Below are 72089 nucleotides of genomic sequence, written 5' to 3'. Positions count from 1 at the left end.
TGGATCTGACTGGTATCTGCTTGTCATGCTCAAAGCATACGAGACATCAGGACGAGTACATAGCATAGCGTACATGATAGATCCTATAGCTGAAGCATAAGGGATCTGATCCATGCGGTCTCTCTCCTCTCTAGAAGAGGGACTTTGAGTCTTCGAAAGACTCATACCATGTGACATCGGCAGAAATCCCTTCTTGGAGTTCTGCATGGCAAACCGTAGAAATACTTTGTCAATATATGTACTCTGACTTAGGCCAAGTAATATCTTAGATCTATCTCTATAGATCTGTATGCCTAGAATACGGGTTGCTTCACCTAAGTCCTTCATTGAGAAACAATTCCCTAGCCAAGTCTTTACAGACTACAGCAAAGGGAAGTCATTCTCAATCAGTAGTATGTCATCCACATACAATACAAGGAAGACAACTGTGTTCCCTACAACCTTCTTGTAGACACAGGGTTCATCTTCATTCTTGATGAAACCAAACTGTTTGATCGCATTATCGAATCGAAGATTCCAGCTCCGAGTAGCTTGCTTTAGTCCATAAATGGACTTATGCAGCTTGCATACTCAGCTAGTATGCTGTGGATCTACAAAACCCTCAGGTTATGTCATGTACATATCCTCGAGCAGGTTTCCATTCAGAAATGCGGTTTTGACATCCATCTGCCAAATCTCATAATCGTGGTATGCTGCAATAGCAAGCATGATCCGAATGGACTTAAACATCGCTACTAGAGAAAAGGTTGTTGGTGCAACCTTAGGTAAAGGTTGACTTGGTTGACCTGACTCGAGTTGGTAAAGGGTAACCTGACTCGAGTTGTATTTTGATGTTTGACAATGTTTGACGAGAGTAGAAAAGTTGTATTCTGATGTGTTGACAAGAATACAAACTTGGGAGATTGTTGGTACAACCATAGGTCAAGGTTGATCTGGTTGACCTGAAAAGTCCAAGCAGGGAGCTTGGCACTGGAAAAGTCCAAGTATGGAGACTTGGCACTGGAAAAGTCCAAGCAGGGAGCTTGGCACGCGAAAAGTCCAAGTATGGAGACTTGGCACGGGACAAGTCCAAGTATGGAGACTTGGCAGTGGAAAAGTCCTGGTGAGTGAAGCCAGGCAGTGGGAAAGTCCTAACTGGGATGTTAGGCAGTGTGGAAAAGTCACGTGAGTGAAGCCGAGCGGTGGGAAAGTCCTAACTGGGATGTTAGGCGGTTGGAAAGTCTCAGTGAGTGAAGCGGGCGGTGAGAAAGTCCTAACTGGGATGTTAGGCGGTTGGAAAGTCTCGGTGAGTGAAGCCAGCGGTGAGAAAGTCCTAAGCGGGATGTTAGGCGGTGGAAATCTGGTGAGTGAAGCGGTGAAAGTCCCGTGAGTGAAGCCAAGGGAAAATCCGGATGGATCAAGGATGATCGGACATCGGGTGTAGAGAAAGTCCAAGTGGGTCAAAGTTGACCGGACACTTGGTGGAGAGTCTTAGCGGGTCAAGTGACCGGATGCTAAGCATGATGTACCAACAGGTCAAGGTTGATCGGATGTTGGTTTAGGAGACTTGGGACTTGGTTTGGGCAAAACCAAGCTCGGATCGGTCTGCGATCGATCCGATACGTTGTGTCTGATCGATCGGTGACCGATCGGATAACAAACGAAGGGTTCAGATGACATCCGATCGGTGCGGAGACCGATCGGAAGAGTTGAGCGAGACACGCCACCTCTCGAGAGAGGTGGGATCGTCCGAGGACCCGATCGGGGCCTGATCGGTCCCCATGACCGATCAGCAGAGCTGATCGGTCCACGGGACGATCGAGGTACGCCAGAGTTGGGCAACTCTCATGCTCTGTCTGATCGATGCGGGGACCGATCAGCATAAACTGATCGGTCCCCGGCCGTCGGACCGACCAGATCAGGGTGATGCCTGATCGGTCCACACACTAGCCGTTGCGACACAACGGCTAGATTCTGTGTCTTCTGTGTCTTCTTCGCAGGTGCAGGTATAAGACCTCTACAGGAGACGAAGAAGATAACAACTCTCTTCCTCACGACACTGCGATTTGAGCTTTGCTGAGCTCCTCTTTGCTGAAGCTTCGCGTGAGCTTCGTGCTGGTTTTCTAGCTGCTGGCATCCGTGAAGCTGCTGCTTCATCAACGGACTCCAGACGAGAAGGCAAGCTTGTTTGTTTTACATTCATATTGTTCTTGCTCTTCTTTGTATCTCCTGTATTGCTTTTGCAAAAGATTGTGGCGAGGTTTCTCCACCCATAAGGAGTTCTTGTTAGCCGGTTTTCCGGGGACTCATCCACCGACGGATTGATAGGCTTCGTCCACCTTACGGACACGCCGAGGAGTAGGAGTTCATCTCCGAACCTCGTTATATGGTTTGTCTTTCTTCTCTTGTTTTCTTTCTACGTTGTATTTCCGCTGCACTAACCTAATCGTAGGAAGAAACGCGAAAGTTTGGGGTCGGCTATTCACACCCCCCTCTCTAGCCGTACGAAGGATCCTAACAAGTGGTATCAGAGCGAGGCCGCTCTTCGACGGATCAACACCCGTGGGAGCAAAGCTAGAGAATGGATCTCTATGGAGAAGACATCACCATTCCACCCTTCTACGAATGCGGTGACTTCGCGTATTGGAAGGTAAGGATGAAGTACTTTCTTATGACTAACATAATGAATTGGTTTTGTGTACAAGAAGGTTTTATTCCTCCGGTGGATAAGGAAGGAAAACCACTTGAGAAGAAGGAGTGGACAAGAGAATAAATTCACAAATCCGAAATCAACGAAGAGGTAACGAGAATAATTGAATTTTCATTGCCTACTAACATCTTGTGTAAGATAGGTTACAACAATGCCAAGGAATTATGGGATAACTTGGCCAAGTACCATGAGGAGAGCTCCACTTCAAGCCATGAAGAGGAGCCTAGTGAGCCAAGTAGCTCACATCATGGAGGGAGCGAATTGGGAGTTGAGGGCTACTCAACATCCAAGGAAGAAGAGGAGGAGAGTTCCTCTTGTTCAAGATCGGAGCAAGAAGAAGATTCTACCTCCGGAAGGGATGAAGAAGAAAGCTCATCTCCACCCTCAACCCTAGGTAACTCAAGCAATTTAAGTTCAATTAAATTACACATTATGTGCTTTGAGTGTAGGGAACATGGACATTACAAGAGTAAGTGTCCGAAGAGGGTAAGAAAGACTCCACCGGCACCAAAGGTCAAGGAAGCCGGAGTCCCAACACGCAAGGGCAAGGAGCACGTGGTGTGCTTCCAATGCAAGCGAAGGGGACATTATCGGAGCCAATGTCCGAGAGGGAGGCAATCTCACAAGGACAAGAGATCGAGCACATGTATAGGGGGAGCTAGGGCAAACCCTAAGGTAATCTCTAAGGCACATTCTTGCAATTCTAGTAGGATGCATGCTAGTAGCCTTATTGCTATTGTCAAGAATGATAAGCATGTTAATTATAGAAATCGATACACATGCTTAGGTGCCAAACATGTGAGCCTAGATAAGGATAACACTAGGAAAGCCAACCCTAGAATTAACTCATCTAAGGCTAAGGAAAATCTAGGTAGAAATCCCAAATCATCTAGACATATGCCTAGGAATACCTCAAAGAAAAATGACAAATTAACACTTGAGGTATTAGAGAGGGAAAATCAAGTCTTGAGGTCAAGACTTGATAATTTAGAAAAGGCTCTTAAAAACATGGAGAAGTCATCTCTAGGGTTTAAGAGTCAAAAACCCAAGTCCAAGGACAAGAAAGGTTTGGGTCACAAACCTAAGTCCCAAGTGGTCAAGCCCACTTATCATAGTGTTCCATTCGATTATGGAACAAAACCTAGGGCTAGGAAGACCATTACCAAGGTCACAAGGGAAGTCACCCCTATAGTTGACCTTGATGAGACCCAAATGACCAAGGCTTTAAAGCCTAAGAGGGTCATTAGGAGGGTTGCTAGGGAAGTTATCCCTAGTGAATATTTAGTGAACCCAATGAGCTCTAATAGGTATTGGGTTCCTAGGAGCATCTTCTCTACCCCATAAATGGGTTAGAGAGTGTCAACTCCAATAAGAAGGGTAGTTAACCCAACTTTGAGGAATTGACACTCAAGGAGCATTTTCAAAGTTTTGTGAACCTTTGAAAATGAAATGGAATTATCATTTACTCCTTGGAAGAGTAAAATGTGCCATTATGGAAAAGAATGATTTTAATTAGCACAATTTGGGAAAATCTAGAGAACTCTCGAGGAAAAATGAAACATGCCAAGTTTTGAGGATAAATTTGATCTTTAAGTGGCATGAATTAATCTAGAGTTCAAGAAGTGTCAAAATTAGGATTTTGGCATTTTAGGGCAATCAAGGGTTAAATTCTAGGTTAGCAAAGTGGTTAAGGATACTTAGATAGGTAATCTAGGTATATTTATTTGTGCTAACTTGCCATGATTGGTTGCCATATGCCATGCCATGACATCATATTTATTTTATTATCATTTGAAATGTCATGATAATGCTTAGGCTAGTTTATATGTCATGCTTTATTTAAGTTTTCAAACTTTATGCCATGACATCATGACATTGACACATGTTATTATGTATGACATCATTATATGCCATGTCATCATCTTGTGCATTAATGATCAATGAAATTGATTTAAGGATGAAAAACATATTTTGATATTGAGATCAAATTTGTGTTTAGAAAATGCATGAGAACTTAGCCTAAGTTGACCTTAATCCATATCTCACATCAAATTGACTTGTATGTGGTTTGATACACCTTAGATGTGTGTGAGATATTAGGATCATGAGTTAGGATCAAGGTGCATAGTCCTTGTACCTAGATGACCCTAATTCAAGAAATTGAGGATCATAGGGAAAGCTTGTGTACAAGTCATGTACATCTAGCCCTAAGATTATGGTCCCAAATTCAAATGGTTTTAAAAGCATTTTAAAATTGATTTGAAAAACCTAGATGAAGTTTTCCTAGTGATAGCATTCATCATTGAACATTGTGATACAAAGTTGAGTTAAACTTGAACTATTTCAAAGTTTTTGAACTTTGTATCAAGATTGAAAAATGGAAGTTATTTTCATAGAAAACTATTTTTCCATGATAGTATATGTTATGAGGAATGTATCCTCAAAATTTCATAATTTTTTGAATTTTCTGGAATTTTCTAGGAGTTTCTGAATTTGGAAGGAAATTTGAAATCGCCTATCAGTCGGATCGGTGCGGGGACCGATCCGAGAAGTCTGATCGGTGCGTACCGATCCAGTGAAGCATGGATCGGTCTGCAGACCGATCCAGTGAGATCCATAGAGCCTGATCGGTCTGGGGACCGATCAGTGCGTGCCACTTTCAGATTTTCAGCTGTTGGTCTGAAATTTCAGCTGGAAGTTGGGTTTTGTGGATTTCTAAAGTTTTGAAACTCTCCAAGACATTGTTGGTGCAATGGTCAAGGGGGAGTTTTACCTAATTGTCAAGGGGGAGTTGACTTTTAGGGGGAGTTTTTACTCCAAAATACTTTTGAGGATTAGTGATATGGGATTATCACTAAGTTGATTGTTGAGTTTAGTATCAAGGGGGAAATTAAGAGTTTCAATGAAAGGTATGGGACTTTCATTAGGAAGAAACTCTTGACCTTGATACCCTCCTTTTTCTTTTTGATGTGTGTCAAAAAGGGGAGAGCGTTCATTGGAGAATTATTGGAGAACCCAAGTTAGGTTATCGGGTTAACCTAAGCTAGGGGAAGAATGTCAAGGAATGTTCAAGGAAGAACATTGGAATTCTTTTTGATGGGTGTCAAAAAGGGGGAGAATTATTGGAGAACCCAAGTTAGGTTATCGGGTTAACCTAAGGGGAGAATGTCCAGAGAATGTTCAAGGAAAGAACATTGGACATTGGAAGATGGTTGGAAAACCTAAGTTAGGTTATCGGGTTAACCTAACTTGATTTTGGATTTTGTCAAACATCAAAAAGGGGGAGATTGTTGGTGCAACCTTAGGTCAAGGTTGACTTGGTTGACCTGACTCGAGTTGACCTGACTCGAGTTGTATTTTGATGTTTGACACTCGTGGAAAAGTTGTATTCTGATGTGTTGACAAGAATACAAACTTGGGAGATTGTTGGTGCAACCATAGGTCAAGGTTGATCTGGTTGACCTGAAAAGTCCAAGCAGGGAGCTTGGCACTGGAAAAGTCCAAGTATGGAGACTTGGCACTGGAAAAGTCCAAGCAGGGAGCTTGGCACGCGAAAAGTCCAAGTATGGAGACTTGGCAGTGGAAAAGTCCTGGTGAGTGAAGCCAGGCAGTGGGAAAGTCCTAACTGGGATGTTAGGCAGTGTGGAAAAGTCCTGGTGAGTGAAGCCAGGCAGTGGGAAAGTCCTAACTGGGATGTTAGGCAGTTGGAAAGTCCTGGTGAGTGAAGCCAGGCAGTGAGAAAGTCCTAACTGGGATGCTAGGCAGTTGGAAAGTCCTGGTGAGTGAAGCCAGGCAGTGAGAAAGTCCTAACTGGGATGTTAGGCAGTGTGGAAATCCTGGTGAGTGAAGCCAGGTGAATGTCCTGGTGAGTGAAGCCAGGCAAGGGAAAATCCAGATGGATCAGGTATGATCGGACATCTGGTGTAGAGAAAAGTCCAAGTGGGTCAAAGGGATTGACCGGACACTTAGTGGAGAGTCTTAGCAGGTCAAGGGACTGACCGGATGCTAAGCATGATGTACCAACAGGTCAAGGTTGACCGGATGTTGGTTTAGGAGACTTGGGACTTGGTTTGGGCAAAAACCAAGCTCTGGATCGGTCTGTAGATCGATCCGATACGTTGTGTATCGATCGATCGGTGACCGATTAGATAACAAGCGAAGGTTCATAAGACATCTGATCGGTGCAGGCCGATCGGAAGAGTTGAGAGACCGGCCACCTCTCGTGAGAGGTGGGATCGATCGAGGACCGATCGGTGGTGATCGGTCCCCATGACCGATCAGCAGGCCTGATCGGTCCACGGGACCGATCGAGTCTGCATGAGAGTTGGGCAACTCTGCATGCTCTGATCGATGCGGGACCGATCAGCATAAACTGATCGGTCCCCACGGCCGTCGGACCACCCCGATCAGGGTGATGCCTGATCGGTCCACACACTAGCCGTTGCGACACAACGGCTAGATTCTGTGTCTTCTGTGTCTTCTTCGCAGGTGCAGGTATAAGACCTCTACAGGAGACGAAGAAGATAACAACTCTCTTCCTCATGACACTGCGATTTGAGCTCCTCTTTGCTGAAGCTTCGTGTGAGCTTCGTGCTGGTTTTCTAGCTGCTGGCATCCGTGAAGCTGCTGCTTCATCAACGGAATCCAGACGAGAAGGCAAGCTTGTTTGTTTTACATTCATATTGTTCTTGCTCTTCTTTGTATCTCCTGTATTGCTTTTGCAAAAGATTGTGGCTAGGTTTCTCCACCCATAAGGAGTTCTTGTTAGCCGGTTTTCCGGGGACTCATCCACAGACGGATTGATAGGCTTCGTCCACCTTACGGACACGCCGAGGAGTAGGAGTTCATCTCCGAACCTCGTTATATGGTTTGTCTTTCTTCTCTTGTTTTCTTTCTACGTTGTATTTCCGCTGCACTAACCTAATCGTAGGAAGAAACACGAAAGTTTGGGGTCGGCTATTCACACCCCCCTCTCTAGCCGTACGAAGGATGCTAACAAAGGTTTCATCATAGTCAATACCATGAATTTTTTTGTAACCTTTAGCTACCAGACGACCCTTATATATAAGTCCATCCATGTCAGTCTTTCTCTTAAAGACCCACTTACACCCAATGGGTTTTACCTCTTTAGGTGGATCAACCAAAGTCCATACTTGGTTGGTGTACATGGATTCCATTTCGAATCTCATGGCCTCTAGCCATTTTTCAGAATCTGGTCTCATAACTGCTTCTTGATAAGAGGTAGGCTCATTCTCAATGAGCATAGCGTCATCATGGTCAGATAAGAGAAATGAGTATCTCTCAGGCTGACGACGTACCCTATCAAACCTGCGTAGAGGTATGTCTACTTGAACTGGTTGTTGTTCCTCAACTCCTTGTGGAACAATCTCATCATCCACAACACTTTGTGGTTCCAGTTTAACTTCCATCAAGGCTTCAGTGCTATGGTCCATATCCTGAACTTCTTCAAGAGTGAACGTACTCCCACTTGTTTTTCTAGAAATAAAGTTCCTTTTTAGAAAAATACCAATCTTAGCCACAACTACTTTGTGTTGACTGGGAATGTAGAAGTAATATCTCTTCATTTCCTTGGGATATCCTATAAAATAGCACTTATCGTATTTGGGTCCCAATTTGTCTGAGACTTGACGTCGAACGTAAGCCTCATAACCCCAAATCCTCATAAAAGACACCTGGACATCTCTCCCAGTCCATATCCTATATGGTGTCTTTATCACAGCCTTGGATGGAACACGGTTGAGGATGAAGGCTTCTGTGTCCAGAGCATAGCCACAAAGAGATATAAGAAGATCTGTGTGAATCATCATAGATCGTACCATATCTAATAGGGTGTGATTCCTCCTTTCGGATACACCATTCCACTGTGGTGTTCTAGGAGGAGTGAGTTGAGATAGAATCACACACTCAAGTAGATAGTCACGAAACTCATGGCTAAGGTATTCTCCACCTCGATCTGATAGAAGTATCTTAATACTCTTGCCAAGCTGAGTTTGTACTTCATTCTTGAATGCTTTAGACTTTTCAAAGGATCATGACTTATGTGTCATCAAATACACATAACCATATCTACTGAAGTCATCAGTAAATGTAATGAAGTACCTATAATCATCCCTGACAGCGACATTAAAAAGACCCCATATATCACTATGTATAAGTCCTAACAAGTTAGTCGCTCTCTCGTTGTTTCCACTAAAGGGAGTCTTGGTCATCTTGCCTAGTAGGCATGACTCACATGTCTTATATGATTCAAAATCAAATGAGTCCAGCAAATCATCTTGATGGAGCTGGGATAAGCGTTTGTCATTTATATGACCTAATCGATAGTGCCAGAGATATGTTTGGTTCATTTCATTTGATTCGAACCTTTTGGGATTTATGTTATAGATAGGGTTCTCTAAGTCTAGAATATATAGTCCGTTTATCAAAGGTGCACTACAATAGAACATATCATTTAAATAAACTGAACAACATTTGTTCTTTATTATAAATGAAAAACCTTTCTTGTCCAAACAAGAAACTGAAATTATGTTCTTAGTAAGAGTAGGCACATAACAACAATCATCTAGTTCTGGTACAAGCCCAGAGGGAAGAGATAGATAGTAAGTCCCTACAGCAACAGCAACAACCCATGCTCCATTGCCTACTCGTAGGTCCACCTCACCCTTCATCAATGCCCTGCTATTTCTCAACGCCTGCATATTAGTACAAATGTGAGAAGCACATCCGGTATCTAATACCCATGATGAAGAAATAGAGAGATTAACTTCTATAACATATATACCTGAAGTAAAAGTGTAGGACCGTTAGATTCGATAGAGGGGGGGGGGGTGAATATCGATTCGAAAAAACACCGAGTATAAGCGCAGCGGAAAAGTAAATGAACACAGTTGTTTTTTACTTCGTTCGGAGCCTGTGACGACTCCTACTCGAAGGCCCGTGGTCCTTGACCACTTTCGTTGGGCAATCACTAGCAATTCGAATAAAGTTACAAGATGAATACAGGAAATGCTAATGAAACAAAGTAATACCGACAAAGAAATAAACCAAAAACTGAAGGAGCACTTTGTCGGTGTCGCAGGAACGTAGAGCAGCAAGACCAGCAGTAGAAGAGTTCTCAGATTGATTTTTTGAAGCTCCTGTCTGGGGCTTCTTTTATATGCTGTTCCAGGCGCCTGGATCCCTTCCGGGCGCCTGGAATGTGACGTAGCTGCACAAACCATGATGCCCCACGTGGCGACGACTCGGCTTGATAGAATTCGCCTTCCGGGCGCCCGAATCCCTTCCGGGCGCCCGGATCCCCTCCGGGCGCCCGGACCACCTTGTTTCAGAAAACTCCCTTTTCCTGCAAAACAAAGTTAGTCCGAGGAAAATATGTATCCTGTAAAACAGATTGTTAGCACAGTTAAGGTTTAACAGATAGATAAAAAAGAGTATGACTTAGATTCCGTCATTTTGAGACCGGAATCTAGTCACGATCTCGACTTAGACATCCGAAATGGATCTAAGCCGGATCGACGCCTAATGTCCCCTTCCCGGGAACGCGTCCTCACAGTCACTCCCCTCCAGTGACTTACCTCACTTACTTGCCAGACGTCCGGTCAGCCCGTCGACCCGTCTGGACTTCTCGCCAAGCGTCCGGTCAGCCCGTCGACCCGCTTGGACTTCTCGCCAGCTATCCAGTCAGCCCGTCGACCTAGCTGGACTTCTCGCCAAGCGTCCGGTCAGCCCGTCGACCCGCTTGGACTTCTTGCCAGACATCCGGTCAGCCCGTCGACCTGTCTGGACTTCTCCTGCACACTCGATCAAAGTGTCAGACAACAACAAGACTAACTTAACCTATTTGTCATTCATCAAAACTTGGGTTAAATCGTTAGTGCTAACCGCACCAACAATCTCCCCCGTTTTGATGGAATGACAACCTGGTTAAGTTAGTGAAAACATATGCAAGAAACAACATGCATATATGTGGTTTTTAAAGTTAGTTAGTATTTTCAAGTTGGTTTAGCTAACTTAACCACCTAACCCTCCTCCCCCTTTGGCATTCATCAAAAATAAGCAACGGTAAACAATCATAGTCAAATTACACAGATTTTGCAATATACTTTGATTTAATTTTTAACACCAAAAAGATAGCCAAATTGACTTGGGGGAGACAATATACTTTTATTTTGAGAAGTATAAAGTTAATCCAGTTTCATAAGTGTGTAAAGATTTTCAAATAAGGTTTTTAAATTTACTTTGCATGTTTAAATAATATTTACTTTTTAACAAGGTAAATTTTCAACTTCAATTTTTCAAAAAAAAATTTAGCAAGTAAGACTAATTTTTCAAAAAAAAAATTTCCAAAGTAAAGTTTTAAGGCTAATTTGATAAAAGCTAAGTTTGGAAAGTTGAATTTTCAAGCATATGTTACAAAACTGAATAAGTTTAAATTTGCAATATTCAACTTTTAAAATCAGGTTTAAAAATTAGGTGGGATTTAAACTTAGTTAAATTTAACTTTTTTTTTGAAAACTGGTGTTTTAAAAATAAGTTAGTTTTAACATAGATGTAAAAAAACTTTTTCAAACACACATTAATTTCTTCCCCTGAACTTGACACTTATCTTTAACCAGCTGTCTAACCAATTAGGTACTAACTAACTATCAGAAGATAGTAGCTTTCACTTGGTTAGTCAGATTAAGTTAATTATAACCAGTCAGTGTTTGACTTGACTGATGAACTTTAATCTGATTAATATTTGAATTGTATTTAACGTCCAGACTTATGCTGATGCACTGAAATAAGCATCTTAAGTCCAGACAGTTGGCCTATGCATCTCACCCCTTTCTATGTTTGTCAAACACAAGCAAGGTAAACCTAAGGTGTTGGTGAGATGCTCAAAAACTAGTCCTATGGGTACATGCTTTCTAAGGATTCAAAACTAGTATAAGGCCAAAACTTGTTTTTTAGCATCTAAAAATGGAAAGTTTTGAAAACAAACAAGTTTAACCTATAATTTGATAAAACCTATTTTGAAAGTATTTTTGAAAGATCCTAGTCTATTGAGCACATCCCTAATTTTCGTCGTAAGTTGCTAAATTCACTTTCAGGGAGTGGTTTTGTGAAAATGTCAGCTAAATTTGATTTGGACTCAATGTACTTGAGTTCAATATCGCCTTTAGTAACATGATCCCTGATGAAGTGGTGTCTAATTTCAATATGTTTGGTTCTTGAATAATGCACAGGATTCTTGGTTAAGTTAATTGAACTTATATTATCAATTAATACTTTTACATTTGTGATATTTAAGTTGAAATCTTTTAGAGTATGCATCATCCATAATAATTGTGCAACACATTCGCCTATAGCTATGTATTCTGACTCAGTTGTAAACAGAGCAACACAATGTTGCTTTCTACTAAACCAGCTAACAAGTGATGAACCTAATAATTGGCATCCACCGCTTGTGCTTTTGCGGTCTAATTTGCATCCAGCATAATCTGAGTCAGAATATCCTATTAGTTCAAAGTTATTTGTCCTAGGATACCAGATTCCTACATTTGTTGTTCCTTTAAGATATCTAAAAATTCTTTTAACCTGTGTCAAATGGGATTCCTTAGCACAAGTTTGGTATCTAGCACACATACTAACTACAAATAAAATATCAGGTCAATTAAGTACAGTAGGCTACCTATTGCACTTCTATAATGTTTTAAATCAATTGGTTTTCCATTTGGGTCACTATCTAAGATTGTGTTTACTGCCATCGGGGTTTTTATTTCTTTTGTATTTTCCATTCCGAATTTTTTAAGTAATTCTTTGGTGTATTTATGTTGAGAAATATAGTTTCCTTCATTTGTCTGTTTGATTTGTAAACCTAAGAAATAGGTTAGTTTTCCCACTAAGCTCATTTCAAATTCTTTTTCCATTAGATTAATAAATTCTTCTAAAAATTCTGAATTTGTTGAGCCAAATATTATGTCATCCACGTATATTTGTGCAATAAATATGTTTGTATTTAATGTTTTAACAAACAAGGTTGGGTCAATTTGACCTTGTTTGAATCCTTTAGATGTTAGGTAAGATGTTAGCCTCTCATACCACGCCCTGGGTGCTTGTTTAAGTCCATATAGGGCTTTCTTTAATTTAAACACATAATCAGGGTGTTCTAGACTTTCAAACCCAGGAGGCTGACCTACATAAACTTCTTCTTTGATTAGTCCATTAAGAAAGGCAGACTTAACATCCATTTGGTATAGTTTGAATCCCTTATGGGCTGCATAACTTAGTAACATTCTAATGGATTCTAATCTGGCTACTGGGGCATATGTTTCATCATAGTCAAGTCCTTCAACTTGACTAAATCCTTTGGCAACCAGCCTAGCCTTATTTCTAGTAATTTCCCCAGTTTCACTTAGTTTGTTTCTGAATACCCATTTTGTTTCTATTATTTTCTTATTCTTAGGTGGTGGGACTAGGTCCCAGACCTCATTACGCTCAAATTGGGCTAGTTCTTCTTGCATGGCTATAATCCAATCTGGGTCTAGTAGGGATTCTTCCATAGTTCTGGGTTCAATTTTTGAAATTAATGAAATTTGACTTAGGTTTCTAAAAGATGATCTGGTTTGAACTCTTAAGTCTGGGTCACCAATTATTTGATCAGTTGGATGGTTTGGGTTTACCCTTATTGTTTTAGGAGGTTGATTCTCTTGATGTTGTTCCTCGTCTTCATGACTTAGAGTTTGGTTGGTTTCTGGAACAAACTCAGTTGGTTGTGTAGGTTCTATGTCTTGTGTATTTTCTTTAAATTTTACATTAGTAGTTTCTTCAATTTTTAAGGTAACCTTATTATAAATTCTGTAGCCTCTACTATTTAAGGAATATCCTAAAAAAATTCCATTTTCAATTTTAGAGGTGAATTTTCCTAAGTGTTCTCTTGTATTTAAGATAAAAACTGGGCACCCAAATACCTTAAAGTATTTTATGTTTGGTTGTTTATTATAGAACATTTCGAAAAAGGTTTTGTTATGAGTTTTGTTAATTGTTGTTCTGTTCTGTACATAGCAGGCTGTACTAACGGCTTCTACCCAAAAGTATTTAGGTAGGTTATACTCATTTAACATTGTCCTAGAAGCTTCAAGTAAGGTTCTATTTTTTCTTTCTACAATTCCATTTTGTTGGGGGGTTTTAGGACATGAGAACTCATGATGGTAACCATTTTCTAGACAAAAACTGTTAAAGTTGTGATTTTTAAACTCTCCCCCATTGTCACTCCTAATTCTTTTAATTTTAATATCTTTTTTGTTTTCAATCTGTTTGTAAAAATTTGTAAAAATTTCAAAAGTTTCATTTTTATGTTTTAAGAATTTTACCCAAGTAAACCTAGAATAATCGTCTATAATTACTAAACAATATAAGTTTCCTTTTATGGATTTGACTCCATGGGAGTCAAACAGGTCTAAATGTAGAAGTTCTAAGATTGAGTTAGTTTGTGGTTGATTTGTTTGTTTGTGGGTTGATTTAGTTTGTTTGCCTTGTTGACAAGCATTACATATGGTTGAATCTAAGTTAGGTAACTTTGGTAAGCCTTTTACAAGTTCATTTAGTTTACTTATATTTCTAAAGTTGGTGTGAGACATCCTCCTATGCCATAACCAAGTTTCTTCTTTTTGTGTTAAATAACACTTAATGGAAGAAATGGTTAAGTTGATGACATAGATGTTGTCTTTTCTAAAACCTTTTAGGCTTATGGTAGGATTATCTAGATGTTTGATTAAACATTCTGTAGATAGAAATTTGACCTTATACCTAGTATCACACAATTGACTTATACTTAGAAGATTATATTTAAAGTTTTCAACAAGTAAGACATTTGTAATTATAAAGTCTAATTTTAACTCAATATTACCTATACCAATTACCTTGAGTTTGCCGTTGTTTCCAAAGGCAACTGTTCCTAGGCTTTTGTAAGTGAGTTGAGTGAACTTGGTGTGATCTCCAGTCATATGTTTGGAGCAACCACTGTCCAAAATCTACTTGGTTTCCTACAGTAAGTAGGATTTAAAGTTAGTCTTTTGAGCATGCATTATTTAAGTTTAAAATTAGCTTTAAGTTTAAAGTTTTGAAAAATAATTTTTAAGTTTAAAAATCTTGAAAATAATTTTTAAGTTAAAAATTTTGAAATTAATTTTTAAGTTAAAATTAAAATTTTGAAATTAATTTTTAAGTTTAAAATTAAAATTTTGAAATTAATTTTTTTAAGTTTAAAATCAAAATTTTGAAATTAATTTTTAAGTTTAAAATTAAAATTTTGAAATTAATTTTTAAGTTTAAAATTAAAATTTTGAAATTAAATTTTTTTTTTTAAGTTTAAAATTAAAATTTTGAAATTAATTTTTTAAGTTTAAAATTTTGAAAATAATTTTTTAAGTTTAAAATTAAAATTTTGAAATTAATTTTTTTTTTAAGTTTAAAATTAAAATTTTGAAATTAATTTTTAAGTTTAAAATTAAAATTTTGAAATTAATTTTTAAGTTTAAAATTAAAATTTTGAAATTAATTTTTAAGTTTAAAATTAAAATTTTGAAATTAAAATTTTTTTTTTTAATTTTAAAATTAAAATTTTGAAATTAATTTTTTAAGTTTAAAATTAAAATTTTGAAATTAATTTTTAAGTTTAAAATTAAAATTTTGAAAATAATTTTTAAGTTTAAAATTAAAATTTCGAAATTAATTTTTTAAGTTTAAAATTAAAACCTTATTCATCTCACCCGATCTATATTTTCAATCAGGGAATCCTATGATTTCGTGAGATGAAATTGGATTTTTAATTATGGAGTTTTGGTTTAACGTGTGTTAGATTCAGATTTAGTTTTGGTTTTCCACAAATAGGCATTCTTCGGATAAACTTCTAAGCTTGGTGAGTCACGTGAACATCATTAGAAGTAACCAACCTTTCGAGGTTTTCCGAATAGTCCTATCCACGGAACTTAGAACTAAATCTTGGTCTAACTGGTTAGGATTCATTTAAGGGTAGCTTCGGTCAGTTCCACTTGGCCAAATGCACCAGATCGAAGCCATATCTTTCTAGACATGCGATGCCCAAGCTTCCCTAACGTACTATCATCTAAAAATTTCACCAGTACCATGATTCAAGTTAAACTTGGTCTCTTTTTAACTAATCCTAATTATCCAGCCGGGTTAATTTGTTTTGGGTTACCCACCCTGTCGGGTAGGTTAGTTTTGGAGGTGCCAGCTATTCTGGAGCCTCCCCCTGAATTATTGGCCATTAATTTAGATTTTGGTTTTAGGCTTGTGTCGATTCTTTTTATAGTTATAGTTGACTTGGTGATAATTTTGTTGATTTTTAAACTGTTTAGATTTTGAATTTGATTTAGGTTTGTATTTTGGATTTTGGTTTGGTTTATACACTTTTATATAATGTATTTTTTCTTTAGGTATATAATATTGATTAAGTCCTACTTGCGTGGTCAGACACGCTTTCGGAACCCAAGCTAAATTGGTTGACTTGTATTGGGTTATTAATGATTTGAAGGTTTTATTTGAATTTGACTTATATCCTAGTCCGGTTTTATTATAACATGCTTTTTGATTATTTAGGATTAGGTCAAAATTTTTTGATCTTGTTGTGAATTTTTCTAACATCTCCTTTAAATTGTTTATTTCATTTTTTAATGATAAATTCTCCTCCTCAAGTGTTAGATCTTGAGTTGGATTCGAATTTTTTAATTGTTCCTTGAGGTTCTGATTTTCCTCAAGAAGTAATTTGTTCTCATTTTCTACTTTGGTTAATTTACTATTTAAACAAGAAATGATTCTAAAAAAATTTTTGTTTAAATTAAAATATACCACATTCGAGCCTTCGGAAACGAGTACGGACTCGTGGCTTGTTTCGGGTTCGGACCCATCTTATCTTCCGACTCATTTTCAGTTTCGGCTTCGCGGGCCATCAGTGCATGGTGGCTCTGATGTTTCTGCTCTTCTTCCTCCGATTCGTCCGAGGAGTCATCCCACGTTGCTTTAAGTGCTTTCTTTTTGGTTGGCTTTGGTTTGTCGAACTTCAGTTTTGGACATTCGTTCTTGTAACGTCCCTTTTTGTTGCAGCCGTAGCAAGTCACGTTCTTTTGTTCTGAGGGAGAGCTGATCTTTTGAAGGTCCTTTTTGCTGAAGCTCCACTTTCTCCTGGTGAACATTTTTCTTACCAAGTTCACCAGGTGTTCTTCGTCTTCAGAGTCTTGGTCAGATTCTTCTTCAAATTCAGGCTTGCTTTTCTTTTCTTTGGAGGAACCTGCAAATAGAGCTATACCTTTCTCGACTCCAGCATTAGTTTGTTCGTGTAATTCTAATTCACAGAAAAGCTCATCTAATTTTAATTTAGAAAGATTCTTAGAAATTTTGTAGGCATCCACTATTGATGCTCACAAACTATTACGTGGAAAGGCGTTTAATGCGTACCTTATCAAGTCTCTATTCTCCATCTGGTGGCCTATCGCATGAAGCCCGTTAAGGATGTCTTTGATCCTCGCGTGGAGTTGATCGCTGTTTCTCCTTCCTGCATTTTTATATTAAAAATTTTATTTAAAAACAGGTCTCGTTTTGTTACCTTAGCGTCGCTTGTTCCCTCGTGCAGCTCGATCAGTTTGTCCCACAGTTCTTTAGCATTTGTGTGTGGACCGACTCTGTTTAGCTCTTCTCTTGTTAGTCCGCACTGTAGAGTGTTGATCGCTTTGTTTTCTGTTGACGCCTTCTTCTTCAAGTCAGCTGTCCATTCTTCATGATCCAGTATATTTCCGGAGGTGTCTGCCGGAATTTTGTAAGGTCTCGTAATGCTCATCCACTGGTCAAAGTCGGTTTTGAGGTAGACCTCCTTGCGCTTTTTCCAGTATGGAAAGTCGTCCCCGTTGAAGAGTGGATGTCGTACTGTACTGAATCCTTCTTGTTGAGACATTCTGTGCACAGGTAAATAACCAAAAAAAATATCCCAAGACTTGGTCTTGGATTAGTAGTGCGGGAAAAGAAAAATAGAAAAAATAAATCTAGATTCGTGTTGCACTAATATAAATTGATTAAGTTAACGAAACACCAGTTTTAAAATTAAAAAAAAACAAAAGAAAATTCACCCCTTGTCTGATTGGTGGTTGCACCAAATCAGAGCGGTACCTGCTCTGATACCACTTGTAGGACCGTTAGATTCGATAGAGGGGGGGATGAATATCGATTCGAAAAAACACCGAGTATAAGCGCAGCGGAAAAGTAAATGAACACAGTTGTTTTTTACTTCGTTCGGAGCCTGTGACGACTCCTACTCGAAGGCCCGTGGTCCTTGACCACTTTCATTGGGCAATCACTAGCAATTCGAATAAAGTTACAAGATGAATACAGGAAATGCTAATGAAACAAAGTAATATCGACAAAGAAATAAACCAAAAACTGAAGGAGCACTTTGTCGGAGCTTTGTCGGCATCGCAGGAACGTAGAGCAGCAAGACCAGCAGTAGAAGAGTTCTCAGATTGATTTTTTGAAGCTCCTGTCTGGGGCTTCTTTTATATGCTGTTCCAGGCGCCTGGATCCCTTCCGGGCGCCTGGAATGTGACGTAGCTGCACAAACCATGATGCTCCACGTGGCGACGACTCGACTGGATAGAATTCGCCTTCCGGGCGCCCGGATCCCCTCCGGGCGCCCGGACCACCTTGTTTCAGAAAACTCCCTTTTCCTGCAAAACAAAGTTAGTCCGAGGCAAATATGTATCCTGTAAAATAGATTGTTAGCACAGTTAAAGTTCAACAGATGGATAAAAAGAGTATGACTTAGATTCCGTCTTTCCGAGACCGGAATCTAGTCACGATCTCGACTTAGACATCCGAAATGGATCTAAGCCGGATCGACGCCTAATGTTCCCTTCCCGGGAACGCGTCCTCACAGTCACTCCCCTCTAGTGACTTACCTGCCAGACGTCCGGTCAGCCCGTCGACCCGTCTGGACTTCTCGCCAAGCGTCCGGTCAGCCCGTCGACCCGCTTGGACTTCTCGCCAGCTATCCGGTCAGCCCGTCGACCTAGCTGGACTTCTCGCCAAGCGTCCGGTCAGCCCGTCGACCCGCTTGGACTTCTTGCCAGACATCCGGTCAGCCCGTCGACCTGTCTGGACTTCTCCTGCACACTCGATCAAAGTGTCAGACTACAACAAGACTAACTTAACCTATTTGTCATTCATCAAAACCTGGGTTAAATCGTTAATGCTAACCGCACCAACAAAAAGTCTCACTTCTCTTCTTCTTAAGATCTTCTAGGTAGACTTTGTAGTTCTTCTTCTAGTGCCCGGTCTGACCACAGTGGAAGCAGGTAGCATCCTTGGCGACCCCTCCTTTGGGTTTCAATGCCTTGCCTTTGCCCTTGGCTTGGGACTTTCTCTTACCTTTAGGTTTGCCCTTGCCTTTAACCTTTTGCACCATCAAAATGGAGTTGGGCTTAACGTTCTTAAGGTTGATCTCAGCTGTTCTCAACATACTCAGAAGCTCAGGCAGTGGCTTGTCAATTTCATTCATGTTGTAGTTCATGACGAATTGACTGTAGCTCTCTGGCAAGGAATCCAAGACCAAATTAGTAGTCATCTCTTGGCCAAGGGGAAATCCCAACCTCTGTAGGTTTTCTATGTACCCAATCATCTTGAGTACATATGGACCTACGGTAGTCCCGTCTTACATCTTGCACTGAAACAGTGCCTTAGAGATCTCGAATCTCTCGTGCATAGCTTGTCCTTGATATAGTTGACGAAGATGTTCAACCATATCATAAGCACCCATCAACTCGTGTTGCTTCTGAAGCTGGGAGTTCATGGTCGCGAGCATGAGACAGGACACATCTAATGCGTCATCTTGATGCTTCTAATAAGCATCACGGTCAGCTCGCGTGGCAGTGGCAGGAGGTGCCTCGGGAATGGGTGTCTCCAGGACGTACAGTTTCCTTTCCTGAGTGAGAACAATTCTCAGGTTCTTGTACCAGTCCAGGAAGTTAGCTCCGTTGAGCTTGTCCTTATCAAGGACAAAACACAGGGAGAAGGTGTTTGTGTTTGACGACATGGTAATCTACAACAGAAAATGCAGAAAATAAATAATCATATTCCATTAATTATTTAATTAGGCCTTTAACTAAATGATGCTCCCACTGAATTATAGAACTTTTGTAGAATCAAGTCATGGATGTGGTCAAAACACATCTACTAGATTCTAACCAACTAGCTATAATTCTTGCGGGACAAGATCCACATCATACTATGCCTTCAGTTAGCTTTGGCTAAATCGCCCAAGACTTAGTATGATCGGTAGGTAACCAATTACCAATTACATCTCTATGCAACTCTTGTTTATAGGATCAAGATCCGAATGTATATTAAAACTTGAGTTAGCTTTGGCTAAATTGCCTAAGAGTTAATATAAATGTGATTTTGGCCTATCTACCAACCATTGGAAAATGCCTATAGTTAAACTCGATCCAATTGAGTTTAACTAGTTTTACTCAATCTAATTGAGTTTGTACTCACTCATGCATTGATAGGCAGGACCAAGATTATCCCTACGCACCCTACCAAGATAATATACGTTGCTCTGCTTTGGCAGATTCAACGACAACATGTGATCGAGGTAGTGATGGGTATCACGACATGGTAGGCATTTCGAGTTGACGCGATTTAGATCTAATCTAATTGTTGAGGTGTATCATATACTCGATTTAGATCTAATCTTATCGTGGTGCATCATATATGCGATTTAGATCTAATCTAATCGTTAAAGCACTAATTAATTACTCTATTCTAGCATGCATCACATACACACACACAAGCAATTAATTAAATTGTTATTAGTCATGGCCCTACTACGATCTTCTCAAGCCAATGAGAAGATCGGATGGTCAACTTAAGGTCAACAGCTTCTCCAAGCTCCTCCCTTTGACTGTCATGTGTTGCTCGCACCCTCCTCGTAACTCCTCCTTGAGTGGACCTTCCACCGCTCCAATTTTTGTATATTAAAAATTTGAAACTCGAGTTACATTCGAGTCTAAACTATTTACAATAGGAATATAAAATAAAGGAAGGCACGACGCGCAGGTCACAATCATATACAACACGCACAGTCACACAAAAATGGCGCGCAGGCCATATTATGAATTACAACACATATTTCCAATCAAATTGGATTCTTTGGGCCATTACCATCAAAATATCATACATAATTCTAAATTATGTATTTTATATAAATTTATGTGATTTTACTACTATTTTTACAATTTTATGAGTAACAATTTCCCGGCGATCCGTTTATCGATTTTCGGGCGCGATCGCGGGGCAATGCCCCTTGCGGGGTTAGGGGCAGCACCCCTTCTCGTGAAATGAGTCTCACGAGTGTCCCACGATGATCTTACAGTGCCCTAAGCCGCTGTCCCAAAACATTTTGGGCGAGAACTTGCCGTTTCGAAAAAATTTTCTCGGTAGTCGAAGCCTACAAGTGTCCTAGCACTCGTTGCTTCGCTTCTACGAGAAAAATACTCATAAAAACCATAAAAATCATAAAATCATAGAAACTTATATAAATTTAATTTTTCCTAAAAATTAAAATAAAAACATGTATATGTTTGCACGTGGCTCTGATACCACTGTAGGAATTTTCGAGCCGCAAAAACCTCTTTTTGCGTTGCGGAAACATCGAAATCTCATGCCACCGGATCCGTGCGAAGATAGAATTTTACATGTACAAGTTTTTCTATCCAAGATATACACTAAATCTACATGGTTAAGAGATTACCCTTGTACCGAAAACCTTCGCGAATCCCGCTCGTCCAAAAGTTGTCGGATCTCGAGTGTGTTCAAGTGGACACACCTCTATACGTGTCCACACGAACAATAAAGATGGAGAAAACACTTAAGAATGTGTTAGAACTCTAATGGTGTTCGGCCAAAGAGGAGGAGAGGGAGAGAAAGAAGATGAAGTTAAGGTTGCCTTGAAATTAGCACATAAATGCACTAATTCCTCCTTTTAAGTGGCCGGTCACACAAGGAAGACCAAGAGTCATGGCTCTTGATTTTCCCTCATGAGGTGGCACACACATGTGCTAACCTTGATGATGTGGAACATCATCATTGGCCCACTTAATGCCAACTCACAAATGAGGTGGCAATGGTCAAGTCAAACTTGACCTTTCATCTTCCCTCTCAAGTCAAGTCAAACTTGACTTAAATTCTCCCATGGTTGATCAAATCCAACCATTTGATTCAAATCAATTTAATATAATGAATCTCTATTCATTGATTAAATTGATTCAATGAAACATAATCTAAATTAGATCCATTGAACACATGAATCAAATCGAGTCTAACTCAATTAGTTTAATTTGGATTACTCTTAATTCAATTTAGTTAATCACATGAACCTAATCCTCTAGGTATATCAAATGAACATAATCTCCATCTAATTGCCCTTTGTGTGTGACCCTATAGGTTCTTGTAACGTTGGCAATGATCCTAAAGCCATTTAGAAGCATAAGTAATGAGCGGTATCTAGCAACACATCATTACTACCCAAGTTACAAGAATGTTGAGATCCAACATCACCTTGTGACTACTAATTGTGACTTTTCACAATATATGACAAGTGTCCTTCTATCCTTGTCACCTAGATTGATCAATGTGAGGCATAGACCATGTCATCCTCTAATCAATCTAAATCTTGAATTCCAAGTAGACTCACTCTAATCAAATGAGCTCAATATCTCATATTGACTCACTTAGTCATGGTCATACATTTAGTGATCTCACTCTATCAAGAATAATGATGTCACTCCCGTTATATGAGAGGGATAGATCCCATGTACATCACTCACATCCCTCCGCATAATTTGTTACATACCCAGTAATCACCTTTATAGTCCTCCCAGTTACGGGTGACGTTTGACAAAGCCAAAGTATGTAACTCCTTATGTAGGGAACCATGGTGACTTCAGATCCAAGGACTAATAGTCATACTAATAGCCACATCAGAAAGTATATGACACTCATATAACGATCCATGATACTTTCTCATGGCGGGTCATTCAGTATACATTTCCTAATGCATACCCATGTGTCAACTTGATATCTCTATATCCATGACTTGTGAGATCAAGTCATCGAGTTGACCTACATGCTAGTCTCGTCGCATTAACATTGTCCCTGAATGTTAATACTTGACTATGAATGATTAAGAGTAGTGTTCTTTTATCATCTCACTATCGATTCAACCAATTCCTTTATATACATAGGAATATGATACAATAAGTCCATACAACAATCATCATATGATTGGCTCTAGGGCTCTAACTAACACCGATCTTAAGGGAAAGGAGAGGGTTTTTAGTTGTAGAGAGAAACTTATCAATTCTTATTTGAATTTTTGATTGTTGTGGCACAACCTCCTCTCCTTTTATAACCCTTTGCCCTAGATAAAAAAGGAGAAAAAGTAATAGATTTTTGTTTACAAAAAATCTCTATAAAAGAATTAACATAATTCTTTTTAGAAAAAATTTCTTAAGAAAGAATTAGTATAATTCTTTTTAGAAAATTTCTAAGAAAAAATCAACATAATTATTTTTAAAAAAAAATCTCTAGGAAAGAATTAACATAATTTTTTTTATAAAAAATTCTTAGGAAAGAATTAATATAATTATTTTTAGAAAATTTCTAAAAATCAACTTAATTCTTTAAAGAAAAATCTCTAATTCTGTTAAGAAAAAATCTCCCCTCCCTTTTTTTTTTCTTTTCTTTTCCTTTTTCTTTGGACGACCCCTTGTTTGGGCACCAAGCAACGCTTGGCCAGTCACCTTCTAGGGCAGGAAGCAAGGTTTGGCCGACCCCTTGCTTGGGCACCAAGCAAGGATGTGGCCGGCCCCTTTCTTGGGTAGGAAGCAAAACCAAAACGGGAGAATGCGAGACTTTATAGAGGCTACAACAGGGACCGAGAGGAGGAATTGATTTTGGCCTCCTGATGGACTTGAGCTTCCTATGTTAGACCAGAACACCCAACTCAAGTTCATCAATAATAACTCATACCAATAAAGTGTAATTATTGAATTACCGCACCAATCCCATATTGTAATATGGGCTCCTTCTTATCATGAGTGTGTTAGTCTCCCTGTGTTTAAGATATCGTATGCCCATTAATTAATTGAGTTACTGACAACTCACTTAATTAACATCTACATCCAAGAGTAGTACCACTCAAGCTTATTATCATGTCAGAGTAAGTCCACCTGCAGGGTTTACATGATAATCCTTATGAGCTCCTCAATGGGACATCATCAACCTAGATTACTAGGACACAGTTTCTTTTTATAATCAACAACACACCATATAAATAATATTATTTCCCAACTTATCGGACCTATTGATTTAACTGAATAAATCTCATCCTTTGATAAATTAAAGTAATAAATACTAAGTATATGTGTTTGTTATTATATCGGGATTAAGAGTACGTACATCCATAATTATAGAGGTTTTGTTCTTTTATGCAGTCAGTATAAAAAGAAACAACCTCAAATGGTCCTACTCAATACACACATAGTATACTAGTGTAATTTTTTAGTCAAGATAAACTAATACCAAATCACACTACAACCGTTACAATGGTTTGTCCCAATCCCTCTTGGTTGTGGGCTACTATTTATAATTTATAAGGAACTAATAACATTATCTTCTGTGTGACACCACACACCATGTTATCTACAATATAAATTAAATGGACAATTGTATTTAACTAAATGCAGACATTTGACCAATGTGATTCTTATTTCAAAATACATGTTCATACAAAAAAGTTAGGCTTTTAGTATACATCCTAACACAAGCCACACAGCTTCCATTGTCGACATGGCTACACAAGCCTACTTCTTGCTATTCCATGAGATGGCGCCATCATTTAGCAAGAAAGTATAGCCAGATATGAATTTTCTATCATCAAGGTCTCCTACCCAATCTACATTTGTATAGCCATTCAGGCTCATCTTAGATCCTTTAAAAAAATAGATACATAATCTTTTGTCCTTTTGAAGTATTTAAATATCCTCTTTACTGCTTTATAGTATCTCGATCTTGGATTTAACTGGAAATGACTAACTAAGTCAACATCATACATTATATCAAGATAAGTATACAACATAGTATACTTTAAACTACCAATAGCACTGACATATGATTTTTTCTTCATTTCGGCTATTTCCTCAGGAGTCTTGGGATACATACTTTTGCTCAAAATAGTACATCTCGCTATAGGCGTTTGTTCGATATTGCAATCTGAAATATTGAAGTGTTATAGCATCTTAGTGATATAAGTTTCTTGAGAAAAACCCAAAAGTCTTTTTGATCGATCTCTAATGATTTTCACTCCTAAGATGTACTCTACTTCTCCCATATCTATTATGTCAAATTATGATGAAAGTCAACATTTGACTTCTATCACACACTTTATGTCACTTCTAGCTATTAGCATATCATCAACATACAATGATAAAATGACAAACTTTCCTTTTTTCCTTTCTAAGATAAACACAATGATCCTCATTGATCATTTCGAAACCATAAGATAAAATTACTTCATTAAATTTAATGTTCCATTATCTTGACGCTTGCTTTAGCCCATATATAGACTTCCTAAGTCTACATACTCTATTTTCTTGGCCTTCAGCAACATAACCTTCTAGTTATACCATATAGATTTCTTCGTCAAGATTACCATTAAGGAAAGCCATTTTTACATCCATCTGATGTAATTCCATGTCAAATTGTGCTAGTATAGCTAGGATGACACGTATTGACACAAACTTCACAACTAGGGAGAATGTCTCTTCAAAGTCAATATCCTCCATTTGGGTATATCCTTTTGTAACTAATCGAGCTTTGTATCGATTAATTAATCTATCTTCTTTCCTCTTTATTTTGAGAATCCACTTATTCTCAATAGCCCTTCGGTCTAGAGGAAGATCGACTAAATCTCAAACTTGATTCTTTCTCATTGACTCCATTTCCTCATCCATTGTAATTTTCTATTTTTCTCTTATTGAGCTTCTCAAAACTTCCTCAACTGTTCGAGGTTCCTCATCATCAACTGGGAGAATCATCAATGTCTCATTCTCAATATCAAACATTCTCCAATGAATAATTTGATGACTACTTCTTCTTAGGTAAGACTATTGAAAAACTGACTCATTCAGTGGCAAATTACTTCCACTAGGTTGACTAGATTCAGGCATCTCCTGATATGTTGATAAAGGAACATTATCCTCCTCCTCTATCTCATATAGAGAAATTATCTTATCAACTTCACCTTGTGTTGGGAACTCAGTTTAAAGAAAAGTAGCATCTCTTGATTCTATCTCAGAGATGGTTCCATCTTGTCGCTCACCAATAAAAATATAACCCTTAGAAGTCTTAGAATACCTTATAAAGATACACTTCTTACCTCTGGGTCCTAATTTTTCAGTCTTATCATGAACGTAGGCATCTAACCCCAAAGGTCTCAGATTACTCAAATCTAGTTTTCTGTCTGTCCAACGTTCATGTGGGGTTGATGGAACTGACTTTGAATGTACTTTGTTAAGTACATAAGCCACAACTAATAATGCATCTCCCCAATAGGAGATTGACAAATTAGTCTGCGCCATCATAGACCTAACCATTTCAAGAAGAGTCCTATTTCTTCTTTCAGCAACCCCATTTTGCTGTGGAGTTTCATGGATTGTCAGCTATCTAATAATCCCTCTATCATTACAAATTATCTTGAACTGATCATACAAATATTCACCTCCACGGTTAGTGCGCAAAGTTTTAACCTTACGTTACAATTAATCTCAACTTCGTTCACGTAACGAATGAAGCAATCTAATGCTTTATTTTTATGAGAAATCAAATCCACATGACCAAAACAAGTGAAGTCATCAATAAATGTAATGAAATAAGAACTCTCATTTCTAGCATTCACATTCATTGGACCACAAATATCCAAATAAATTAATTGCAATGATGATTTAGCCCTAATAGCCTTACCAAATGGTTTCCTAGTTGCCTTTCTAGCAAGACAGTGCTCATATATAGATAAGTTTATCTTAGCATGAGTGCATAAAAAGCCCTCCTTAGCTAATCTATTCATTCATTATTGTCTTATATGTCCTAGTCTATCATGCCACATTTCATCATTAATATCAGCATTACTAGTAAGAGCAATGTTTGAAAAATAACTATTATTATTTTGTTTTACATCAAGAACCATAAAATCATTGTTACATAACTATGCCCAATTAACATAGAGTTAATTCGAAGTTCTACACAACGGCTATAAAAATTTACACAATAACCTAAATCAAGAAGAAAAATGACAAAAACCAGATTTCGTCAAATCTCAGGAGCATACAGGACATCATATAGAAACAGGGTACACACCACGTAGTTTGAGCTTGCAAGTACCAATTCCTTTGGCTTCAATTCTTGCATTATTAACTATATATATTCATTTGCTGCCAGTTGGTACTCGACGGTACTCCGCAAATGTAACTCACCCTCGAGCTACATGGTTGGTTGCTTCTAAATCTATAATCCACAAAGGATAAGAATCAGCTAACAACACTAGACTAGCAACAAAATGCTCAAGAAAAGAAGACACACTTGCATTGTTTCAATCTGGTCTTCTTTCCTTTCTTCTTGATTGGGTCTTGTCCCACAATAGCAACTCCTTTCTTCTTTCCCTTCCCCTTCTTGAACTATTTTTTTTCTACATGGCATGAGATGTCAATGAAAGTCTTAATACTCTCACTGTGAGTTAGGGTCTGCTTCATGGTCTCTCAAGAATCTGGAAGGGAATGAATAACTACTTGAACCTATTGTTCATCGGTCAACCCATGACCAACAGTTTTAAGCTCCTGAATCATGTTCGACATCTACCTGAGATGTTGAACCATTCAAAGATTCGGGCGCTTAATGTAGCTGTCAAATTTAATCGCTAGCTTTCGAAGCTTGCTCAGACTTCCTCCATTATACTTTTCTCTAAGGGCTTCCCAGACAACAATAGCTGATGGTAATGGCTCATACTCAAATACCAGATCATCTATCATTGAACTAATCAATATTCCCCTAGCAATGGAGCCCTTCCTTTTCCATGCCCTATAGGCATTGAGATCTCGTCTGTTGTGTGTAGTGGAATCTATAGGTCTTCCATAACCTGTTTTATAGCCTCAAGAACATATTGTTGGATCGAAAAGGATTTAGATATCTCTACAATGGTATGATATTGTCCACTTTGGGCCTAGACCCTCATGGCTTTGCTCTTGGACTCTCCCCAAAAGGCCTCATGCTAATGGATATATCTTTCTCTTTATAAACTCATGATCTTTCCCATGAGTTTTCAATATGGGACTATGTTTGCAACCTTGCAACACCAACAATCCCCCCCTCAAACAAAGGAACACAGGCTTCCCATGTCTGATCCTCGACCCACCAGGTCTTCCTGCCCCTTAGTCCACCCGACCTACTAGGACTTCCTTGCATAGCCGCAACTAGGACTTCCTTGCCTAGCCGCAACTAGGACTTTCTTGCCTAGCCGCAACTAGGACTTCTTGCCTGGTGTCTGGTCCTCTTGATCCGAACATAGGAGCCCCCACTTTCTTTGTTTGAGGTCAATATTGTACTCACATGGTTCAATCAGACCATAGCTCTTGTGCACAGTTAGCGGTTAAACCTTCTGGCAGTTCGGGATCTGATACCAATTGATAGATCAATTAAGTGCGATAGAGGGGGGGGTGAATATCGCATTTTTTTTAAAACTTTTTCTCTTACTTTGAATTCAGAATTGTGCAAAGCAAAAAGTAAAGAGAGAGATAAGTTTGTTTACTTCGTTCGGAGCCTCGGTTGACTCCTACTAGAAGGCCCACGATCCTTGATCGCATCGATGGGTAAATCACTATAACCCTTCTTTATGAGATCCACGTAAAGAAGAAGATCGTACAGATACAAAGATATAAGATAGTAACAACCATACTATCTTATATGAAAATACAATACAAATAAAATGTATTGACAGTAGTAAATAAAGGTTGAAGCTCGGTCGGTTCTTCTAGATGGAGTAGCTTGAAGAGACGTAGAAGACGTGCAGCACAATGAGCTTGCAAAGATAAACTTTGAGATGATAAAAAAACTATGTTTTTTTCTCAGACTTCGAGCCCCTTTTTATAAGTACCTTTGAGGTTCGGTCGATCGATCCCTCTATTCGATCGACCGAACCAGCTCCCTTACTTCCTGGCTGGAGTCTGACGCTGGCTCGATATCTGGCATTAATTAATCATAAAGGGTTCGGTCGACTGATCCAATTTTTCGGTCGACCGAACAGACTCTTTCCCTGTTCGTCGAAATCCGTTGAGATCTGCACTTAATGCCTCATAAATGTTGATTGATTCGATCGACGGATCCTTTAGTTCGGTCGACCGATCATTGTAGTTTCCTTCTGCTCTTGATCATTACTGTCAGTGCTAAGTCGTAATGGTTCGGTCGACCGATCTTACTGTTCAGTCGACCGATCTTACTGTTCGGTCGACCGATCAAACTTTGATCAGGCTAGGATTTGTTCTGGTCTAATCTGAACACTACCTTGATTTCTTCTTGTTCAGTCAACCGATTCTCCGGTTCGGTCGACCGATCCAGCCAAACCTGCAAAACAGTGTTTAGACAATAAACCTGCAAAACAGATGTTAACACAATAATATAATGCATGAGTAATGTAGGATAGTAGAACTGTCTTAATCTCAACTTGGAAACCATGCCGATTTCTTCAGTTGGATCAGCGACCTAAGGTTGTTCCCTACGGGAACCCGACCTCACTGTCGCTCCTCTAGTTGTTTACCTCAACCTACCTACCAAACTTGGATCCTCCAGATCTAGTTTGGACTTTTCACTTAGCTTTGATCGGCTCGGCAAGACTTTTTCCTTGATCTTCGGTCCTCCAGACCTCTCGATCACACCGCCAAGCGTCGGGTCCTCTCGACCCACTTGGACTTTCACCTAGGTTCCACGATTTGTTAAGATTTCTCCTGCCTAGCCTCCAACTTGGTCTTTCCCGATTGAGTAAAAAGCCTGCACACTCAGTCAACTTATTAGATCACAACAAAACTTAACTTGAACCTTTGACAACATCAAAACTTAGGTTTGATTCTGGTGCAACTTGCACCAACAATCTCCCCCTTTTTGATGTTTGACAACCAAGGTTCAAAGTTAAGTTAAAATATGCAGAAATTAAATAATCAAGCAATTTAACTTTTAATTCTCCCCCTGAGTTAAACAACTCCCCCTGAATTCACTATCTCTCCCCTTTTGACACACATCAAAAATAGGGGAAAACAATAAAAGCAAGTAAAAGAAAATGTTCAAAGAAAACCTTCAAATTCAAATAGGTATTGGTAACAACTTAGCTCACGTGTGAACCTAGTAGTATTGAACATGTAAGAAAAAGGTTTTAGTTTTGAAAGAAAGATAGAATATGAGAGCAAGAAGAATTTAAAATAAGAAAGTTTAAAATTTTGAAAAGCTTTTACCAAGTTAAAAATTATTGATGTTAAAATGTTAGAAAGATAAAGAAAATAAAGTAAAAAAATAGTTTTGAAAAAAAAGAAAATTTTGAACAATTTGAGAAATGTGAAAATTTTCACTAAGTTAAAACTTTTAAAAATTTTTGAAAAAGATTTGGAAAATGAATTTTGAAAAACATAGTATAATTTTTAAAAGTGTGAAAATTTCGACTAAGTAGAATATTTTGAAATATTTCGGAAAAGTTTTCAAAATTGATATTTAAAACTTATAAAATAGTCTTAAAAAAATAGCTCAAAGCTCCCCCTAAAAATGATGACAACCTAAAAGTCCAAGCATGAGTTAGAAAGACTAAGAAAAAAATATCCTTATGATGAAATGTCCAACCGTTGTCCGAGACTAACTACCACAAGATAGTAGCTATTGACTCAGGTTGGTCAATTTGAGTCACGTGGACATACTAGGTTGTTACTAGCGAGTCAACTCAAATTGATTCATGTATGATGTTTAAAGCCCAGATTTATAGTGATGCACTGACATAAGTATCTGAAATCTTAGGCTAGGTCCTAAGCATCTCACCCATTCTAAGTTATCAAACAAGGGATCCTACTGTGCTTGTGAGATGTTGGCTCCTAGAACTATAGGATCATGCAATTCTACGGTAGGTCCTAGACTACTCCATAAAATGAAAATTTTGAAAGATATTTTGAAAGAAAATTTGAAATGGGAAGTTTTACAAAAATATTTTTGAAAATTACTAAGTAATATTTTGAAAGCATTTTAAGAAACCTATTCTATAAAACACAACCAACAGCAAAGCAAAAATAAGTAACCAGAAATACCAATTACTAGTACGAGGTTAAAATATACATAAGTCTGATAGACCACACTAGTCTAGAAGTAAATACAAAGAGTCAGGTATCAGGAGGAGGAGAATCATGGGCGGCACAAAAATAGCCAAACATCCTAGTCTGCTGTGCCTCCAACGTCTTTACTCGTCTAGTAATATCCTGACGAAAATCTGCTAGTTGATCTTGAAACATCGTCTGAAGAGAGTTGAAATGACCAAAAATATTGTCTCGGAGCTGATTGAATGGATCATGAAACTGAGGAGCAGATGTAGATGAAGTCGCCTGAGCGGCATCAAAAACTAGAGTCTGGGAATACTCAATAGCTAACGGCGGTATATAGGGCTCCTCTACAGCAATGTGAATGTCCTCAGCATCCACTGCTTCCTCGACCGGTGCAACATAGTATGGATGAGTACGCTTGTAAACCAGACCCTGAGGACTAGTCTTAATCCCAGCCAAGGACATTTGATTAACACCAATGAGGTCAAAATTAGATAACTCAATCAACTCACCATGCCCAACACCTACACCTAAGGAAGCTATGAAAGCTGTAAGGATATGACAATGAATAATGTGTACCTTGAACGAGGTACTATAGCTAGAGTAGTAGATTATGGACTTAAAAATCCAATAAGCAAAATCTATATCTAGTTTATGCTTATGAACATGCATCAGAAAAAGATGAACAGGACGGAAAACTGCTTAATCTCTGGATGAAAGAGAAGGATGTTGGGACTTTCGGGCCGCAAAAATCGCTTTTTACTTTGCGGAAACCCCGAAGTCTTGCCACCGGATCCGTGCGAAGATTAAAATAAATTCATGTACATGTTTGTTATCCTAGATCTACCTTAGATCAACATGATAAGGGATATACCTTTGAAGCGAAGCCCTTCGCAAATCCCGCTCATCCAAGGTTCTTCGAATCTCAAGTATGTTCAAGTGTACACACCTCTAGAAGTATCCACACGGGACAAGAGATGGAAGAAAAACACCTAGAGTGTGCTAGTACTCTTAGATGTTTCGACCAAGGAGGATGAGAGGGAGAGAAGAGAGTGAGAGAAGGAAGAAGAAGAGAGTTACACTTAGCACACAAATTGCACTTAATCCCTCTTTTAAGTGGCCGGCCACTTCATGGTGGTTTGTAACCTCCATGGAATACCAAGAGTCAAGGCTATTGGTTTCACTCATGAGGTGGCATACCATGAAGTAGTCTTGATGATGTGGCACATCATTATTGGTCGGCCCTCATGCCAAGTCATCTAATGAAGGCATTTGTTCAAGTCAAGGTCAAGTCAAACTTGACTCTTAATCTTTCTTCTCAAGTCAAGTCAAACTTGACCTCTTATCTCCCATGGTTGATCAAATCCAACCATTTGATTCAAGCCAACTTAATTTAATGAATCTATATTCATTGAATTAAATTGATTCAATGAGTCATAATCTAAATTAGACTCATTAAACATATGAATCAAATTGATTCCAACTCAATTAGCCTAATTTGGATTACTCTTAATCCAATTTGGTTCATCATATGAACCTAATCCTCTTGGTTCATCATATGAACTCATTCTCCATCTAATTGCCCTTTGTCTGTGACCCTATAGGTTCTTGTAACGTTGGCAATGCTCCTAAACCCATTTAGAAGCATAAGTAATGAGCGGTATCTAGCAACACATCATTACTACCTAAGTTATAAGAATGCTGAGATCCAACATCACCTTGTGACTACTAATTGTGACCCTTCACAATATATAATTATGTCCTTCTATCCTTGACATCTTGATTGATCAAATGAGGCATAGACCATGTCATCCTCTAATCAATCTATATCTTGAACTCCAAGTAGACTCACTCTAATCAAATGAGCTTAATATCTCATATTGACTCATTTGGGCATGGGAAGACACTTAGTGATCTCACTCTATCAAGAATAATGATGTCACTCCCATCATATAGGAGGGATAGATCCCATCTATAAATATATAGAAATATGATACATTGAGTCCATACAACAATCATCATATGATTGGCTCTAGGGCTCTAACTAACAATCTCCCACTAGCACTAGTGCCAATCAGTGTAGGCTCTATGGCCCAATGACCTAGTGTGACCATCATGCTTTCTCTGTGCCAAAGCCTTGGTCAAGGGATCAGCGACGTTAGCCTCTGTGAACTCTTCCAGCTCAAAGCACCACCATTTAAACAAAACACGAACCCAGGCTGCGATCTATAGTCATCCTGGTCAATTTGGAAGCTAGCATCACTGTCACCCTTTACAGCTAGCTCATCATTGCCTCCATATATTAAGAATTATTCTTTAGTCCTTCTCAAGTACTTAAGAATATTCTTGACCGCTATCCAGTGACACTCACCTGGATCTGACTTGTATCTGCTCATCATGCTCAAAGCATACGAGACATCAGGACGAGTACATAGCATGGCGTACATGATAGATCCTATGGCTGAAGCATAAGGGATCTTATCCATGCGGTCTCTCTCCTCTCTAGAAGAGGGACTTTGAGTCTTCGAAAGACTCACACCATGTGACATCGGCAGAAATCCTTTCTTGGAATTCTGCATGGCAAACCGTAGTAATACCTTGTCAACATATGTACTCTAACTTAGGCCAAGCAATCTCTTAGATCTATCTCTATAGATCTTAATGCCTAGAATATAGGCTGCTTCACCTAAGTCCTTCATTGAGAAATAATTCCCTAGCTAAGTCTTTATAGACTGCAGCAAAGGGATGTCGTTCCCAATGAGTAGTATGTCATCTACATACTACACAAGGAAGAAAACTGTGTTCCCTACAACCTTCTTATAGACACAAGGTTCATCTTCATTCTTGATGAAACCAAACTGTTTGATTGAATCATCGAATCAAAGATTCCAGTTCCGAGAAGCTTGCTTTAGTCCATAAATGGACTTATACAGCTTGCATACTCTGTCAATATGCTGTGGATCTACAAAAACCTCAGGTTGTGTCATGTACACATCCTCAAGCAAGTTTTCATTCAGAAACGTGGTTTTGACATCCATCTGCCAGATCTCATAATCGTGGTATACTGCAATAGCAAGCATGATCCGAATGGACTTAAACATCGCTACTGGAAAAAAAGTTTCATCATAGTCAATACCATGAATTTGCTTGAAACATTTAGCTACCAGACAACCCTTATATATAAGTCCGTCCATGTCAGTTTTTCTCTTAAAGACCCACTTACACCCAATGGGGTTGACGCCTTCAGGTGGATCAACCAAAGTCCATACTTGGTTGGTGTACATGGATTCCATCTCGGATCTCATGGCCTTTAGCTATTTCTCAGAATCTGGTCTCATCACAGCTTCCTGTTAGGAGGTAGGCTCATTCTCAATGAGCATAACATCATCATGGTCAGACAAGAGAAATGAGTGTCTCTCAGGCTGACGACGTACCCTATCAGACCTGCGAAGAGGTATGTCTACTTGAACTGGTTGTTGTTCCTCAACTCCTTGTGGAACAATCTCATCATCCACAACACTTTATGGTTCCAGTTCAACTTCCATCAAGGCTTCAATGCTATGGTCCATATCCTAAACTTCTTCAAGATTGAACGTACTCCCACTTGTTTTTCTAGAAACAAAGTCTCTTTTTAGAAAAACACCAGTTTTAGCCACAACTACTTTGTGTTGACTAGCAATGTAGAAGTAATATCCCTTCGTTTCCTTGGAATATCATATAAAATAGCACTTATCGAATTTGGGTCCGAGTTTATCCGAGACTTGACATCGAACGTAAGCCTCACAACCCCAAATCCTCATAAAAGACACCTGGGCATCTCTCCCAGTCCATATCCTATATGGTGTCTTTATCATATCCTTGGATGGAACACGGTTGAGTATGAACGCTGTTGTGTCCAGAGCATAGTCCCAAAGAGATCTAGGAAGATCTGTGTGACTCATCATAAATCATATCATATCTAATAGAGTACGATTCCTCCTTTCAGATACATCATTCCACTGTGGTGTTCCAGGAGGAGTGAGTTGGGATAGAATTCCACACTCAGCTAGATAGTCACGAAACTCATGGCTAAGGTATTCACCACCTCGATCTGATCGAAATATCTTAATACTCTTGCCAAGCTGACTTTGCACTTCATTCTTGAATTCTTTGAACTTTTCAAAGGATTCTGACTTATGTGTCATCAGATACACATAACCATATCTACTGAAGTCATCAGTAAATGTAATGGAGTACCTATAACCACCTCTGGCAGCGACATTGAAAGGGCCACATACATCACTATGTATAAGACCTAACAAGTCAGTCGCTCTCTCGCTGTGTCCACTAAAAGGAGTCTTGGTCATCTTGTCCAGTAGGCATGACTCATATGTCTCATATGATTCAAAATCAAATGAGTCGAGCAAACCATCTTCATAGAGCTGGGATAAGCGTTTGTCATTTATATGACCTAAGCGATAGTGCCAGAGATAGGTTTGGTTCATTTCATTTGATTTGAACCTTTTGGTATTTATATTATAGATGGGGTTCACTAAGTCTAGAATATAGAGTCCGTTCATCAGAGGTGCACTACAATAGAACATATCATTTAAATAAACTGAACAACATTTGTTCTTTATTATAAACGAGAAGCCTTTCTTTTCCAAACAAGAAACTAAAATAATATTCTTAGTAAGAGTAGGAACATAACCACATTCATCTAATTCTAGTACAAGCCCAGAGGACAGAGATAGATAGTAAGTCCCTACAGTAACAGCAGCAGCCCGTGCTCCATTGCCTACTCGTAGGTCGACCTCGCCCTTCATCAATGCCCTGCTATTTCTCAACGCCTGCACATTAGTACAAATGTGAGAAACACATCCGGTATCTAATACCCATGATGAAGAAATAGAGAGATTAACTTCTATAACATATATACGTGAAGTAGAAGTCTCACTTCTCTTCTTCTTAAGATCTTCCAAGTAAACTTTGTAGTTCCTCTTCCAGTGCCCGGTCTGACCGCAGTGGAAGTAGGTAGCATCCTTCGCAACCCCTCCTTTAGGTTTTAGTGCCTTTCCTTTGCCCTTGGCTTGGGACTTTCCCTTACCTTTAGGCTTGCCCTTGCCTTTGCCCTTTTGCACCATCAAAATGGAGTTGGGCTTTACCTTCTTAAGGTTTAGCTCAGCAGTTCTCAACATGCTTAGCAGCTCGAGCAGTGGGGTGTCAAATTCGTTCATGTTGTAGTTCATGACGAATTGACTGTAGCTCTCTGGCAAAGATTGCAAGACCAAGTCAGTGGCAAGATCTTGGCCAAGTGGGAATCCCAACCTCTATAGGTTTTCTATGTACCCAATCATCTTGAGCACATAGGGTCCTACGGGAGTCTCATCTTGCATCTTGCACTGAAACAGTGCCTTGGAGATCTCGAATCTCTCGTGTCTCGCTTGTCATTGATATAGTTGACGAAGATGTTCAACCATATCATAAGCACCCATCAACTCGTGTTGCTTCTGAAGCTCAGATTTCATGGTTGCGAGCATGAGGCATGACACATCTAATGCATCATCTTAATGCTTCTTGTAAGCATCTCGGTCAGCTCGCGTGGTAGTGGCAGGAGGTGCCTCGGGAATGGGCTGCTCTAGGACGTACAATTTTCTTTCTTGAGTGAGAACTATTCTCAGATTCCTGTACCAGTCCAGGAAATTAGCTCCATTGAGCATGTCCTTATCAAGGACAAAATGCAGAGAGAAGGTGTTCGTGTTTGTCGACATGTCAATCTACAACAGAAAAATACAGAAAATAAATATCATATTCCACTAATCATTTAATTAGGCCTTTAATTAAACGATGCTCCCACTGAATTATAGAACTTTTGTAGATTCGATTCATGGATGTAGTCAAACCACACTCACTAGATTCTAACCAACTAGCTATAATTCTTGCGGGACAAGATCCACATCATACTATGCCTTGAGTTAACTTTGGCTAAATCGCCCAAGACTTAGTATGATCTGTAGGTAACTAATTACCAATTATATCTCTATGCAACTCTTGTTTATAGGATCAAGATCCACATGTATATTAAAATTTGAGTTAGCTTTGGGTAAATCGCCCAAGAGTTAATATAAATATGATTTTGACCTATCTTCCAACCATTGAAAAATGCCTATAGTTAAACCCGATCCAATTGAGTTAACTAGTTTTACTCAATCTAATTGAGTTTGTACTCACCCAAGCTTTGATAGGCGGGACCAAGATTGTCCTTCCGCACACAACCAAGATAATATGCGTTGCTCTGATTTGGCAGATTCAATAACATGTGATCGAGGTAGTGATGGGTATCAAAACGTGGTAGGAATTTCGAGTTGACGCGATTAAGATCTAATCTAATCGTTAATGTGTATCATATATGCGATTAAGATCTAATCTAATCATTAAGATGTATCATATATGTAATTAAGATCTAATCTAATCGTTAAGGCACTAATTAATTACTCTACTCTAGCATGCATCACATACACACAAGCAATTAATTAAATTTTGATTAGGTCATGGCTCTACTGCGATCTTCTGAAGCTAATGAGAAGATCGGACAGTCAACCTAAGGTCAACAACTTCTCCAAGCTCCTCCCTTTGACCACCATGTGTTGCTCGCACCCTCCTCGTCGTTCCTTCTCGAGTGGACCTTCCACCGCTCCAATTTTTGTACATTACAAATATGAAACTCGAGTTACATTTGAGTCTAAAACTATTTTACAACAGGAATATAAAAGAGAGGTACGACACGCAGGTCGAATATAACAAATACAACACGCACAATCACACAAAATGGCGCGCAAGCCATATTATGAATTACAACACATTTAGTCCAATCAAATTGGATTTTTGGGCCATGACCATCAAAAAAACATACATAATTCTAAATTATGTATTTTATATAAATTTCCACAATTTTACTACTGTTTTTACAATTTTATGAGTTACAATTTCCCAGCGGTCTCGTTTAGCGATTTTCGGGCGCGATCGCGGGACAATGCCCCTTGCGGGGTTAGGGGAAGCGCCCCTTCTCGTGAAATGAGTCTCACGAATATCCTACTACGATCTTACAGCGCCTTAAGCCGCTGTCCCAAAACTATTTGGGTGAAACCTTACCGTTTCGGAAGGTTTTTCTCGGTATACAAAGCCTACAAGTGTCCAAGCACTTGTTGCTTCGCATCTCCAAGAAAAATACTCATAAAATCTTTAAAAATCGTAAATTTACAGAAACTTACAGATCAGATATTTTAAAAAAAATACAAACGAAACAAGTACATGCTTCGCACGTGACTCTGATACCACTGTTGGAACTTTCGGGCCATAAAAACAGCTTTTTATGTTGCAGAAACCCCGAAGTCTTGCCACCGGATCCGTGTGAAGATTAAAATAAATTCATGTACATGTTTGTTATCCTAGATCTACCTTAGATCTACATGATAAGGGATATACCTTTTAAGCGAAACCCTTCGCAAATCCCGCTCGTCCAAGGTTCTTCGGATCTCAAGTGTGTTCAAGTGTACATACCTCTAGAAGTATCCACACGGGACAAGAGATGGAAGAAAAACACCTAGAGTGTGCTAGCACTCTTGGATGTTTCGGCCAAGGAGGTTGAGAGGGAGAGAAGAGAGTGAGAGGAGGAAGAAGAAGAGAGTTACACTTAACACACAAATTGCACTTAATTAATCCCTCTTTTAAGTAGTCGCACTATATGAAAATCAGTAATATACTTCGGATATTATCCGAAGTAATAGGTAGATAATTACCGAAGTAGACGCACGTGAAGTAAAAAAGTCAATTTATTACTTCGCCACACAATTACCGAAGTCTATCGCCGGTCCAAAACCGGTTTAAAATTGAACCGTTTTTGAAGTAAAAATGCTATATTACTTCATCGAAATCAGTAAAAGTACCGAAGTAATAAATGATATATTACTTCATAGGTTATATTGATTAACGAAGTCAAATATGTATACGACTTCACAAGTTTTATATTATGGTGGAGTAAATGTTTAATTTAACTTCTACATTATTTGGCTTGGATGAAGTATTTTGTATTATATTACTTCATCATAGTGTAGACATAATAGAGCATATTTTACTACAACCAAAATTTCAATTTAGCAAAGTAATTTATACAAACGACTTCATAAATTTTATCAGTGGTGAAGTAAATAGTTTTTTTAATTATGTCACTATTTAAATTTGTCAAAGTTTTTGTATTGTATTACTCCACCATTAATTCATAGTGTCGAAGTAATTGATCATAGTTACTACAATACAATCTTAAATGATAAAATTGTATATCATAATATTTTACAACACAATATTTTACCATCAAAATTGATCAAATATACCACAAATATCAATCAAATACAACCCAAAAGTATATTCATAAAAGATATGTTTAACCAACTTCACCCAAAACCTTTTGTATCTACAAATCTCTAAATATAACTCAAAAGTATATTCACAAAAGACAAGTTTGACCAACTTCACCCAAAAGCTTTTGTATCCACAAATCTTTAAATACAATCAAAAATTTATATCACAGCTTACACTTAGGCACCCACGTAGAAGTAGACGAATTCACTCTATTCACTTCTAACTTCATCATACTGAGCTTGATTGCAATACTGTTTGATTTTTTTGATGCTACAAACTGAAACATTAACAAAGGTTTTAGGGTCAATGCAAAATGACTCAATATTTTATAAAAAAAGAAATTCACCTTCCTCTTGAATAGTGGACCTTCCTAATGAAATTGAAAATGTAATATAATTAGTTGCAATCCAAATAATAAGAATTATTAATTAATATCTAAATACATAACTACAATACATACCGTCAATTTTTTAAAACTTGATCTTTTTGAAATATCCCTTGATGCATTGTATATCTTGCCCCCACTACATTGTAAAAAATAGAAAGTTATTTTTTTAACTTCTAATGAACTGAATGCATTCACAATCAGCATAATGTACTTCCTACTTGTTCTCAGTTCCTGTTACTCAAAGAGTCCAATAAATATATCATATTCTTATCTTCATTAATTATAGTCAGGATCCAATGGTACCTACACAAGTGAAAATATAACATTGACTAGTACGTAGTAGGAATTGATAAATAATAAAAATCTTACCTAGTGTTGTATGAGATGCAAGACATATGCCTAAAGGACATATAACCTGGATGTCCTGCATATTATCAAACAAAGACATATGCCTAAAGAGTTAATTAATGACTCGATTGTGTCTAACCCACAAGGTAAAAGTGCACTAGATTGATTCCACTCACAAAAAATGCAGGAGTGACCCAAAAAATGCTACATTGATACACATACAAGGTAAAACTAGAACATAACCAAAGGACTATGGCAACAACATTAATGACCTAAACATACTAGGTAATCATAATCATCATCATAAAACTTGAACAGTTTGTAATAATATCTATTAGCAAAAGTATCTAACATCAAATATTATCCAACTTCCAAATTCCAATGTATAAATCTGTTCTGCAAATTAAAAAAGCAATAATACAATAAAGAGATATTCATCAAATAGAAGCTCATCATCCATGAACTATATATTATCCAAATTGTCTTTAAATGTATAAATCAGTTATAAAGACTTAGAAATAAATAATATACGAATGAGATATTCATTAAATAGGAGCTCATTACTCGCTAAAAAAAACATAGACTTCAAGTTCACATAGATAAAAAACAATCATGTCGAAAGATAAAAAACATAGACTTCCATCTTAATTTTTATATGAAGAAGTCACTAACACAAAGAAAGAACCAAGCATAGAATAATAATATTTGACTCCTACCACTGGATCTGGGGCATCATCCTCCTTGCACATAACCCATGGTACACCAGTTCCCAACCCGACAACCATTTGTGCAGCCCAGTTTAAATATGCATGACCAACAATGCCAAATGCCTTACTTTTAGATCTGCATTCAAGACCCATGAAAATAAAACTTAGGAACACAATTTGACATTAAGTTACCACATTAAGGACACACAATAAAAAACATGCCTGAGAAAGGATGATTGGACTGCCTTGAGAAGAAAAAAGTGATTCAGGCTTCATCATATCAACAATTTTCTTGGTGAAACCTTGCATAGCCATCTGTATAGAGCATGCATAGAGCATGTATAGAGCATTTAAGTATAGACTTGCAAGGCATGCAACAAATCCAACAAGTAATGCCCTTTGAAACTTAAAATAAACAGGGAAGACTACATTGTTCTTGCATCAACAATCCAACACAAGAAGAATATAATATGAAAGATTGGTTTAAGGAATTTACCTTGAAAGGTTCATTGTCTGTTCTGACGCTGATTCCAGGGACATTTTAACCAAACTGTAAATCCTCTAAACAAATGGAGAAAACAAAAATGGCAAACATAACAGTTAGGATGAGTTATCCACATGAAGAATCTATGAGAGAAGTACCCAAAATTCCACTCAGCATAGACATAAGGTCCAATTCGGAGGTGGATATACAATCCCAACTTCTAGATTGTCTTGATAAACCTCACCAAATCATACCCTCCTTCGAAATTATACTGCCAAAAAAGAAAGAAAAACAAATTGCACTGACTCAAGGTGATCCATCTAAGAAATATACTTCTCCATCAAATCAAAGCACAAGAAGCAAAGAAAACAAGAAATTAGCAAGAAAAGTCAGGAAAATACACTGCCATGAGAAGGCTCATGGACATTCCAGAAGACGTAGGTCTATCTAACATCCAAGTCTTCATCCTTAGCTTTTTCTACAAGTCCTTCCCACATCTAACACGAAAAAAAACAACAATCAATGATGTGCATCTAAAATTAGGGTAAAGCCCTCAAAAAGTGTCACCTACAAAACCAAAAGAAGATTAATAAAAGATAAGGGGATAAAAGAAAGAATTTTCATGAGAAAGTACTTCTAGGGTGCTCCTACGGTAGTGAATGGAGCCTGAGATGAGGATCTTTCTCTGGCCATTGATGACGATGGCCATTGATGACGATGGCCTTCACCCTCTAATGACACATTGCGCCGTGGGAAGGAGAAAAAGCAACAGGAGGAAGAAATGAAGTGCGGAGAGAAAATCTGGAGAGCTCTAGACTACCATTCTCAATCCCAGCCCACTCTTTGAGATCTCACACTCCCTCCCTCACTTCACTTTCCTCCTTGAAGAAAGCGAGCCCAAGCCAAGCCAAACCACAGAGGATTAAAAATTATATGAAGAAGTCACCTGATGATATCCTTGATGGCATAGTGACTTCCCTACCTCACTTCACTTCAATTCTTCGGCAACGCGACAGAGAGGAAGAACACTAATGGCGCGGCGGAGAGGAAAAGAAAGAAGGGGGTGGAGAGGGAAAAAATCTACCGTGCAGAGAGGAGAGGAAGTGAAGGCGTCTCAAAGCGAAGGCTTTGCGTCGGGAAAAATGGAGAAGGCCGTCGTCGGGGAAAGCTTGCGTCGGGAAAAATGGAGAAGGCTGCCGTCGGGGAAAGCTTGCGTCGGGAAAAAACGCGAAGGAGAACAAGGCATTTGTGAATTGTTTCGGCGGAACTTAGGTTTTAGCAAATAGTTGGTGGCAAAAATAATAAATCGGTCCAAGTTGGATTAAAATTTTTAATCCAATTAAACTTATTACTTCACTTTTAAATATATAAATTTTATTTTATAATTTATTACTTCATCAAATATAAATTATGAAGTAAAATATCAAATAAAATTAGAAGTAAGATTTATATTTTTAAACCTGCGAAGTCTAAAATCATATTTACTACATTAAATTTATTACCGAAGTTAATTTTCATATATTACTTCGTAATTATTAATTGATGAAGTAAACAGTGGCGAAGTTTATTGTCCATTTTCACATAGTGTCGGCCACTTCATGGTGGTTTGTAACCTCCATGGGATACCAAGAGTCAAGGTTCATGGTTTCCCTCATGAGGTGGCATACCATGAAGTAGTCTTGATGATGTGCCACATCATTATTGGCCGGCCCTCATGCCAAGTCATCTAATGAAGGCATTTGGTCAAGTCAAGGTCAAGTCAAACTTGACTCTTAATCTTTCTTCTCAAGTCAAGTCAAACTTGACCTCTTATCTCCCATGGATGATCAAATCCAACAATTTGATTCAAGCCAACTTAATTTAATGAATCTATATTTATTGAATTAAATTGATTCAATGAGTCATAATCTGAATTAGACTCATTGAACACATGAATCAAATTGAGTTTAACTCAATTAGCCTAATTTGGATTACTCTTAATCCAATTTGGTTCATCATATGAACCTAATCCTCTTGGTTCATCATATGAACCCATTCTCCATCTAATTGCCCATTGTGTGTGACCCTATAGGTTCTTGTAATATTGGCGATGCTCCTAAACCCATTTAGAAGCATAAGTAATGAGCGGTATCTGACAACACATCATTACTACCCAAGTTACAAGAATGTTGAGATCCAACTTCACCTTGTGACTACTTGTTGTGACCCTTCACAATATATGATTATGTCCTTCTATCCATGACATCTAGATTGATCAAATTAGACAACGACCGTGTCATCCTCTAATTAATCTATATCTTGAACTCCAAGTAGACTCACTCTAATCAAATGAGCTCAATATCTCATATTGACTCATTTGGACATGGCCATGCACTTAGTGATCTCACTCTATCAAGAATGATGATGTCACTCCCGTCATATAGGAGAGATAGATCCCATCTACATCACTCACATCCCTCCGCATAATTTGTTACATACCTAGTAATCGTCTTTATGGTCGACCCAGTTACAGGCGACGTTTGACGAAGCCAAAGTATGTAACTCCTTATGTAGCGAACCATGATGACTTCAGGTCCAAGGACTGATAGTCATAATAATAGTCACATGAGAAAGTATATGACACTCATATAACGATCCATAATACTTTCTCATGGCGGGTCATTCAGTATACATTCTCCAATGCATACCCATGTGTCAACTTGATATCTCTATATCCATGACTTGTGAGATCAAGTCATCGAGTTGACCTACAGCTAGTCTCAGCGCATTAACATTATCCCTGAATGTTAATACTTGACTAGCAATGATTAAGAATAGTGTTCTCTATATCATCTCACTATCGATTCAACCAATCGATTAATATAGATAAGAACCTTCTACTCAAGGATACTATTATTCTTAGTTATTTGGCACCAATAGAAGTAAGTATAATAACCATAAAGAAAATGTCTTTATAAATATATAGGAATATGATACATTGAGTCCATACAACAATCATCATATGATTGACTCTAGGGCTCTAACTAACAGATGAATGTATGAGATGACCATTTTGTATAATGCATTGTCATTTGGGCTTAGTGGGACGAAAGGCATCTTCATTGGTCGAGGACCTTGGAAGAAATCAGCATATATAAGATCTAGTGTGAGATGGAAAAATGGATTAGGAAAAATGTCAGGATACGATGGATAAGGAAAGATCCGGGTAGTTGAGGGACACATGCGTAAGAAGCGAGAAAATATATTAAAATCAAACAACATATCCCTCGAAGTAACTCTAGTTTTAAAATGATATGCATCAATCTCACATAAATTATGCTAAAATGCAGTGCAAAGTGTGGGATTATATGCATGCCTACAGAGAACCAAACTGTCTAATGAGTAATGGTGTATAATATCAACTATTTCAGGACAGTAGGTTTGATAAAATGGTAGATCAAGGCATCTAGTACCCACAACTAAAAACGTCTTGTTGGAAAAAGATTGATGCAAGTCCTCTGTGGAGAACCTAGGGTCTTGGCTGGGATTGGAGGAGCTAAGCTCCTTTTGGGCAAGTTTACGCAGTTTTTCACTAAAAAATAATTAAAAAAAAAGTAAATATGTGAAAGGAAAGAACTAATCTCGAAAAATCGTATCGAGGCATGGCTTGCAACACCAACACATATTATATCTTGAGTTGCTAGATTTTGTAATTATCCTAATATAAGTTATGATGTTCTTATTTGTCTTGATCTTACATAAATAAACATATTATTTACTATTCAGTGCAATTCACATGCATGCAATTTATGATTGACTCAATATTATTTGAATTGGTTTACAAAATTAAGTGATAACTACGTTTTCACTCATCATTTGTATGATCTAATCAAATCAACATTGATCAATACTATTACATACATCCCAACAAATGAACTAATCATCGTTCTATCATGACTTCTTTAATTAAATAAACTAATCATTTAATAAAATGAACTAATCATTTTTCATGTATCATGAAGTAATCAGCATATAAATGAACATATCATTCATATAAACATGCCGCATATGTTAACATATAACAAATGAACATGAACTAAATGAACTAATTGTTAGAATGTATACTAAGAACCTAGCTTTTTGTATAAACATTTATTTTCAAATAAGAATCACATTGGTCAAATGTCTGCATTTAGTTAAATGCAGTTGTCCATTTTAATTTATATTGTAGATAACATGGTGTATGGTGTCACGCAGAAGATCATGTTATCAGTTCCTTATAAATTATAAATAGTAGCTCACAACCAAGATGGATTGGGACAAACCATTGGAATGGTTGTAGTTGTTAGAGTGTATACTAAAAGTCTAGCTTTTGTATAAATATTTATTTTGAAATAAGAATCACATTGGTCAAATATCTACATTATATGCTATTTTACCAAGCAAATGATTTGCTCCCTGTGGGTTACAAGAATTCAGACTTCCAATCAGATAGGGGCAATAGTAAGTCGACCTCAGGGTATGTGTTTACTTTGGGAGGTGGAGCCATAGCATGCAGGAGTGTTAAGCATAAATGTATTCCGAACTCCACCATGGAAGCTGAGTATGTGGTAGCCTCTGAGGCAGCCAAAGAAGCTGTATGGCCCAAAAACTTATTGATGGACTTAGATGTGATTCCTGGTTTGCCCAAAATTATCACAATTTATTGTCATAATATTGGTGCTGTAGCAAACTCTAAGGAACCATGAGCTCATAAGGCAAGTAAACACATTGAGCGCAAGTACCACCTGATACGAGACATCGTAAAGCGAGGAGAAATTGTTGTCGCCAAGATTACATCAGAAGATAACCTGCCAGATCCTTTCACTAAGGTAATTCCGGTGAGAGCTTTGATAGGCATGTTGAGGGGATGGGGATCAGATGTATGGCAGCATATATGACAGCATAGTCTTTTAGTATAAGTAAGAGATTATTAGAATGTATACTAAAAGCCTAGCTTTTTGTATAAACATTTATTTTCAAATAAGAATCACATTAGTCAAATGTCTGCATTTAGTTAAATACAGTTGTTCATTTTAATTTATATTGTAGATAACATGGTGTGTGCTGTCACACAGAAGATCATGTTATCAGTTCCTTATAAATTATAAATCGTAGCTCACATCCAAGATGGATTGGGACAAACCATTGGAATGGTTGTAGTTGTTAAAGTGTATACTAAAAGTCTAGCTTTTGTATAAACATTTATTTTGAAATAAGAATCATATTGGTCAAATATCTACATTTATGCTAAGTGTAGTTGTCCATTTAATTTATATTGTAGATAACATGGTGTGAGGAGACACACAGAAGATCATGTTATCAGTTCCTTATAAATTATAAATAGTAGCTCATAACCAAGATGGAACGGGACAAACCATTGGAGTGGTTGTAGTGTAATTTGGTATTAGTTTATCTTGACTATAAAATTACACTAGTACACTATGAGTGTATTGAGCAGGACCATTTGAGGTAGTTTCTTTTTATACTGACTATATAAAAGAATAAAACCTCTGTTACAATGGAAGTGTGTACTCTTAATCATGATATAATAACAAGCACGTATACTCAATATTTATTTCTTTAATTTATCAAAAGGTGTGATTTAGTTCGTTAAATCAGTAGGCTCGATAAGTTGAGAAATGATATTATTTATATGGAGTGTTGTTGATTATAGAATGAAACTGTGTCCTAGTAATCTAGGTTGATGATGTCCCCTTGAGGAGCTCATAAGGATTGTCATGTAAACCCTGCAGGTGTACTTAGTCCAACATGACGATAAGGTTGAGTGGTACCACTCTTGGAGCTAGATATTAATTAAGTGAGTTGTCAGTAACTCATTTAATTAGTGGACATTCAATATCTTAAACACTGGGAGACTAACACACTCATGATAAGATGGAGTCCATATTGTAATATGGGATTGGTGTGGTAGTGCAATAACAACTCTTTAGTGGAGTGAGATATTATTGATAAACTTAAGTTGGGTGTTCGGGGCAAGCACGGGAAGCTCAAGCTCATCGGGAGATCAAAATCAATTTCTCTTCTAGGTCCCTATTGTAGCCTCTAATATAAAGTCTTATATCCATCCAAAAGCCTAGTTTCTTAAGGCCCAAGCTAGGGTCGGCCAAGCCTTGCTTGGAGACCAAGCAAGGGGCCGACCAAGCTAAGCTTGGAGCCCAAGCTAGGGCCGGCCAAGCCTTGCTTGGTGCCCAAGCAAGGGGTCAACCACACACAAGAAGAAAAGAAAGTTTTATTTTTTGTAAAATCTTTCCTTTTATATAGATCCATAAAAAGGATTTAAAAGGATAATTTTAATATAAAACTTTCCTTTTTTAGATTGGTCGCAAAAGGAAATAAAAGGAGTTTTTATTTTGTTAAAAATTTTCCTTTTATGATTGTTTTAAAAGAGAGTTTTAAATTTTAAAATCTTTCCTTTTATAACTTTCTACAAAGGAATAAAAGAGAGATTTGAAATCTTTCCTTATTTGTAGTTATCTATAATGTGAAAGAAAGATTTTAATTTTTATTATAAACTTTCCTGTTTGTAACCATGTTTTATTTTAAATCTTTTCTTTTATAGATATCCATAAAAGGATTTAAAAGAGAGAAATTTTAATTTATAAAACATTCCTTTTATAACTATCCACAAAAGGGATTTTAAAAGAGAGATTTTAATTTTGTTTAAAATCTTTCCTTGCTTGGATCACAAGCTTGTGGCCGACAATGTCATGGAAGAAAAGGAAGTTTTATTTTTTGTTATAAAACTTTCCTTTTTTTGACAAGACCAAGGAATATAAAAGAGATGGAGGGGGTGCCTCACCTAATAACACTTCTTCTATTCCTCTCTATTCTTCCTTGGTGGCTGGCCCTTGTTCTTTCTCTTCTCTCCTTTTGTTTCCTCTCTTGGAGGTCAGAGACATCAATTGTGGGAGATCTCTTGGTGGCCGGTTGCTTGAAGGAGAAGAAGAGAAGGAAGCTCTCTTGTCTAGTGATCCTATCGGAGAAGCTAGACAAGATGGAGACCCGAGAGAAAAAACCCATCTTTGATGGAGAATAATACCTAGAGAACGTCGATCCGAGAAACCCAAAGTGGATCCAAGAAGATGAAGCCCCAAAATGTCCTCTCGAAGCAAGATACTAATGGCGATGAGGAGATCCAAGCGAAGAACACCGGCTTCGGAACTCCCCAGACTTCCTGCGCACAAGAGACCAACCGACACTACTGTCAATGACCTAAGACCGGGGTGGGAATACCTGGCTAGGTCCTCCGACGCTCATGTCAGTAATCTCTATTGGTGTGTCCGAAAGAGGAAGAAGATGAACAGTAGTTAAGCAATTAGGGTTATGAATGTGCGTAATGATATGAACTTACCTCGCCAACGGAGAGGATTCCCCTTTTTATACCACTTCATATAACCTCCGTAGTCATGAAGTGGACCCCGGTTTGTTAGTGTTTGTTATGAGATGACGTAAGCTGTGTATTTGTGGTAAATGATTTTTAAGGAATCTTCTTTGTACCCCAGATGTACCTTCTTTGTCGTCTAGTACCTGTAAAACAATCTGAAAATACATTTCCTGCCAAAATATATATAACACCTGTTATACAATCATATACTGCAAATATCTTCATTAATCATTTTATTGAAAATACTACTTCTCTTCTGTATCACAAGTTCTCTTAAGGTATTTCTATCTTTCCTACTTGTGCCTCCTGTTTTATTATATTATATATAACTTTGTCCCTTGTATTGATCGAGGCTGAGCTTAATTTAGTTTGATCAATTATTATTACTTCTCATGAGGCTTAGTGCTCATTCGTGCTACTCTATCTTTATTATCCTAACTGGCACCAGATTATATCTTATTAAGTATGTAATTTTTATCAAGTATCTTGTCAAGGTATTATTCAGCCTAACCGATGTTTGGCTCTCCTTTTTAAAGGTATGTCTCGACCAACATTGGCCTACTTACTTGGAAGTATATCCCGGCCGATATTGGCCTACCTCCTTAGAGGTATATCTCGGTCGACAATGATCTAATCACTTGGAAGTATATCCCGACCGGTATTGGCCTACTTACTTGAAAGTATCCCGACCGGTATTGGCCTACTTACTTAGAAGTATATCCCGGTCGATATTAGAGGTATATCTCCTTTCCTTTCCTTATCGGGGACCCATGAAACCTAACACATATCACTAGCTTTCCCTTCAAGTCTAGTCGAAGGAGGTGTAGACGACTGACTAGACACAAGTCTGATTTTGTCTCTTCCTACCCGTGACTCTGCTCCAGATATTGAAGTGACCTCACAAATTTTGTGTACAACTATCTGGTGAACCTGAGTATAGTGATCCCATGAACCTCCGTACAGTGATTCCTTGGGTCCTTTGATCCTTTAAATAGGGTTACAACCTTCTCTTCGTTCACCACCCATCTTAGTTCTTTTCCTTCCTTGTTAACTTTCACTGCTAAGGGTATGGTCTTGGATCCTCCTCTTTGGGGGCGACTTTTGTTGGACAAGGCGAGATCTATATATGAGTTTATTCAAGTTTTTGCTTCGGCTAACTCTAGGGTTCGAGGAACTATCCCAAGAAATGGAGTTTCTCCATGTCTAGAATTTTCATCCAAAAATGCCAATGCTCTAAAGGCTCAAGAAACTTCAGAGAGGTTTTCGTTATTCATGGAGGGTCAACTAAATAGCTCATGGATGTTGCGAGAAGGGCACAACACATCTTACCGACGGGCTAAACTGGGTGGCTCTAGTTGCAGAACTCCAGGGCTTGAGGAGGGGAGAGGCTCTCTCAATTACTTTTCCATCGTGGTCTGAATAGATCCATCCCCTTCCCCTTTCCCTTGAATCTTTCTGCTTTATAATTTTCTTCGTCCCGGGCAGAATATTGTCACTTCTGCGCCTTGACAAGCTCGGACGAGCTTCCTCTGCGCTAGATAAAATGTTTCCACTTCTGCTCCATGATAAGTTTGACTACAGTGGAACTAAAACTTTCTAAGCATCTCAAGGGCTTATGTTTGTAATTTTTGTTATCTGTTTAAGGTTTAATGTGGTGAGGGGAAATGTAATGTTATGTAATTGACCAGATTCTAAGTGTAAAAACAACCTTTTATATTGAATTAAGTGATTCTATTGAATCCTTCTGATTTATAAGAATAAATGCGATGTTGTGCTCATTACCCCTTCGTATATCCTATGTGTCATTTATCATGGCCGAGGCTATCTTGACCATTGGAATACTTCTATATTATAGCTAATGTTATACCAACCAATATTAGCTTATCTATCATAAACAAGACTTTCTTAGTCGATGTTATATTTATCTATTATAACTAACATTATACCGGCCAGTATTGTCTCGTTGATCATAAACAATGTTATTTAAACTGATATTATACTTGTCTAGCATAACCAAAGTTATGTCGGTCAATATAAAATTTTTTTGATCAATGTTAGTCTGCATTTTATAAGGATATTAATTTAAAATCTGTTGTTCGCCTAAATCGCTATCCTTAAATGTTTTTGTCCTTAGCCTGGGCTTAGTCAAAATTCAGTCCTTCTCACTTTATTATCTCTAGTTAACTACGTCTCCTTTCGAAACTTCCTGGTTGGTGATTGGCTCTTCTTCGGGTGAGAGAATGTTGGAAGTGTACAACGAGGTGTTACCAACCCCAATGTGATCTGATCTGTCGCATCCAGTATAAATGTTTCTTTATGATTATATGACACATACTTTCTCTTGCTGCCACGTCACGTAAGCCTTTGCCTGTTTTCTATGATCCTTAGCGTCTGCTGAGATAAAAGCGTTTTGATCTGACGACGGTTGTGTGTTTTTCAAACCCTAAATCCCTTGTCTTCTTTTCAACTTTGTCCCTTCTTTTCTTTTCCTTAGCGTTCTTTTCTCGCTGCAGTCTTCAACCAAACCCCGTGCTCACCATTTCTTGGCGATCTTCTTTCTTGTTTTCAGTAAGTAATCTGTTGTTTTGCTAGCCTCTACTCTTGTCCATGGCTGAGTAAGCAATTACTCCTTGGTATGTCCACATGTCTTCTTCCTTCGATAAAAATGCTAGACTTAACATCCGTCGTCAATATGAAATTCCTCGGGAGTATAGCATATTAATCCCAAGACCAGATGATCGTCCTCATCGTCCTCCTGCTAATTGCGTGACTTTTTTCAAGGATCAGTTGATAGGAGGTTTAAGGTTTCCCATTCTTCCTTTCCTGATCGAAATAAGCCAGTATTTTGACATTCCTTTGCAACAATTTGCCCCCAATGCCTTTCGTTATCTGTGTGGTGCTTACATGTTATTTCGTTTGCGAGATATTCCTCCTACTCCTCAAAATTTCTTCATGTTTTCTTATCCCAAGTGTTCGGAACCTGGTGTTTTCTTGTTTCAGTCACGAACTAAAATGGTTCTTTTTGAGGATATGCCCTCGTCTCTTAAAGCTTGGAAATCACGCTTTTTCTTCATGAAGTTTCCCGGACCCATTCCTTGGTCTTATGCTTGGAAATCCTCCTTACCTTCTTTGCCTGATATCAGAGAATTCCATCTCCATCCTTCTTTTCCTATTTATTGTAAAAAGTTGTTAAATCGTCGACTTTCTATTCCCAAGTGGCTGAGAGTCGATCTTCTATACTTGTTCGGCCTAAGCCCCGTCAAACCTGATACTCAAGTCTCTTTAGTTAAAACATTGTTTCTTTCTTCTTGATTTTAACTAACTAAACTATTTTTCCCTTCTATGTAGTGGAAAGCTTTTATGATACTCTGATTGATGAAGAACTACGTTTGGAGGAGGACGCAATTCGTGCCAAAGAAGCAGAACTTCTGGCTGCTATTACTCCTTTGCCTTTAACCGAAGAACCGGCTCCTTTAGCTGAAGTACCTAGCTCTTCGGGAGTTCCTGAGACTTCTGAAGATCTTCCCACCAAAATCCCTGTTGTTTCCTTATCTGCTGTTGCTTCTCCAGTGGTTGCTGCTGCCTCATCATCCGCCCCTCTTCCTATCATTGAACTCACCTCTCCTGGTAGCCCAAGCAAATCAATAGTTGAAATTACTACTGGTAAACGTCCGGGGCGGAAACTTACCAGAGTTCCTCCGTCAAAAAGGAGGCTTATTCTTCCTGTTGATGAAGGGGTTTCAGAAGGTTTTGTTCTTGCTGACCTTCCTTCTGATGAGCAGCCTACACTGGCTAACCTTTACCCTTCTCTTAGTTTTCCTACCTCATCTTTCTTCAATGTCAATGCTTCTGTCGATGTCTCTTTCACCTTTCCCTTGTCTATTCCAATTTCTGGATCTTTACTCTCATCACCTTCTTCTTATTTAGTCTTTGCTCCTCCATCTATTCCTACTTCTTCTTTCTCTACTGGTTCTTCTACTATTCCTGTTCTCCCCATATTGCTAGGAGGTTCCTTCGCCGGCGATTGGGATGCAGTTCGTCCCATTTTTGAAGAACTCAATACTCTTGAAGCAATTGATCGTTTCTCCCATAAGGAGAATCAGGTATGTTTACTAACGTCTACTCCCTATTTCTTAGTGATTATCTCATGGCCCTTTATTATATTTCTAGCGATGGATAGAAAACATGGGCTTATCTCGACTGATGCACAATTTATATAACGAGAACAAGAAACTAAGATCTGAGAATCATAAGCTGAGACAACAGGTTACTAAGTTATCTTCTGCCGCGTTTTCTGCTGCTACCAAGAAACAACTTAAAGCTCAGTTTGAAAGTCTTCAAGCACAATTCAAATCGGCTACAGATCTTAACCAAGAATTATCTTCCAAAATTGGTGAACTAAAGGCCGATTATGAAGCAGAGTTGGCTGAAAAACTCAAAGTCCTGCGGCTGAAGGAAGATGAAATAACTTCCTTGAACACCTCCCTTAATTCAGTTAAAACCGAGGTTTCTGTCAAAGAGAATAAATTGAAGACTTCCCAAACGGCTCTAGTGGTTTACAAGGCTAACGAAGATACTCGTTACAAGGAACGGGCCACCGCTATGAGTGAATCTCCTGAATTCAATAGGCCGATTGTGAAGTCCATCTTATCAGCCTTTACTGCGGGAGCTAAAGGGGCGATTCAACAATTGCGAGAGGAAAGCTACTTATCTCGCAATCCTCCTCCTAATTTCCTAAATCGTCGCAAACTCATTGAGGACAAGCCTCCTGATCTATACCCTCAGCTGACCTTACTATGACTTAAATTCAAATCCTTGTAAAGGGGGACCAAAACTTTGTGATGACCATCTAACAAACTCATGTGAAGTTGATTATCCCTTTTTCATTGTTAATTTTACTCTTCCTTATGACGGTCATCTATTTTGTTTAAATATATTAAATGTTGCTTGACTGGTCATCATAAAATCTCACCCAACAGATTATTATGTTTAGACTGTTTCATCATGACCGGACGGTATATATCAATGCTAACAAATACCGTCTGATACTTTATAGATCAATTATGTTTCATCCGATCTAGCACAGTTTTATTGTGATATTCCCAATATCGGTCGATTTGTTTTACTTGATTGATTTACGCTCATATCTTCGTATGTCATCTTATATATTAATCAAGTCTTATATGGTTTTATCATAGTGTATGTTATTTGGCCCATCGCGATAAGACTTTGGTCAATATATTTGGATGGTATTTATCTCGACCGATCTATTAGAACTGCCCGATTCATATTTATGGACCTCGTCCGGTAGCCTTTAACCCAGTCTTGTCTATTAACTAATACCTTGTACCTCACTTTTGCCTTATTTTATCACTTGACCAGTTTTTCTTTATATCCGTCAAACTTTCTTAAGAATTGTGTCTAGGGAAACTTTACACAATTTTTGAGGAAGATTACTTAACTTTACGTCTCTTTCTTGTGGTTCATTTCCCTCTTTTAAGGTTTGGTTTTATCCTCTAATGTTATCACCCATTTATGACGCTTGGAATTTCGAGTGCTTTTTCTTTTCTTGTTTTCTCCTGCTATTTCTGTTTAAGGGTTTTAGCACAGGACCGAAAGAAAAACAAGGGTTTTAAGAAGTTTTCTTCCGCTTTCCCACATCTCTCTTCATCTTCCTTGATTCCTCTTCCTTCTACTGTCTCACTATGGCAACTTCCCCTCCTGCGTGGTTTCTCTCGTGTGCTTCCGACCTTATAGATACAGAAGAAGTGGATTTAAAGGCGACCTATGGTTTTCCTTTTTATATAGCTCGTCCCGCTCCTCAGGATAGTCCACATCTTTCTCCTTTAGGATGTATATCTATCTTTCGAGATCAAGTTCTACAAGGTTTTCGATTTCCTCTTCACTCTTTTTTCTATGATGTTAGTCTCTATTTTAATATTCCACTCAATCAGTTTGTTCCTCAATCATTTTATATCCTTATAGGTTTTGTCGGGTATCTAAACTGTTAGATTTTTCCTTATCTCCTCATCTTTTTCATCACTTCTTTGTTCCTCGTCGAGTAGATGTTGGTGTTTTCAAATTTCAATCTCGTCCCAAGGCCATTTTGTTCAACTGAATTCCTCCTCAGGGGGAATGGTATCACAAATTTTTCTATATGCGTCTCCCTTCTCCTCCTCCATTTCCCATTCAATGGATATATGACCTACCTCCACTTCCTAGCACCCATAATCTTCTTAACGATCCCTCTGTTGCTTTTGCCTTACCTAAACTGAGAGGAGCAAAATTCAGCTTGCCGCATCTAATTGTGGAGGGTTTGATGTTTCCTTTCGGGATAAGCAATATTGACACCCCTTTGGATGGATCTTTTGGTATGTATAAACATTTCATTCCGTATTTACTGATTAGTATATCTCTTTTATAATGGTGTTTAATTCCTGTGTTTCAGCTGATGTTCTTCTTCCAGCCTTTATATATAAGAATCCTGCTATGACTAAGTCTTTTGTCAATAATCTTGGAGAAGAATGGTTGCGAGCTCGCCGGGCTAATCCTAATTCCTCCACCCTGGGTTTGCTGTCTGAAGAAGAACAACGGGCAGAGGCTATCGTGGCCATGGAAGAGGAAGAAGAAGAGCCTTTTGTTGCCTTAGTTAAAAAGCCAAAGCTTACTGAGGATGCCTCCTTTAGAGATTTCTTTGGTACTTTTGTGCAAGCTCTTCTTGTCCCGGCGCCCATTTCTCTCGAGAGAGGTAAGGCACCTATAACTCCTACCCATATTATCTCTAATCCTTCTCTTAGGATGATGAGACCCGGTCTACTTATCCCCTCTTCCTGTGCTATTATTTCAGCTCCTTCTGCTTCTGCTTCTGAGATGGTCATTATCCCTTCTGTGTCTTCTGCACCTCTTGCATTAGCCTTGCCTCCTTTGGCTTCTGGGCCCCGGGCAAAATGGACACCTTGCCGGAGATCTTCTCCAAGTACCAGTCCCTCAGTTATTCGTGTTTCCATAACTGAATCAGCCTCTCCTGCATTGCCACCTTCTATTCCATCTAGTTCTTCTTATGCTTCTTTTGATTCTACTATTTCTTTTCCTTCCATTACATCATCTTCTTCTCTACCTCCTTCTTCCTCCATTCCCCGACCTTTATTTAAACAAGTCATGGGTCTGCCCTCTCAATTGGGACAATCCTCTGATCCACCTAGCTATGGCTCTTTACAACTACAAGGCCTATTGGCCGAATCTTGGCTACAAGGCCAAGAACAACTAAGAGGCCTTAGTCTTCCACATCGAGCTGACCACCATAGTCGTCAGGTAGTAACTGTAAGTATTTCTGGTTATATGTTGTCAACTTCGTATCCTTATCTTTAACTATATCATCATTTTTTGTTTATTTCCTTGCCTCAAGTCTGCATATCGACCAGCTACTTATGGCTAAGGACCAGGAGAACAATAAGTTAAAAGCTCAACTAGAGGCATTGAAGACTACTTTACCTTCTCCTAACAACGACCTGGCTCAGTTGTAAGAGAAAGTGATTTTGCAGGATCAACAATTAGGGGCATTGAGACAGGAATTAGAGGAGTCACAACAATTACTAAAAGACAAAGAGCTTGCAAGGAGAACTCTGGAATTACAGGTGGATCGACTACATTCTGGTCTCCGACTGGAGATTGCTTTAAAGGAGAAAGCTCTCTTAGATGCTTCTCATAAAAGTCTTATTTTAGAGAGCTTCATAATGCCTGTCTTTCTGACCAAGCTCAAGACCTAGCCTCTCATGATTTCACTATCCTACAGGAACAAGAGCAAAGGAAAGCTCAAGATGTTGAGTTATCACTGCTCCAGAAGGAATTGGAACAACTTAAATCAGAAAAGCATGCTTTAAAAGATCAAAACACAAAACTGCAAGGTGATTTTCAAAGCTATAAGGAGCAAGAGAAGAGCCGATGGGAAGAGTGGCGTCTGGCTTATTGAAAGTCTTCAGCGTTTGCCCATGAATTTGTCCGTAGGATAGTGGGAGCTTTAAATCATTCTGTATCGGGAGTTCTTTGACAGTTAAGAGAGGGTGGTTATCTATCCAAGGAACCTCCCCCTTCTTTCATAAGTCGTCGCAGGCTTAACGAAGAACTACCCGCAGATTTAAAAGGTCCTTTTAATTAATCATGTCTATGTATCTAAAAAGATTGTCCATAAAAGACTTGTAATGGAAAAACTAGTAATAAAAAGAAGTGTAACCAAAACTTGATAATTAAGTGATTGCGATGTATAGGAAATTTTTGATACTTACCTGTTTCTCTATTGTGCTGGTTTGAAAATACCTCTTTTGAAATGCTTCCGAGCATTAAGTATAAGTTTTATTCGAGAATTCCTTGCTCATCTCTTGAAGTTAAACCTTGTCTTGATGAATCCTTCTGCAGATAATATCTAGTGTAACACATATTTCAAAAGAATGAATAATCTCGAGTGAATTTAGATAAGGAACTGTATAAAACTCCTGAGTTCCGAGCCGAGTATAATACTCCGGGCGATTTTTAATTAAAGATTTACATATGAATGGGCCTCCAGATAGAAAATGTGTCATATGCATAGAATTCTCCTTGAACCCTAGCTTCTTATTCGGTGTAAAATGTCAACCGATTTTATCCATATTACTTTGTATTTACCATGCCAATATAATCCCGGTTGATTAGTGTTTGAAGTCTCCGATTCCTCCCATGAAGACCCGTCCGAGTGACTTCATGAGATTTCCCGATCGACTATGTTTTGTGATGGTTTAAAGTCTCCGGTTCCTCCCATGAAGACTCGTCCGAGTTATTTCATGAGATTTCCCGATCGACTATGTTCTGTGATGGTTTAAAGTCTCTGGTTCCTCCCATGAAGACCCGTCCGAGTTACTTCATGAGATTTTTTGATCGACTATGTTCTGTGATGGTTTAAAGTCTCCGGTTCCTCCCATGAAGACCCATCCGAGTTACTTCATGAGATTTCCCGATCGACTATGTTCTATGATGGTTTAAAGTCTCCGGTTCCTCCCATGAAGACCCGTCCGAGTTACTTCATGAGATTTCCCGATTGACTATGTTCTGTGATGGTTTAAAGTCTCCGGTTCCTCCCATGAAGACCCGTCCGAGTTACTTCATGAGATTTCCCGATCGACTATGTTCTGTGATGGTTTAAAGTCTCCGGTTCCTCCCATGAAGACCCGTCCGAGTTACTTCATGAGATTTCCCGATCGACTATGCTCTGTGATGGTTTAAAGTCTCCGGTTCCTCCCATGAAGACCCGTCCGAGTTACTTCATGAGATTTCCCGATCGACTATGTTCTGTGATGGTTTAAAGTCTCCGGTTCCTCCCATGAAGGCCCGTCCGAGTTACTTCATGAGATTTCCCGATCGACTATATTCTGTGATGGTTTAAAGTCTCCGGTTCTTCGCATGAAGACCCGTCCGAGTTACTTCATGAGATTTCCCGATTGACTATGTTCCGTGATGGTTTAAAGTCTCCGGTTCTTCGCATGAAGACCCGTCCGAGTTACTTCATGAGATTTCCTGATCGACTATGTTCTGTGATGATTTAAAGTCTCCGGTTCCTCCCATGAAGACCCGTCCGAGTTACTTCATGAGATTTCCCGATCGACTATGTTCTGTGATGGTTTAAAGTCTCTGGTTCCTCCCATGAAGACCCGTCCGAGTTACTTCATGAGATTTCCCGATCGTCTATGTTCTGTGATGTTTTAAAGTCTGCGGTTCCTCCCATGAAGACCCATCCGAGTTACTTCATGAGATTTCCCGATCGACTATGTTCTGTGATGGTTTAAAGTCTCCAGTTCCTCCCATGAAGACCCGTCCGAGTTACTTCATGAGATTTCCCGATCGACTATGTTCTATGATGGTTTAAAGTCTCCAGTTCCTCCCATGAAGACCCGTCCGAGTTACTTCATGAGATTTCCCGATCGACTATGTTCTGTGATGATTTTAAGTCTCTGGTTCCTCCCATGAAGACCCGTTCGAGTTACTTCATGAGATTTCCCGATTGACTATGTTCTGTGATGGTTTAAAGTCTCTTGTTCCTCCCATGAAAACACGTTCGAGTTACTTCATGAGATTTCCCGATCGACTATGTTCTGTGATGGTTTAAAGTCTCCGGTTCCTCCCATGAAGACCCGTCCGAGTTACTTCATGAGATTTTCTGATCAACTACATTATTATACCAATTTATGATGTTTGTACTGACCTTTTTCTGGATTTTTCTTAGGGGAGCTGAATAGGTCTTTAAGATTCTCCACTGTTGATTGCTCGAAAAGAGATAAAAGTTCTGTCAATACTTATCAATCTATATGCACCACTTTTATTTTTGTTGCGATATTTGCCTTGCATTGCATTTATTGAAAGAAATGTAGTACATGAACTGTAAGAATACTTGTCTTCTTTTCATCGGGAACTTACTTCAGATAATTATGATTTGTTCTTTCTGACATATTCTTAAGTAGCATGGCCTTGTTAAGTTCGGTAAAGTTGTAAAAGATTGGCACTCCAGGGACGTTCCAGAATTCTTCCTTCAGTATCTTGGAGATAATATGAGCCTGATGCGAGCTTTTCCACCACTTTATAGGGTCCTCCCTATTGTGGTGCCAACTTACTGACATCCCCGACAGATTTGATACGCTTCCATACTAAATCTCCTACTTGGAAAAATCTAGGGATGACCCTTTTGTTGTAATTTTGTCTCATTCGTTGTCGGTATGATACGAGACGAGCAAAAGCTTTATCTCTAATCTCCTCTATCAAATCCAGCTCCATGAGTCATCGACCCTCATTGTCTGCATCATATAATTGTCTTCTATCATATTCTATTCCCACCTCAATGGGAATTATTGCTTCTCCCCCATAGACTATTTGAAATGGCGTGATTCCTATAGCTTCTCGAGGTGTAGTACGAAATGCCCAAAGAACGCTGGGTAATTCATCTACCCAGCTACCTCCAACATGATCCAGTTTGATTTTTAAACCCCTTATAATTTCTCTATTGGTTACTTCCGCTTGACCATTACTTTGCGGATAAGCCACAGAGGTAAAGGCTTGAGTAATACCATAACTTTTGCACCAAGCTAAAATTCTATCTCCTTGAAATTGCCTTCCATTATCAGAGACTAATTTATGAGGAATGTCAAATCTGCATATGATATTTTTCCACAGAAATTTAATAACTGCATCTTCAGTAATCCTGGCAAGTGGTTCTGCCTCTACCCATTTGGAAAAATAATCCACTACTACCAATAAAAACCTTCTTTGTGCAGCCGCCATAGGAAATGGGCTTACTATGTCCATGCCCCATTGATCGAAGGGACATGAGACTATAGAGGTTTTCAACAACTATGTGGGATGATGCGAAATATTTTGATGTTTTTGGCAAGACATACAAGTTCTTACCAACTTGTTGGCATCTTCGTGTAAGGTAGGCCAGAAATACCCTGCTAATAAGATTTTATGAGCCAAGGATCTCCCTCCTATATGACTACCACATGAACCTTGATGCACTTCCTGTAGAATAAATTGTATATCTTCTGTGCCAATACACTTGAGTAAATGTCTAGAAAAGGCTCTTTATATAATTGTTCTCCTACCACAGTGTACTGAGCAGCTCTCTTCTTAAATACCCTTGCTTGTTCTGTATTACTCGGAAGAGTACCTTGCTGTAGATACAATATGATTTGAGTTCTCCAGTCGCCTTGAATTTCTGCGTCAGCTTGTCTTTCGATACAAGATATTATCAGAGTTTGTTCTACTGGTCGATCTAGACTCCATGGCACTATAGCAGAGGCCAGCTTGGCCAATTCATCTGCTACCTGATTCTTAGCTCGAGGAACTTTTTGTATATTTACTTCTTAAAACTGGGACTTCAACTTATCGAATGCCTCAGCATATAGCTTGAGTCTGTCATTATTAATTTCAAAATTACCTGATAGTTGTTGGGCTGCTAATTGAGAATCAGAATAAATGAGTACTCGAGCTGCCCCTATATGCCGAGCGGCTTGCAATCCAGCTATCAAAGCTTCATATTCTGCTTCATTGTTAGTAGCTCTGTAATTCAATCTGATAGAGAGTTGAAGTCTGTCTTCTCTTGGAGATATAAGAAGAATACCAATTCCGCTGCCTTGTCTAGTTGAGGAGCCATCTACATAAATTTTCCAGATGTTTTCTTCCTTAGGGCCTTGAACTTCTATAATGAAATCTGCTAGAGCTTGTGCCTTAATGGCTGAGCGGGGTTAATATTGTATGTTATATTCACCAAGTTCAATGGTCCATTTGATCAGTCGACCTGATGCCTCTGGGTTGAGTAACACCCGTCCGAGAGTACTGTTGGTTAATACAATAATTTCATGTGCTAAGAAATATGGGCGCAACCTCCGAGCGGTCAATACTAGTGCATAAGCTAATTTCTCTAGTGTAGTATATCTACACTCAACTCCTTTTAATAAATGGCTAGAAAAATATATAGGTTGTTGTTCTTTTCCTTCTTGTCTGACTAATACAGAGCCCACGACGTTTTCATTAGCCGACAAATAGACCCAAAGAGTCTCTCCTATTATAGGCTTAGCTAATACAGGGAGAGTAGACAAATAATCTTTTAACTCTTGGAAAGCCTTATCACATTCCTCATTCCACAGAAATTTATTGGCCTTTCTGAGTATTTTAAAGAAATGGAAGCTACAATCGGCCGACTTGAAAATGAACCTAGACACGGCTGTAATCCGGCCGGCCAGTCTTTGAGTTTCTCTCATGTTGCGCGGCAGCTCCATGTTCTGAAGTGCCTTGACTTTGCTCGGGTTAGCTTCTATTCCCCGTTCGGGTTGGCCAATATCAAGTTTTGGTCATGCCAAATGGCACGACCATGCCAATGTTCCCGGGACAAGGAAAGTCACGGCCGTGTGACACACACGGTCGTGCTCCCCCACCAGAGGCAATGCAAGCCATGGTCGTGTGGGATACACGGTCATGCCAAGATTCCCGTGGTCGAGCGACACACAGCTATGCCAAATGGCACGGCCGTGTCAACTATCCAGTGGGGAGGAAGGTCACGACCATGTGAATCCACATGGCCGTGTGACCTCAGCAATGAAGAAAAATGCCATGGCCGTGTGTCCCACATAGTCGTGCATGTGACACAACCAGAGAAGAAGCCTTGTGAGGTCGTGTGGATTCGACACGGCCATGTGAGGAAGAACACGGGCCGTGCCATGCCAAAACAGAGCTGTGCTGAATTCTAGGCAAACTGCAGACTGATCATAAAACAACCATAACTTTGCGCTCGGTTGGAGTTTTTGGATGATCTTTTTACTGAAACATAGCTGACTTCAAGATCTATAAATTTCCTTCAGATCCAAAAGAGAGTAAGCATTTTCTGCCCGTGCTAAATGGCATGGCCTTGCTTCCCAACCACGGGTTCAACTGGACCTCCGCCTAGACTACAGACCAAACTTTGAACCGCGATAACCTTTGGCTCGGTTGGAGTCAGGGCTCAATCCAAGTATCATATTGTAGATAATTTCACGATATACAACTTTGGTTCAGGGTGAATCACGAGAAAACCTGGTTTAGTGGGTGAAAAATCCGGTTTACCAGACCCCTATATTCCTGGTTTTCCTGGGCAGCTTGGAGGAGGTATAAAAGGGGCAAGATCCCTATTCTTTGAGGAGATCTTGTTTTTGGGACTTCGTCCCTCTCCTTGGAGAAGGGTTCTCCCCTTTGGGGGAAGCTCTAGAGCTTCATTCTCCACCATCTCTTAATGATTCGTCCATCTCCGTAGCAAGGGGGCATCCGCAAGACATCGGAATCATCGGCAAGCATCTCTTCTTCCCCTTCTTCTCAAATCTAGGGTTGTAAGTATGCTTTTCTTTATGTTTTGGGGCTGTTCTTTCCTTGTAATAGAGTAGATCTCTAGATCTAGGATGTAGAAAGTATTTGTGATGTAATGATTTGATGTAAACTCTTGTGGATTTGTCAATTTCCTATTTCTATGATTTTGTCTTGTTTGTATCTATTTGATCTTGTGTGGATTGTTATGTTTGGGCTTAATTACCATACTTGATTGAATGTTTGAGTATCTTGTGAATCTTGTAGAGGTAATTCCTCATTCGATTATCCGAGGGACGTTCGTGATAGGAACATGCCCGTGTAAGGACGATTGAGCGATAATTTTGAAGGTGAAATAAGGTCATTCAAGGGGGTAGGATAGATTGTTTGCGTTAATCTTTTATATCTTGATATGGTTGAGAAGTAATGTATTTCTATGTTGATTATTCGAGGGACGCACGTGACAGACAAGCTCGTGTAAGGACATCATAGGAATCATTCCTAATTGATCACATTTAGATATAGATTTTAGTCCAAGGCTGGTTGTCTATTGCAAGAGAGAATCGACAACCTTCTACAAATGATGGACAATTGAGAAATAAGATTTGGTAAATCATTTACATTGAATAACATTACAAAGAAACCAAAATCCTAGAATCTATCGCCTTCCATCCTTTAGCTCAACCCCTCTCGAGATCAATCTCTCTCTTTCCTTTTTTCTTTCTCTACTTTCTTTTCTCTTAATTTCTTACGTTTGTCTAAATAATTCGTCATGTGAAGATAACTAGTGCTTAATCAATAGTCTCTGTGGATACGATATCTTTCTTTATTACTTACGATATTTTCGTACACTTGCGGAACGTTAACAAAGGACAACAAAATTGAAGAAAGGAGCAACATTTACACGATGAGAAGGGAAGATTCCTCTGGGCAGAGTGTAGGAAAGGGCAGGGGTTGGTTGGTGCCCAGAGGCCTAGAATTGGGGACCTGTAAGCTGAGCAACAACTAAAAAGGAGGTAATTAAATGAAAAGAAATCGGTGGGGTTGGTCGTAAATGGACTTTTGCTTCAAGAGAGAGGGAAAACAACTTGTACCTTGACCATGCAATAGATGTGGTTTGTTTGGTCGAATGCAACCATTCGATTCCGACAGGAATCGAATCTGAGCCATGGGAGGTGCTCGCTTCGTCATGGAGGAAGATCCAATGGTTGACAAGATGGCGTGAAGATATTGTATGAGGAGAGGGAAAGAAAAATGACTTAGGTTTGGGAGTGCGAAGGGGAAAACAAGGCGCCGAAAAAATTTACGGAGAAAGGGAAAGCAAAACTGTGATGAAACGAATAAAGTCAAAGACAACGGTTTTATCAAAACCGTTGTCATAGCCCCTAAAAAAGTGCTTAAAGATAATGTTTTTAGATAACCGTTGTAAAATGCGTTGTTGATTTTAAAAAAATTGCTCAACGACAAAGGTTTTCACAAAACTGTTGTCTTTTGTATTTTATGGGATCTCAAAGACAACGGTTTTATCTAAAATTATTGTCTTTTATCAAATTTACAATAGCTTCATCTAAAACCATTATTTTTGTGGTGTTGTCGTTTAACATTTTTATTGTAGTGGTTGGTCGTGAGAGCATGCTCATTTATAATTCACGTTGGGGTGAGAGTCTGGAACGTCGACCAAGAGGTCGTTGTCATGAGAGCATGCTCACTTATAACTCACGCTGCGACGAAAATCTGAAATCCCGACCGAGAGATCGTTGGTCGTGAGAGCATGCTCACTTATAACTCGCACTGGGACTAGAGTGAAGAATCCCGATCGAGAGGTCGTTGGTCGTGAGAGCATGCTCACTTATAACTCGCACTGGGTCCAAGAGTCTGGAATGCTGACCAAGAGGTCATTGGTCGTGAGAGCATTCTCACTTATAACTCACGTTGGGGCGAGAGTTTCGAACGTCGACCGAGAGATTGCTAGCTGTGAGAGCATGCTCACTTATAACTCGCGCTTGAAAGCTGACCAAGAGGTTGTTGGTCATGAGAGCATGCTCACTTATAGCTCGCATTAGGACAAGAGTCTAGAATCTCTATCGAGAGGTCATTGGTCGTGAGAGCATGCTCACTTATAACTCACTGGGGTGAGAGTCTGGAGTCCCGACCGAGAGGTCGTTGGTCATGAGAGCATGCGCACTTATAACTCGCACTGGGGCAAGAGTTTAGAATGTTGACCGAGACGTCATTGATTTGTTGGTTGCTACTCGGAATGTCGTCCTAGTTCTCCTGTACAAAAATTTGTACAAGCATAGAACTATCCTAGCTACCCATGTGCTTTACTGACGTTAAATTTGGATTACCAAAGATGTTTAACATTATTAATCCAAATTGTCTTTCAGAAGTTAAACTTGAATTGGAAACGATACTTAACATTTTTACTCCAAGTTCAACCGATATGATCTTCCTAAGTTAAACCATATTATAGAAGTTATCAAATATCGATTTCAAAGATCTGCTTTCTGGTTAAACATGACAAGGCACTAGGCCTTCTTGGGTATGGGATCATCACCACTTCCTAGACAAAGCAATTCAAAGAAATCGGATATTTAACTACTTACAGTAAACTAGGTTTAACTATAGAGACCTCAATAGAAACACAATATAGAAACATGAAATCAAATAATAAAATCGATAACAAAAATGATAACTTAAAACCGATAACCTCTTATGTTTGGATTTTCAAGATCTATACAAAAGATGAACTAGTTATGATGCGGAAACTAATAACTAGTTATACCTTTTGTAGCTTATAGACCTCTTGATCTTCTATTGTATTCCTCTCCTTCTCTTGGACGTCGTATGGGCGATGATCTTCCAAGATAAAATCCACTCAAGCTTCTTCCATGGCTTCCAAGATCCGGCCACCAACTAACCTCCAAGGGATGTTAGACAAGAGACCTTCCTTCTCTTCTTCTTCTCCTTCAAGCAACCGGCCACCAAGAGATTACCACAACACTAGATGTTGCCGACCACCAAGAGAGAAAACAAAAGGAGAAGAGAAAAGGACAAGGGTCGGCCACCAAGGATTGGAAGACAGGAATAGAAGATGTGTTATCTCATAAGGCAACTCTCTATCTCTTTTATAGTCCTTGGTCTTGGCAAAAAAGAAAAGTTTTAAACATAATTAAAACTTCCTCATATTCCTTGCCAATGACTAAAAAGAAAAGTTGTAAAAAAAAAAATTAAAAATTCCTTTAATGCTTATCCTGGCCGGCCACCTATTTGTGCTCCAAACAAGGAAAGTTTTAAACACAAAATTAAATTTCCTTATTTGTTTCCGGTAAGAAATTTTAATAGAAAATTTTCTCTTTTAAATCCCTTGTAGGTTATAAAAAGAAATTTTATAAATTAACATCTCTCTTTTAAAACATGTGGATGGTTACAAAAAAGAAAAGTTTTATTAAAAACTAAAATCATTCTTTTAACTACAAATAAAGAAAGATATCAAACCTTTCTCTTAATCTTTTGTAGAAAACTATAAAAAGAAAGATTTTAAGATTTAAAACTCTCTTTTAAAAATCATGGCTTCCACAAAATGAAATAATTTAAAAAATTAAAATATCCTTTTATTTTAATGTGGCCGGCCACCTAGCTTGGGCTCCAAGCTTGGCCGACCATATAACTTGGCTCCAATACTTGGCATGGACGGCCCTAGCTTGGGCTCTAAGCTTGGCTTGGCCGGCCACCATAAGTGTTAGAGTGTATACTAAAAGCCTAGCTTTTGTAACATTTATTTTTGAAATAAAGTAATCACATTGGTCAATATCTACATTTATTTGTTAAATGTAATTTGTTCAATTAATTTATATTATAGATAACATGGTGTGTGGTATCACACACAGAAGATCATGTTATCGGTTATTTATAAATTATAAACAGTTGCTCGGGACTAAGATGGAAAGGAAAAAACCATTGGAATAGTCGTAATGTAATTAAGTATTAGTTTATCTTGACTAAAAAATTACACTAGTACACTCTAAGTGTATTGAGTAGGACCATTTTAGGTAAGTTCTTTTGTACTGACTTTATAAAAGAACTAGACCTTGGTTATTATGGCAGTGTGTGCTCTTAATCCTAATATAATAACAAGCACATATATTTACTATTTATTTCTTTAACTTATCAAAAGGTGAGATTTAGCTCGATAAATCAATAGGGCCCATAAGTTGGGAAATGATACTACTTATAGTGTGTGTTGTTGATTATAGAAGGAATTTGTGTCCTAGTTATCTAGGTTGAGAATGTCCCCAAGAGGAGCTCATAAGGATTGTCATGTTAAACCCTGCAGGTGGACTTAGTCCGATATGACGATGAAATTGAGTGGTACTACTCTCGGAGATAGATATTAATTTAGTGAGTTGTCAGTAACTTACTTAATTAGTGAACATTCGTTATCTTAAATACAGGGAGACTAACACATTCATAATAAGAAAGAGCTCATAATATAATTTGGGATTGGTGCGGTAGTGCGGTAATAACTCTCTAGTGGAATGAGTTATTATCGATGAACTTGAGTTGTGTGTTTGGGGTGAGCACGGGATACTCAAGCTCATCGGAAGGCCAAAATCAATTTCTCCTCTAGGTCTCTGTCGTAGCCTCATTATTGCCTCAAGTCCATCCAAATATAAGGCTCTTCTTGGTGTCCAAGAAGTGGGTCGATCCAATGCTTGGTGACCAAGAAAGGGTCGGCCACATCCTCTTCTATAGGGGTCGGCCCTTTGCTTGGTGACCAAGCATGAAGGGGCCAGCCACAATAATTCAAAAAGGGAGGGTTGTTATGAATTTTTAAAATCTTCTCTTGATAAGGTGGTCGGCCACCTTGCTTGGTGCCCAAGCAAGGGGCCGGCCATAATTAAAATAAAAAATCATCACAAAATTAAAATTGGTGATTGATTCAATCAAGAGGAAAGAATAGGAAAAATAAAAAAGGAAAAAGGAAAACTAGAGGAAGATTTTATTTTTTGTAAAAAGTTTTTCCTTATTTGCCTTGGGCAAGTAATATAAAAGAAGGGGTGAGGAGGCCTCATGGGATACAATTCTTATTCTCTTGCTTGGAGAACCTCAAGTGGCCGACCCTCCCTCTCCCTTCTCTTTTCCCTTTGCTCTCTTCTCCTTGGTGGTGGTGGTGGCCGGATTTTAGAAGAAGAGGAAGAAGCTTTTGGGTGGTGTTCATCTTGGAGGATCGTCGCCCACACGACGTCCAAGGCGAGGCGAGAAATACGGCAGAAGATCTTGAGGTCATTAGCTTACAAAAAGAAGGTATAACTAGTAGTTTTCTTCCGCACCATACTTGTTATTTTCTTTGTAAGAATTCTAAATACAAGAGGCAATTAGATCTAGTTTATCAAATTTATTTTTCGAGTTTGTGTTTTCTTCTTTTTTGAATTTGTGATTCGATTGTTCTTTTTGGTTAACCTAAAGTTATTTAAGGAAATTAAATATTAACTTTCCTTAAAAAGCTTTGACTAAACGGTGGTGGTTGCTCCCATATCCAAGAAGGCCATGTGCCTCGCCATGCAGTCCTGGAAGCCAATTTTGGAAATTAATATTTAATGGAATTAATAACATAGGTGGATTTGAATCAATAGTGTTAAGTTCCGCTTGCGATTCAAATCTAAACCATTAAGAACATATAAGTTAAATTTGGAATCAATGATGTTAAGTTCCATCTGCGATTCCTAATTTAACTTCTAAATAACACAATAGGTTATTTAAGGAAAGGTTCGACACTTGTACAAAAAATTTTGTACAGTGGAACCAGTACGTTTTCTAAGACTAACCAACAATAAAATGGGTAAGAAGCTTAGCTTTAAGTGGATATAAGGCTTTATAAATAAGAGGCTACAATAGGGACCGAGAGGAAGAATTGATTTTGGTCTCCCGATGAGCTTGAGCTTCCCGTGTTCTCCCCGAACACCCAACTCAAGTTCATCAATAATATCTCATTCCACTAAGGAGTTATTATTTCACTACCGTACAAATACCATATTACAATATGGGCTCCTTCTTATCATGAGTGTGTTAGTCTTCCTGTGTTTAAGATATCGAATGTCCACTAATTAAATGAGTTACTGACAACTCACTTAATTAATATCTTAGCTTCAAGAGTAGTACCACTCAACATTATTGTCATGTCGGACTAAGTCCAACTGTAGGGTTTACATGACAATCCTTATGAGCTCCTCACGGAGATATCATCAACCTAGATTACTAGAACACAGTTTCATTCTATAATCAACAACACACCATATAAATATTATCATTTCCCAACTTATTGGACTTATTGATTTAACAAACTAAATCTCACCCTTTGATAAATTAAAGAAATAAATATTAAGTATACGTGCTTGTTATTATATCATGATTAAGAGTACACACTTCCATAATAACAAAGTTCTTATTCTTTTTATCAGTTAGTATAAAAAAAACAACCTCAAATGGTCCTGTTCAATACACTCAGAGTGTACCAGTGAAATTTTATAGTCAAGATAAACTAATATCAAATTACACTACAACCATTCCAATGGTTTGTCTCATTCCATCTTGGTTGTGAGCAACTATTTATAATTTATAAGAAACTGATAACATAATCTTCAATGTGACACCACACACCATGTTATCTTCAATATAAATTAAATAAACAACTACACTTAACATATAAATGTAGATATTTGACGAATGTGATTCTTATTTCAAAATAAATGTTTATACAAAAAGATAGACTTTTAGTATACACTCTAACAATCTCCCACTTATACTAAAAGACTATGCTGCCATAAATACTGTCATACATCTGATTCTCATCCCCTCAACATGCCGATCAAAAGCATTCACCGGAAGGGCCTTAGTGAAAGGATCTGCCAAGTTATCTGCTGATGCAATCTTGCCGACAACAACTTCTCCTCTCTTCACGATGTCTCATATCAAGTGGTACATGCGCTCAATGTGTTTACTCGCCTTATGGGCTCATGGTTCCTTCGAGTTTGCTACTGTACCGCTATTATCACAATAAATTGTGATCATTTTGGGCAAACCATGAATCACATCTAAGTCCATCAAAAAGTTCCTGAGCTATTCAACTTCTTTGGCTGCCTTAGAGACTGCCACATACTCAACTTCCATGATTGAATCTGAAACACATTTCTGCTTAACACTCCTCCATGCTATGGCTCCACCTCCTAAAGTAAAAAACACATATCATGATGTAGACATACTATTGTCCCTATCTGATTGGAAGTCAGAATCTGTGTAACCCACATGGAGCAAATCATCTGCTTGTTAAACCAGCATATAATCTTTAGTCCTTCTCATGTACTTTAATATATGCTTTACAGCAGTCCAATGTCCCTATCCTGTATTACTTTGATATATGTTAACCATGCCCACGGCAAAATAGATATCCGATCTCATGCATAACATTGCATACATTAGGCTTCCTACAGCTGAAGCATAATGAACTGCCTTCATTTCTTCTATCTCTTTTGATGTCTTAGGAGACATCTCTTTAGATAAAGATACTCCATGCCGAAAAGGTAGAAAACCTTTCTTGAAATCTTGCATGCTAAAACGAGCTAGGATAGTATCGATATATGAAGCTTGGGATAAGCACAACATTCTTTTCTTGGATCCCTGATTACTTTGATCCTGAGAATATGTGCGCATTCGAATTTGATGACAACTTGACTAGAACATAGATTGAAACTTGAAGAGTTTTGAGTTGTTTTCGCATTGTGCACAGGGTACTTATGCTCGAGCCAAACTAAACTTCTTTTCATGATCATGCTTACTAATGAAACCTTTTAATAGAGTTAGGAGAATGCATTAGGGATATGAGAACATTTTGGAGCATATGAATTTAGATTGCAGCATTTTGCTTGAGGACAAGCAAAGGTTTAAGTCTGGGGGTGTGATGTGCGTAGATTGTATACACTTGTTAGCATGTTTTGACGCACATTCACATAATTTGTACATGCTTTATCTACGTATTTTTTTACTTCCATCTTTCTTTTTAGCATATTTACTCTTTTTGTTCGGAGATCTGCTTTTGTGCAATTTTTGTACACAGGAGTCGAATTTGATGAAGATTTCATGTTCAAGGCCAAATCTGTAAGCAGAGTAAAGGAGGAAGGCATCATTTTTGAACCTCACACGACCCTGCCATGGAGGGTTGCCTTGGCCGTGTGAAGATATCTAGCCATGTAGCAGAAACAGAGAAGGAAGTTGCCACGGCCGTGTGAACCTCACACGGTCGTGTCAAGATATGGAGCCAGCAAAAGCAGGTCGTGTGTAGTACACGGTCATATTAGCATTCCAGTATTGAAGACTTACATGGCTGTGTAGATCTACACGGCCGTGTAAGGTTTCTAGAGGAGAAAAATGACATGGCCGTGTGAACCACACGACCGTGTAAGGTTTCCAGAAGAGAAGAATGACATGGTCGTGTAGATCTACACGGCCATGCGAAGATAGCAGATGCTGGATGTGCCACGGCCGTATCTCACACACGGCCGTGTGAGTTGTGCAGAGAGGGAAGTGAGGCAGGCCGTGTGAACCTCACACAGTCGTGCCTCGGGGCTGTGTGGTGCCCAAACCTCACCTCTATATAAGCTTTCCTCCTTGATTTGAAAGGGGATCTTCTCCCCTTTGGGAGAAAGGAAGATTTGGGCGATTCCTTCCATTCTTGGGTGGATTTCTGGGTGATCTAAGGGAAGATCTTCATCGATTCGAGTCCAAGATCGAAGGATTGGATCCAAAGACCATTCTTCTCCGTAGATAAGTTTTCATTCTCTCCTTTCTTGGATTTGAGTGTTTAGAAATGCTTGTAATCTTTGTTTCTTTCAAATTCTTTCTTCGATTTATGGAGTAGATATCTTGTTCTAGGATGGAGGGAGTATTTGTAAGAAAATCTTGATGTAAAACTCTTGTGCATATGCCAATTTTCCATTTCTATGATTTTGTCCTATTTTGTATCTATTTGATCTTGTGTGGAATGTTGTGATTGTGTTTAATTACCATGCTTGATTAAATGTTTAGATATCTTGTGGATCTTGTAGAGGTAATTCTTCATTAGATTTTCCAAGGGATCTTTGTGACAGGAACATACCCGTGTAAGGACATTTGAGGGATTATCTTGAAGTGAAAATTAGGTATTTCAAGAGGGTAGGATAGATTTATGCATTAATCTTTATATCTTGATGGGTTGATGAGTGATATATTCTTATATTGATTTTTCGAGGGACACTCGTGACAGGTAAGCCCGTGTAAGGACAACATAGATTCATTCCTAATTGA

The sequence above is a fragment of the Zingiber officinale genome, chromosome 2B (genome assembly GCF_018446385.1).
Source record: "Zingiber officinale cultivar Zhangliang chromosome 2B, Zo_v1.1, whole genome shotgun sequence".
Classification (NCBI taxonomy): Eukaryota; Viridiplantae; Streptophyta; class Magnoliopsida; order Zingiberales; family Zingiberaceae; genus Zingiber; species Zingiber officinale.
This window is presented reverse-complemented; position numbering follows the sequence as displayed.